Raw genomic sequence first — 72089 nt, 5'->3', positions numbered from 1 at the left:
GGGTTGATCTGTTAAAGTCGTTAAATAGTCACTTTATACTTACATCTAAACGTCCATCAAGTAACAAAAGACTATCCTGTTGTACCATTTCTAAACTTTAAAACCTTTCATAATTTGTAAGAAGTATTTACACAAACGATGAATTATAAAAAAACATTATTCATATGTTTCTATAATCTTTTATCAACTTTAGAACACATATAATTGGTTAAACTGATATATACAACCGAAGTTTAACGCAACGGGGTGTGTTATAACATTTTGCTAAATATTAAAAAAAGATAAATGGACTTGGCATCTGTATTAGCTTATGACGTCAAATTCTTATAAAATAATAAAAGTATCATAGAATCAAAGAAATAAAAATTAGTTCGTGTTGACAATTTATGGGGAAAATTTGGCATAGTATTTTTTTTAGTCTATACTACACGGTTAATTCTTTTTTTCTTATTTTGAGTTAAAAAAATATTTATGATTAAAAATTAATTATATAAATACCATTATATGTTTGTCTTTTGAAGTAAAATGCTTTAATACAACGTTGGCAAAGGCAACGAGCGGGTTAACGTCAACTCGTATATATACAATTAGTAACTTAGATTACCTCTCTTTATTTCAAAAGTTGTGTCCCTTAGAAAAGTTATTAAAGGAAAAGGTGATTATCAAATTACTATAAGGCGCCTCTTCAAAATGAAAAGAAAAAACGGTTATGATCACTCACATTTTGTTTATAATAATAACTAGGTTTTACCCCCGTCGCGTTGCGGCCGGGGCTTACAATTTAAGACGTATACAATGATAGATTGAAGGGCCACGCGTTACAGCGGTGAAGGTTAAATAACATCAAACATTAACCATGTAAAGCCTATCACAACACAAAACTTTAAAAACATCAATAAACTTGAATTGCACAAACGAAAAAACGACCTGCTAAACTTTCACAGCCCAACCTGCTAGTAATTTGATCCGGAAAAAAACATGCTCTTCGCCTGTGCATTAATAGCCAAAAATCAAAGCACCGTACAAAATTTCCAGATTCACCAACGTAAGAAGCAAAATTGGCAAGCGAAAATCATCATAATAAAACTATGATGTAGATAGAAGTGAACAACAACCTTCAATCGGTTGCCGGAAAATGCAAGAACATCGGAGAACACTAACTGGTGTTACTTTCTTGTTCTAGAGAGAAAGCGCACGCTTGTTGTGAGATGTGGAATGAGAGAACAAAACAACACCGCCATAACAAACCAATCACATATACAAAACAAACATTATGCATATGGTATAACTTGTAATGCAACATTATATTGCAAATTTATATTATAACACCACCATAACAAACCAATTATATATACAAAACCAACATTATGCACATGGTACAACTTGTAATGCAACATTATGTTGCAAATTTATATTATATAAATAAGAAAATTAAATTGAATGGTGATGATCAATCACATTTTGTATATAACAATGATTAAATTAAATTGAAAAAAAAATCACATAAGTACGGTTGCAGTAGCAGATGCGAACCCTTTCATTTTTTTTTGTTTTCTTACGATGATTCAAATGACGTGAAATAAAAATTTAGACATGGCTTTTGTTTTTTTGATTTTGTTTTCTTTCTATTTTTAGCTTTTTTTTTATTTGATTATTTAACTAAACAATATTGAAAGGCCAAATTTAATAAACCTTTTTTCCATGTAACTATAACACTATTTGCAAATTTTATTCTGTAATCGTTGTGCAAACCATTGCCTCAGTTTACGCGACGTGTTTATTTAATTATCAATATAAAAAATAAGGGTATGTTGGTTCATATAAAAACCACGTCGGTTCATTAATGAAAAGTCATGCACCTTTGGTTATTATTTAAAATAATAAAATAATTCTAAACCCTAACCGCCATCACGACAACGCCACCAATTGAACATCGCCATCGCATGTAGCAGTTGCGAAAGTGACGAACATTATTGGTGTGCTTTTGATTTAAATTTTCAAAATTAATTTCTAAAGTCTAAGAAATTACAGCTTACATCCTATGCTTTGTTTAACGCGCCGCTTGCGTTAGGCGCATATAATGTATATATATGTGGGCGCTCGGGGGGCAAAAGTGAAAGTACATTAATTTTAACGCTATTTTACTAATTTCATGAAAATAACATTAAAAGAGGGGGATGGTTAATCTTGCATCATGTGGTGGCGCTGATAGCTGAAAGACAAGGGGATACATGCACTAATCGACAATTGTCTCAATTGCTGAGTGTTATGTGCCTTATGTCCAAGACTTGATGCAAAACTACTATCGAGCCGAGGGTCTCACCGGAAGCTGCCTCTCTAATCCTACGGGGTAGAGGTAAGGCTGTCTACATCTACCCTCCTCAGACCCTACCTTAGTTTTGCTATTGGTGAGATTTACTGAGTATGATGATGATGACGACGACCCTATGCTTTGCTCATAACCCCTAAAGTTTTATAAAACGATATAACCAATTAAACTAATACAAATATTAGTATCATTAGAATTACTTTTATTGGAGAAGTATACATTATTTTTAAATACTATTTATTAAATAGAACGTTACGTATATAACTATAATCAATTAATCGGTTTTTACAAAGTATTAAACTCATTGAAGCTCCGACATAATAATTCAATATTTATAATCAACATACTAAACACTTTCACTATCAACATCCCGCTGCAACGCGCGGGGTAGCGTTAACTTGTTTTTTATAATGACTTTCAAATTATGATGATGTTTTATAATATGCCGACTATGCGGTTGCAACGCTTTATTATTGTTACTTTAAGCATATAAACTTTACTTAAAACCAAGTTGTGCATAATAGGATACAACTGATCGAAGCACAAACGTGCATGCCTTTAAATCTGCTTCACAGATTAGTTTTTTTTTTTAATAAACTGACGACATTTACCTTTATGTTATTGTAATAATATAATGCGACGTGTTTATTTTCTCTGCATGTTGATAAAATTTTATTCAAAAGCGAACTGGTCAAATGTAATTTATTATTTTGTTCTTTATCGTGACGAACTGAGTTGATACCATCTAAACAACATCGTGATTTATACTGATTTATACTGGTATTCATTTTTGTGGTTTTCTCGACATTCTACTGGTGCCGTAACAAATCAAATTTGACCAAATAACATTAGCATTTGTATCGGATGCTACATCGAGTGCAGGTATGTATCAGTGTTGTATCGAATCGAACCGATATCGACCGAGTATCCGCCGCAACACACAGGTAATCCTACTCGTTATAGTATTCAATTTGTGTGTTTGAATTATTTTTTTTCGTATACTATCATTGTGTTTGTTAAAAATTCTGATTTAATAATGATTTCTTTGTATATGCAACTTAAACCAGGGGCGGAGCCTAATGGGAACCGAGGGAACCCCCCCCCCCCCCCCTCCAAATGTTTTGGTTAGAAGTGTAAAATTTTGAATTTTCGTTCGAAAATTTTAAGATTATATAGGATCCCTCTCCCAATTATTTTGCCTGAATATTTATACAATATATAAATTGGGTCACATGACTTCCCGTCCCCCTGAAACTGTTGGTCAAGCTCCGCCAAATGACTCAAAACTACCTACTTATATGGATAAAGTGACAGTTAACACAAGTACAAGAATAACACATCAATTTCATCTTCCACATCTCAGAAGTTACTATTCCTAAGCCTGTATGTGTTAAACCCATTTGACCCATATGGAAAAAAATACAACAATTTGGTTTGGATAATAACGGATTCTTGTAACGCGCTTAGATTAGATTGAAGTGGCTCGTTTTAGAAAAAGAAAAAAAAAAACCAACAACGTTGTTTAGGGTCTAGAAAGTCTATGGCCTTGCGTGATAATCACGTTGTGTCGCAAGGCCATACAAGTCATCTAACTTACATTACGAACCATGTGTTTGATTTAAACGACTCGTGGGGAAGGTATATGAACCCATATGCCCTAATTCGGAATTTTTGTTTGATTTAAACAACATACAGGATAAAACAACAGTAAGTCAAATCACTTTCTCAAAAGGTCTATATCACTATCCCATACCGTTACTTGGATTCATCAACACATTTACACGCATGATTTAACAAATGCGATGAAGCAAAAACCACAACTGACCTCCGCACTTCACTCCGAATGAGACGTCCAATAAACAAGCCCACTGCACGAAAACGCCATATGGACAAAAAAGATTTAGACAAGTGTTCCACATCGGTGGTATTATTATTATTATACTATGATACGCGATTTTTTTATAAAGTTAAACATCTTGCAAGTGCAAACTAAGACAACAAAATCTTTTCAAGGGGAGTGAAGGGTTACCTAATTAACACAAATACACACTGCAAAACACCGGCGGTTCCAGTCCACGCTGAAGGGCCTTCGGGCAAAAGTGCATCTTGTATCAACAACCCTACTGATGCCGCCAATGAGACGAATGACACAACATACGCAAGAAAAAGCCAAAGTTTCAACCTGCAATTTTACACACTAAAGGTGAGATAATTGTACGAAAATCCTAACAGACATAAAGGTAAAGTATCCATAAAATAGACATAACCTAACCGTGTTATATATCTAACATATATACAATATAAAACGTTTGTGGTAGAGGAACGCATTTGCGTTCCCTTAGGCAGATTTACCTTTCTCAGTTTTTTTAGGAAAAATTACAAGTTTTGTCCTTTATTTTTATACCACTTTTCAGACGGTGTCCTTTTTAACGAATGTTGACAGGCGGTGTCCTTTACTAGGTATTTTGTTGCAAGTTTAGTCCTTTACACCCAACCTAGTTAGAAAACTCTGTTAATTGTTGGGTGTAAAGGACTAAACTTGCAACAAAATACCTAGGTAAAGGACTAAACTTGCAACAAAATACCTAGTAAAGGACACCGCCTATCAACAATTAACAGGGTTTTTTAACTGAGTTGGGTGTAAAGGACTAAAATTGCAACAAAACACCTAGTAAAGGACACCGCCTGTCAACATTCGTTAAAAAGGACACCGCCTGAAAAGTGGTATAAAGATAAAGGACAAAACTTGTAATTTTTCCTTTTTTTAAACTATGAGATATGTATCATAAAGAGACAAAGTAGAAAACTTGTAGCGGGATTCAGAAGTTATATGGAAACGACCAAAGTTGATTCGGATAATATGCCCGTTATGAAACTCTTCATTTAATGACATGACATAACTTATCTGTTGAGAAACTCGAAGTTTGGTTGATGGGAGTTACGTTTCGAGTTTCGACAATAGCAGACAAATACAAATTACACTGGTGTGAATTGACAAACTAGATCCAATATAATTGTCATAGGTCGCTTAAGGTTTCACGTTTCGACCCTTAACCACCACCTTATACTTTAAGCTTTTTCCCAATACTATTAACAATCATATGCATTTTAAGTGTCCATTATGCTACCGATTCAGTACAATGTAGATACGGCCATTGATGTGTGGTGTCGAATAATAAATATAGAAAAGAAAATCCATTGTTTCTATATATACGATAAAAGATTATTCTTGTCTACGCATATGAAAACATAAATATTAGCATACTACATCCATGGCTGCAATTTATGTCATATACGCCCTATAATATACAGGTTTTTATTCTCCGCATGATACCCGCTAGCAGATAAAAAAAATCCTACAAGTACCACTTCCTAAAACGAACATCATAACAATCGATAAGGATAGATCACCATCATCGTAATTAGGAATGCATGAGCTCTTTCATAAAAATGTAGACATTTAAAGAATCTAGAATTGCTTTGATATATAAATCATCACACGCCCACATATCGCTACTAAAATACTATCTACGATGTCTACGATGACTGAAGTTCGTTATGCAACAAACATGAAACCATAGTTATTAAAGGCGCTAGGCGCACTCAAGGCGCATAGACCTCGCCTATGGCCTAGGCGCAAGTCGCAAAAAAGCGAGGGCTTGAGGAAAAAAACGTACCATGAAAAGAAACAAAAATTATATTATGTATTAGAAAATTAACAATATTATACAAATAAAATAAACAAAACCTATTATATAACATTTAATATCATCTATTTAGTACAAAAATTTCTAAAATATTAATGTATTGGTGTAGAAAAATAGTTTTCCTTAGATAAAAGTAGAAATCTGGCTGGAATCTTGCCAGAATTTAGAGAATTTGGCCGGAAACTCTCTGGAATCTAGGAATAATCTACGCCGGAATGATCACTATGAAACATCTACCGACCAAAATTACATTGTACAAGACATCAAGCTCCATTTAAAATGTACATAACCGTAGTTCGCTTCCTCCTCCACATTCAAAGAAAATCTAACAAAAAGTATGTGCACTTGAAAAAGATCCTAACTTTGGGCCAAACCCAAACCCTAAAATGCTACCAAAATTAGCAAACAAACTAATAATCAAATCATACAATTAAATCACATAAAGAAGCATCATGAGCAATTACCAACAAAACCCACAAGAGCAATATATGCAATAAAAATCAATTTAACAAAATAACCCATCAACAAAAAAAAAAAAAAAAAAAATACAAACCTCCATTCGCCTTCTTCATAAGGAGAATAATCAATATCATCTCTTCTAACACAATTAAACATCAAAGCAGCCAAAGAAGCAAATATCCCTACAAACAAACATTTAACAATTTACACTTGAAACAAAAACATTTTAACCAATTAATCAAGAAAAAGAAAGAAAGAAGAAGAACCCGGAAGGTAGTGAAGAAAGGAGACTTTAACAGCACTGCAAACGACGGCGTCCACCCAAAACCACCACCCGGCACCGAATACGGCGCCGGCGACACCTGGTCCGAATATCGCCCACAATTCCGACACATCCATTGATCGAGTATTGTTGGGTTTCGAGGATGCGTGTTGTTTCAACTTTTGTATGATACAACACAACACATGAGCGGTGGAGTGGTAAGGGAGGGTGTTGATTTTTAAGGATCCAATTCATGCCCTCCTTGTTTTCTGTTTCACTTGGTGATCTTAAAAAACTAGGTGAATAGGTGGAGATCGCTAGTTTGATCTCTGAACTGAGCGAGTTTTATATTCGTGTCTTCGGGCAAGTGCTCACGGGCTTCGGCCCTAGGTGAGGGTTTTTCCCGGTTCGAAGGCGAGTGTATCCTGATGTGGTGAATTTCGCCAGTATTTCGTTTGGAGAATTCGTTGGCCGTTAAAAAAAAAAGAAAAATAAAATTTGAAAAAAATGTCAAACTAATAAATTACAAACAAGGGACAGGTAAACATGCAACAAACTGCGCCACAGCCCCCTTTTGAATTGCAAAACCGATCGTACTAAAGACGAAACGGCCCTTAAAGGTTGAGAGATTACTATTCATAACCTGTTGGACCCTGTTTAGGAATCCAACGGCCTCTAGAGCTAGAGAACCAAATGTATCAAAAGCGAATGGGATAAATACATATTGATTCTCTAAACAAGCATTCTCATGTTTAGCAAAATTGTGTTTTAATCAACTTTACAAGTATATATATGTGTATGATTACATTTAATATTATGTTTTTTTAGTTATATTCATTTTGGTCATTTTATATATTTTATTAAAAGTTTCAGCTACTCTGCCAAACAGTTAAATATATCTAAAAAGTTATATCTACACCAGCTACTTTTGCCAAACAAACTCCTAATATGATTGGTTAGTCTTACTTTATTAATTAAAATATTGACTTAATCAAATTTCTATTACAAAAATATATTAATAACCTTAAACGACTTCCGAGTCTTGTGACTTCAAATCTGAAAAATAATTTGAAGATTTTTTTTAATTGTGAGCCGGAAAGAGTTTAGTTTTTTTATCCATGTTATATTAAAATTAAAACTTACATATATAAAGAAAACAATGAGCAATAGTAAATCGATAGTAAGTATGTATAAATCTGTATAAACTTCATAAATATATATAAATCAATAAGTAAGTATATGTATACATATATATATATATATATGTATTTTTAATAGAAAAAGACAAATTATTTAATTTGTACCGAATTTCGAATTTGGCTTTGAATCGAATTCAACCTATGAATTTCGAACCGACCCCATGTTACAAAGCTCAAATCAAGGAGAAGGCACATGTTTATTCAGATGAAAACAAGATCAGTACAGCGACAATAATCAACCAGTCATCACAGATTGGCTGGTTGAATCATATGTTGAACAAGATCACAAACAGAGACAATAAGTCCTAATCAATCTCACGTATTTTACTTGTGAGTGACAAGAATCAAAAAGACACAAATGATTGAGAGAAAAATGATGATGCTCGTGTGTCGACAGCAGCAGCACAAGCTCCTTTTAAGGAAAATATAACCCTAGCCAGCTGGAGCCCAAAGGATGACAGCTGGAGCCCAAGTCTTGAGCAGCAGGCCAGCGAAACAGAAGGAGCGGCCCAAGTCAGCGAAACAGGAGGAGCAGCCCAAGTCAGCAAACCCACAAATAAACACAAATAAACAAGGATTAGTTCGAGGAAATAAAAGGGACAATGCACATTTATACTGTTATTTCAACACCCCCCCTCAGTTTAAATGGGCAAACAGATTAATGAGTCCGAGGGACTTACACATTTGAGCATGAGCTGTTGGTAAGAGCCCTTTGGTGAAAAGATCAGCCAGTTGTTGTTCAGTTTTGATGCCTCGAGTCTTGATTTGTCCGGAAGCAATTTTTTCCCGTAAGAAAAACAAGTCAACTTCGAAGTGTTTGGTCTTGTCATGAAACACGGGGTTTGCGGCAATGGATAGAGCAGCGGAGCTATCACAATTAAGGGTGACAGGAATGGAGACATCAACATTCAGTTCACGAAGGATATTGATCAGCCATAGCACTTCACAGGTGGCACTACACATAGAACGATATTCGGCTTCGGCGGACGATCTAGAAACAACACTTTGTTTCTTGCTTTTCCAAGAGACCAAAGATCCCCCAAGATAAATACAGAACCCCGTGACAGACCTGCGACTGTCAGTGCATTTTGCCCAGTCCGAATCGGAAAAGGCTGTAAGGTTAAAAAAAATCAGCTCGTTTAAACATAATGCCAGTACCCGGTGCTCCTTTGTGTAACACCCTTAATAATTTAACATAATTTAAGCTAAATATTTCATGAAATTTTATAAAAATCAGAGTTTACAAAAGCATTCGTGTTTTAAACCATACATACTAATAAATTTTTTTTTTTCGAACATGTTCTAGATAGTGCATAATTCATTTAAAGACAACCCTTACTAGTCAACTAATAACTAGTTAAAAGGATTCAAAACACCATTAACAAAATCTATATGACATGTTTAAAGTTTAGACAAGATCATATTCAGTGCGGAAGCTTCAATTTGCGTGTTCGGTTCTTGACAAAGTGCTTGATCATCATCCGGGAGAGATTCATTCATACCTAGAGTCAAACACTAAAAACCGTTAGTTTTGACTTTAATATATATTGTATAAACAGGTTTTAATAACACAAGTGGCTACAAAATATAAATTTTTGCTGGGTTCCACCGTAATTTACGGTATCACCGTAAATTGATACCGTAAATTACGGTGAACCTGGGAATGTTATGGTTCTGCCGTAAGACAGTAGCAAAACACCGTAACACATTGTTGTCCACCGTAAATTACGGTGGAACCGTAATTTACGGTGGGTTCTGCACATTTGCAATTTGGCTATTTTTCAACTTTAGAAGCTCATAACTCCTTACTCCGTGATCCGATTCAACCAATTCTTATTGCTATGAGTCCGTAATAAAACTTCGGACTTAACCATGTAAATTTTATATTGCGGAAACCGTGATACCCCGAATTGGTTCACGAATTTCCTTATTACCATTATTCGACCCATTAGTGGGAGTGTATAGCACCTCTTTTCATTCTTAAACCCTTTTTAACATATTTACCCAATTACCCGGGCTCACATACTTGGTGTTTTCACGCCAATTCCATGGCTTTGAAATTCCTCTATTGCTATTACATGATTATTCGGAATTCAAGCATTCCGTTTCAAACAATCCTTTTTCCTTTAGCATTATTGTTCGACCCATATCCCGGGTTCTTATACTTAGATTCGCCATTACCAAATCATTAGTATGGTACAATTTATCATTTAACAAGGTATGAGACTTCAAGTCGCAACTCTCGTGACTCCTTTGAAAACATCATTTTGACCCGTTTTGCCAATTAGTGAATACCATCACTTCATTGACTAACCCAACTAAATACCGAGTTCTTATTTTGACCCGTTTGATAGTCGAGTGCACTTCATCACTTTTCGACACATCAAACACATCCTTTACACTACGACATCAACTACATTTCAAACCAAAGCAATTAAATTTAATTCGACGAGACTAAAGTCACGTACCTTCAAAGTACACCTTTTCCGCGGGTATCACCTCCGGCGTGTCCACTTGACGTTCCGGATTCCTTGCCTAAAGAGTCCAATTCGTAAAAGATTAGAACTCTTTTTCATAAGCTTTAACGCATTCATCCGTTTGGGGATGGTAAGCAGTGCTAATGAACAGCTTGGTTCCCATTTGCTCTTGGAAACCACGCCAAAAATCATACGTAAACCGAGTATCTCTGTCAGACACTATGGATATCGGTACTCCATGACGCGTCACAATCTCATTGGTATACACTTCGGACATCTTTTCTGATGTATAAGTCTCCCGAATCGGAATGAAATGTGCACTTTTTGTCAATCGATCCACAACTACCCATATGGCGTCAAAACCACGGCTGGTTTTTGGAAGTTTAGTCAGCAGGTCCATCGTAATTTGTTCCCACTTCCAAACTGGAATGTCTAATGGCTGTAGCTTACCGTATGGTTTTTGATGCTCTGCTTTGACTTGTAAGCAAGTCAGACACTTCTCCATGTACTTCACGATATCTCTTTTCATTCCGGGCCACCAATAATTTTGTTTTAAATCATTATACATCTTGGTCGCCCCCGGATGTATCGAATAACGAGATTTATGGGCTTCGTCAAGTAAAAGTGCTTTGGCTCCACATGTATTGGGAACCCAAATTCTCCCAAATCGAGTTTTTAATCCTTGGTTGCCATTCTCCAAGTCTTTTAACTGCCCTACTATTCTTTCCTTTTTCACATTCTCTTCTTTTATTGCTTCACTTTGAGATTTTTGAATTTGGTCGAGCAATCCCGATGTCACAATTAGTTGCATCGATCGGACTCGAATAGGCGCATAATCTGTCTTTCGGCTTAACGCGTCCGCTACTACATTAGCCTTCTCGGGATGGTAATGTATATCACAATCAAAATCTTTGACCGTCTCCAACCACCGCCTTTGCCTCATATTTAATTCCTTCTGATCGAAGAAATACTTTAGGCTTTTGTGGTCGGTAAAAATAGTGAACTTTACCCCGTACAGATAATGCCTCCATATTTTCAAGGCGAACACCACCGCCGCTAGCTCGAGGTCATGAGTAGGATATCTCTTTTCGTGAGTTTTCAGCTGCCTTGAGGCATAGGCTATAACCTTGCCTCGTTGCATCAGAACGCAGCCAAGTCCCGAATGCGAGGCATCCGAGTAAACTATCATATCATCCGTTCCATCCGGTAATGACAATACCGGTGCTTGTGTCAATTTTTCCTTAAGCGTTTGGAACGCCTTTTCTTGGTCCTCGCCCCACATAAATTTCTCCTCCTTGCGGGTTAGTTTGGTCAGTGGCATGGCGATTTTGGAGAAATCTTGTATGAACCTCCGATAATAACCCGCAAGCCCCAAAAAGCTTCTGATTTCCGAAGGATTCCTCGGTGGATTCCATTTCGCCACGGCTTCTATTTTTGATGGGTCTACTAATATCCCGTTTGCGTTGATGACGTGTCCAAGAAATTGCACCTCTCGCAACCAGAAGGCGCATTTTGAAAATTTTGCATACAACTTTTCCCTTCTGAGCGTCTCCAAGACTTCGTACAAATGTCTTGCGTGTTCCGCTTCGTCCTTTGAGTATATTAAAATGTCGTCGATAAACACTATTACTGACTTATCTAACATGGACTTGCAGACCCGGTTCATGAGGTCCATGAAGGCCGCGGGCGCATTTGTTAACCCAAAGGACATCACCAAGAATTCGTAATGTCCGTATCGCGTACGGAAAGCCGTCTTCGGTATATCTTCCTCCTTGACTCTCAACTGGTGGTACCCCGATCTAAGGTCGATTTTGGAGAACCATTTTGCACCTTGTAATTGATCGAATAAATCGTCAATCCTTGGAAGTGGATATCGATTTTTCACCGTGAGTTTGTTCAACTCGCGGTAATCGATGCACATACGCATACTCCCATCATTTTTCTTAACAAACAACACAGGCGCCCCCACGGTGACACACTCGGGCGAATAAAGCCTTTGTCAAGGAGATCTTGAATTTGAGACATTAACTCTTGCAATTCGGAGGGTGCGAGCCGATACGGTGCCTTGGCCACGGGTTTCGCGCCCGGAATCAATTCGATCCCGAACTCTATCTCCCGTTCCGGCGGTATTCCCGGTAGGTCTTCCGGGAACACATCGGCGTATTCGCGCACTACCGGCACGTCTTCAATCCTTAACGATCCTTTGTTTGGTTCATTTGCGTATATCATGAATGCTCTACATCCGTGCTTCATGAGCTTGTAAGCTTTTATCATCGAGCACATAACCGGTTTTCCTTCCTTCTCACCACGTATGATAATCGATTTCCCACTTGGAGATTTTAGTTTTATCTCCTTGCGGAAACACATGACTTTCGCATTATGTCGGGATAGCCAATCCATTCCGACCACTACTTGGAACTCTCCCATGGACATAGGAATTAAATCTATCGGGTATTCCTCATCATCTATGCTTATCTTACAATCTCGACATATATCACATACAAGGAAACTTTTGTTGTCACCTATTTCTACCTCTAAAGGCATAGGTAATTTTGTTAGTACAAAGGAAGGATGTCGAATAAGTCCATGTGAAATAAAGGACTTATTCGCACCCGTGTCAAATAGCACATGAGCAGGAATTGAATTTATGGCAAATATACCTGAGACCACATCGGGCTCCGTTTTCGCCTCCACTGCCGTTAGCTGGAAAGATCTAGCTTTTGCTTTTGGTGCTTCAGTGTGCGCACTCTTGTCTTCCTTCTTTCCGGACAATTCCGGACACTCGGATTTCTTGTGACCCGGCTGATAGCATTTGTAGCATACCGAAACTTTCCCCGGGCACAATACGGCCGTGTGCCCTGTCTTCCCGCATATAGAACACGGCTTGTCCTTAAACCGGCACTCACCCTTGTGCCCTTTCCCACACACTTTACAGCTTGGCGAGCTACTTTTTCCTTCTTGCTTCTTTGACGAGTCATTCACGCGTGCCTTTTTTGTGGGACTTGGATTAACCACTTGCGTCCTTCTTTCACCCCTCTCAATTTGTTTCTTCAACTCTATCTCTCTTTCCCGAGCGGCGTTGATGATTTCGTTGAGGGTTTCGTATTTTGAGGGAGTCATGAACTCCCGATACTCCGCGCTTAGCATATTATAATAATAATACACCTTCTGCTCTTCGGTCGTCACCAATTCATCACAAAACCTTAATTTGTCAAGAAAAGTTCCTGTGATTTTATCAATGGACTCGCCCTTCTGCCTAAGCTGGATAAATTCCTCTTTGATTCGATTAATAACCGCCTTGGGACTGTGATGTTTAAGGAAGGGTACCTTAAACTCATCCCATGTCATCGCTTTCGCTTCTTCACTACCGATTTCCTTTTTCTTATTATCCCACCAGTCTTTTGCTTGACCTCTCAGTTGACCCGTGCCATACGCCACGAAGTCATTTACATCACAGTGGGTTCTCTCAAATACCCCTTCTATATCACTTAACCACCTTTGACACACTATCGGATCCACTTCTCCGTTGTAGAGTGGTGGTTTGCATGCCATAAATTATTTGTACGAGCAACCCTTACGCTCTACCAATTTCTCCTTGGCTAAACTTGCATTATCCTCCAATTTCTTTATCCTTTCATCCACCACTGATAACACCGTGGTTTGGATTTTATCGATGAAACCCGACAAACTGTTCTCGATTGCTTTTCCTACCTCTTCAGCAATCACTTCTCTCATTTGTTCGGTGACTCTTGGCACCGCTTCGTCATTTCCCTTATCCGTCATCTTTGAAACTGAAATGTTTACATTTAGACGTTAAACATTTCATTTATAACATTGCTTCTTTTGTTTTGGTTTAGTCAAGTTCTCAACTTGCTTTAACCGTTTAAATTTAGTGCACTTCCCGGGTTTAAGTGTGTTAACACACTCTTCCCATGCACTTTAATTTCCTTCTCATTCATATATAAGACATAATTTGTTAACATAATAAGTTAATTCTTACCGGACGATCGATCAAGCTTGAACCGAACACTTTTGTTGACAACCTTAAGCTCTGATACCAACTTGTAACACCCTTAATAATTTAACATAATTTAAGCTAAATATTTCATGAAATTTTATAAAAATCAGAGTTTACAAAAGCATTCGTGTTTTAAACCATACATACTAATAAATTTTTTTTTCCAAACATGTTCTAGATAGTGCATAATTCATTTAAAGACAACCCTTACTAGTCAACTAATAACTAGTTAAAAGGATTCAAAACACCATTAACAAAATCTATATGACATGTTTAAAGTTTAGACAAGATCATATTCAGTGCGGAAGCTTCAATTTGCGTGTTCGGTTCTTGACAAAGTGCTTGATCATCATCCGGGAGAGATTCATTCATACCTAGAGTCAAACACTAAAAACCGTTAGTTTTGACTTTAATATATATTGTATAAACAGGTTTTAATAACACAAGTGGCTACAAAATATAAATTTTTGCTGGGTTCCACCGTAATTTACGGTATCACCGTAAATTGATACCGTAAATTACGGTGAACCTGGGAATGTTATGGTTCTGCCGTAAGACAGTAGCAAAACACCGTAACACATTGTTGTCCACCGTAAATTACGGTGGAACCGTAATTTACGGTGGGTTCTGCACATTTGCAATTTGGCTATTTTTCAACTTTAGAAGCTCATAACTCCTTACTCCGTGATCCGATTCAACCAATTCTTATTGCTATGAGTCCGTAATAAAACTTCGGACTTAACCATGTAAATTTTATATTGCGGAAACCGTGATACCCCGAATTGGTTCACGAATTTCCTTATTACCATTATTCGACCCATTAGTGGGAGTGTATAGCACCTCTTTTCATTCTTAAACCCTTTTTAACATATTTACCCAATTACCCGGGCTCACATACTTGGTGTTTTCACGCCAATTCCATGGCTTTGAAATTCCTCTATTGCTATTACATGATTATTCGGAATTCAAGCATTCCGTTTCAAACAATCCTTTTTCCTTTAGCATTATTGTTCGACCCATATCCCGGGTTCTTATACTTAGATTCGCCATTACCAAATCATTAGTATGGTACAATTTATCATTTAACAAGGTATGAGACTTCAAGTCGCAACTCTCGTGACTCCTTTGAAAACATCATTTTGACCCGTTTTGCCAATTAGTGAATACCATCACTTCATTGACTAACCCAACTAAATACCGAGTTCTTATTTTGACCCGTTTGATAGTCGAGTGCACTTCATCACTTTTCGACACATCAAACACATCCTTTACACTACGACATCAACTACATTTCAAACCAAAGCAATTAAATTTAATTCGACGAGACTAAAGTCACGTACCTTCAAAGTACACCTTTTCCGCGGGTATCACCTCCGGCGTGTCCACTTGACGTTCCGGATTCCTTGCCTAAAGAGTCCAATTCGTAAAAGATTAGAACTCTTTTTCATAAGCTTTAACGCATTCATTCATTACATATGTAAATCTGCGTTTTTAGCAATCTTTAACATTTTAATCCTCATTTAGGCGTTTTATCAAACACCTTGCGGGTCAGATTTTTACATGATCTAAACCAATTTCATAACTTGAATTTATCACTCAAATCAACTTCAATTAGACAATATACACATATTTTAACATCAACAATTTCAAAGATTATCTCACAATTTCAGTTTTTCACTAGAACAAGAGTCTTAGTCCTAGTGTTTATCAAGTTCTACTAACTTACTAATCACCCACTATAGTGATTTTGATTCTTACAACTAACATGCAAGATTTTAACAAGAAATCATCTAGGGTTTGTCCCTAAACTTTACTTTACTTCCAATTTCATGTTTACTACACATAATCAAGCTCTACATCCGATTTTGATCACATACTTGAACTTTGAATCGAACGAAAATGACCTAATTCAACATACCTTAGGATCCCTTTGACAAGGTGATCATGATTTAGTGCTTGAATTTCGATTTCTAACTGATTTGAGGCTCCAATTTGTGGTTTTCTTGCAAATTAGGGTTTGGGTGAAGAAATCCCCTGTCGCCCCTGCTTGTTGATCGACCAGGCACCTCTTGAATGGGGTGTTTGGTTGATTTTTACTACTTTAGTAATTTAAGTTTCCATTTTAGCAATTTTAGTCCCTCCACTCTTATTTAATTTATATTCTTGGCCCTTTTATTCATTCAAGTGTTACTACAAGGCTCTTAACTAACTAGGTTATTTATCCTAGTTAGTTTATTCTTGTTTATTATACATCTTATAATTCTAGTATAAAGTTTTGAAATTTCGGGATGTTACACTTTGAGATACCTTAAAACTTTGAAGGCTATCTTAGTATGAGCTTCAGTGGGTTTGTGCATAAACTGAGACAGATAGTGGACAGAATATGCAATGTCAGGACGAGTATGGGATAGGTAGATGAGTTTACCAATTAATTTTTGATATTGTGTAACGTCCACCGTATTGGTTTCATTTTTTGTTAAGTTGGTTAGAACATGATTTTGTTCAATAGGACAATTAGCAGGTTTGCTTCCACTCATCCCATACTCATTTAGAAGGTCCATGCAGTATTTTCTCTGTGAAAGACACATGCCATCGTTGGTTTTTATGACTTCTATCCCAAGAAAAAATTTAAGTAAACCAAGGTCCTTAATCAGAAACTCAGTTTTTAAAAGGTTTTTGACTTCTTTTATAGTTTCTTCATTGTTCCCAGTGGGAACAATATCATCCACGTAGACCAGTAAGACAATAAAGACATCATTTTTAGACATGATAAACATAGAGTGATCACATTTCGACTGATTAAAGCCAAATTTAAGAAGGGTTTGAACAAGTCTTTCATTCCACATGCGTGGGGCCTGTTTGAGCCCATACAAGGACTTGTTCAATTTGCAAACTTTGTTTTGGTGTTGGACACTTAGACCATCAGGCAGACACATAAAGACTTCTTCCTTAAGCTGCCCATAAAGGAAGGCATTATTGACATCAAGTTGGTACATTGGCCAATTGTGTTGAACAGACAAGCTGATTACACATCTAATAGTAACCATTTTAACCACAGGTGAGAAAGTTTCTTCAAAGTCTATACCCTCTCGTTGATTAAAACCTTTTGCAACGAGCCTAGCCTTAAACCTATCGATCTCACCTGTAGACTTGTATTTGACCTTAAAAACCCATTTACAACCAATGGGTTTTTTACCACTCGGGAGATCAACGATTTCCCACGTATTATTTCGATGAAGAGCTGAAAGCTCTTCATTCATAGCATCTATCCACCGTTTATCCTTGATGGTATCTTTATAGGTGGATGGTTCAATAATTTTATTAACATTAGCAGCCAAGCAAATATTGTCCCTAGGCAAGTTGGAATAATCAACAAACTTATCATAACCATACTTAGCATGACCGACAACAAAGTCATTAAATTTTTTAGGAGCAGTCACAGGTCTAGACGATCTCCTAATAGGTTGAGTACCCTCAGGAAGGTTTGATTCATCATTGCTACTGTTTGACTCAACCGTCACAGGACCAGGTTCAACACTTGTGGACTCATGGCTATTAGACATGCCATCAGACTCTAAGGACTGTTGTGTATCGTTCACAGCAGTTGATTCAACCTCATCACTGTGTTGCTGAGTCGCAACAGGCGAATCAGTGACAGCCTTCTCTTCATCATCGGGATTTCTATCACTTGAAGTTTCAAAGTTGTCAAAGAAATTTAGTTGGTTTAAAAGATTTGCATTGTTTTGAACCGGATGGTTATTTTTGAAAGGAAAAACAGTTTCATAGAAGCTCACATCTCTAGAGAAAATGAACTTCTGTTGGTCTAAGCTCCAGACCTTATATCCCTTTTTAAAGTTTGAATACCCCATGAAAACACATTTTTCAGCACGTTCCTCAAGTTTATCAGAATTGTCTAAAACAGTGAAAAAACAAAGACAACCGAACACTTTCAAGTGATCAAGAGAAGGTTTGAACCCAAACAACATTTCATACGGAGAACTACCATGCAGCACAGAAGAAGGAAGCCTGTTAATTAAGTATGAAGCAGTGAGCACACATTCAGACCAGTATTTAAGAGGGACTTTTGACTGAAATAATAAAGCTCTTGCAACGTTCAGCAGGTGTCTATGCTTTCTCTCCACAACACCATTTTGTTGTGGGGTATATGTGCATGAGGTTTGATGTATGATACCTTTAGTTTTAACAAATTCAGTCATTTGAGAGTTAATGAATTCTGTACCATTATCACTCCTAAAGGCCTTAATGTTGACTTCGAATTGGGTTTTGACAAGGTTGTAAAAACTCTGTATATTTTCAAAAACTTCTGATTTGGACTTCATTAAATAGACCCATACTGATCTGGTAAAGTCATCAACTGTGGTGAGGAAAAATTTGTACCCTTCTATGCTAGTAACCTTGTATGGACCCCAAACATCCAAGTGTACCAGATCTCCCACTTTGGTTGACCTGTGGTCACTTAGAGGGAAAGGTACCCTGTGTTGTTTGGCCTTGTGACAAATGTCACAAGGGTTTGTGTTACTAGTCTCAGAATTGATTTGTAGAATTTTTAAAACTTGTTCAGCAGGGTGACCCAGTCTCGAGTGCCAGAGCTTTATTTTTTCAGTCCTACTCAAGCAAGAGAAATTAGGTCCTAGAGAATTACCACAGAAATATAAACCCTCAGTTTGTTTACCAGTCACCAGGGTTTTCTTTGAGCATAAATCCTGAATATAGCAAGAGTTTTCATCAAATATTACTCTAAGTTTGTTATCTTTAGCTAGCTTATGCACAGAAATGAGGTTCACATAGTACTCAGGCACCACAAACACATCTTTCAAAATCACAGAATCTGATAGCTTAAGACATCCAATCTTAGTAACTTTAGCATCTGTCCCATTGGGATGCTTAATAGTTATGTTATATTCAGTAACATCCACTAAGTTAAACATGTTTTCACTGGTCATAACCATATGTTGGTTTGCACCAGAGTCAATAATCCAATTTAGATTTTGGGTTGTAGAGCCTATAGAGTTAAAACAGAAAAGATTTTTGAAATTTGAGAGGGAGTTAAAGCACTTACCCCCTACATTGGACTTATTAGTATCATCTGTTTCATTCAGCAACCCTAGCAACTTGGAGAACTGATCAGCAGACAGAGTATTCAAGGAACTAGCACCTTTATTACACACAGGGTTATTCATAGATGGACCATTATTATTATTAGAAAAACTATTAGACTTAGACCATTGACCATTTTGGTTAGGTTTTTGTCTATAATTTGAAGGGTAGCCATGCAGCTCAAAACATTTGTCAACAGTATGCCCAACTTTATTGCAATGAGTGCATTTGAGATTAGGATTAGGGCCTTTGTTAAACCTTTTCTTGTTATCATTAAAATTACTTGACTTAGCAGCAAATCCTACATTAGGGATTTTTGACCCACTATTGGATCCTCTATGAGATTCCTCTCTAGAAATGATAGAGAAGGCAGTTTTGATAGTTGGGAGAGGATCCCTAGTTAACAGATTGGTCCTTACGGGTTGATAAATATCATCTAGGCCCATTAAGAATTGCATAAGTTTGATTAACTGATTGAACTCATTGAATCTAGTGGAGGCATTGCAAGTACAAGAGGGCAATTGTAGCATAGCATCAAATTGTTTCCACATAGTATTGATTTTATGATAATATTCAGCCACACTTGAACCATTTTGACTGACAGAGTTAATTTTCTGGTACAAGCTAAACACAACAGACCCATCAACTTTATCATAGGTGTCCTTTAAATCATCCCAGACCTCTGAAGCAAGTTTCGAATAGACTTGACCCACATATAATTCATCAGATACAGAATTCAAAATCCAGGTGAGAACATAGAATTACATCGATCCCACTGGCTAGCCAAAACATCATTGTCTTTAGACTTAGTACATGTTCCATTAATGAAGCCCAATTTATTTTTAGCCATTAGAGCAAGTTTCATAGCATTAGACCAGACCACATAATTCTCGGTTCCTTTTAATTTTAAGCTAACAATTGTGAGACCACTAGAGTCACTAGCATGGAGATATAGTGGGTCACTAGCATCTAACTTGCTAATCAAGGTCACAACAGATTCAGTTTTATCAGGCATAATGGCAAGATAATGAAACACAGAACAGAACAGTCAAACAAGCAGATAAGCAGATAAGATGCCAACCAGTTAAGCAAACAGACAGCCAAACAGAGACCGGCGAAGCCTGGACAGAGGTCCGATCAGAGGTTCGTCACTCAAGGTGCCTCCGCAGACAATAACCAGGGAGCCACAACACAACAGACCAAACCAGACGCAAATGCAACAGAGTGAACCCTCTCTATGTCCCAAAAATCAAACCGGTCTTGCCTAAAACCCGGTATCAAAATGCCTAGACACCAGACACAATGATGCAAACAAAAGTAAAAGGAGAAGGGAAGGAACGATCTCACAGTGGGTGCAAGCTAAAGGGATCAGGTCTGTAACCTTCACTTAGGGTTACAGATACTGATCAGAGAGCCGGAAACAGATCCTGTTGGTTTGCCCTAAAAAGTGACCAACGAGGATCTTCTTCACTATCCAGAGGAGAAACCACAGATTAGGGTTTCAGATGTAGCACCGTCACAGTCACCAACCGTAAGCTCCAAACCCTAGAAATTAGGGTTTCACACACCAAGATCAACGCCGTAACCACTAAGCCAGAAAGCACTCCGAAAACAGTGACCAATCCACAGCGTACCGGAGAAAACCCTAGATCGGACACGGAGAAGGCAGAAGGAGCTTTGAAATGCAGCGGAAAGGATCACCAGAGCCCGAATCAACCTTGGGGCTCTGATACCATGTTACAAAGCTCAAATCAAGGAGAAGGCACAGGTTTATTCAGATGAAAACAAGATCAGTACAGCGACAATAATCAACCAGTCATCACAGATTGGCTGGTTGAATCATATGTTGAACAAGATCACAAACAGAGACAATAAGTCCTAATCAATCTCACGTATTTTACTTGTGAGTGACAAGAATCAAAAAGACACAAATGATTGAGAGAAAGATGATGATGCTCGTGTGTCGACAGCAGCAGCACAAGCTCCTTTTAAGGAGAATATAACCCTAGCCAGCTGGAGCCCAAAGGATGACAGCTGGAGCCCAAGTCTTGAGCAGCAGGCCAGCGAAACAGAAGGAGCGGCCCAAGTCAGCGAAACAGGAGGAGCAGCCCAAGTCAGCAAACCCACAAATAAACACAAATAAACAATGATTAGTTCGAGGAAATAAAAGGGACAATGCACATTTATACTGTTATTTCAACACCCCATTATTCAAAATCGCATTATGTAATTTTTGTTTTTATTGTTATTAAATATACATTTATGTTTTTATTTAGTTTATACATGTACTAGCTTACAACCCCGTGTATAACACGGGTTGAATGACGAAAAATGCAAATTGTAAACTTGTATATAATCCTTATTAATGAAATGACTTATTTAGATAAAATAGTAAAACAAAAGAACAGTCATATTTTCGCTATTCAAAATACTTTTCTAAGTTTTCACTTCTCTTTTGAGATACTACCATTCATTTTATTATATGTCTTAAAAAGGAGTAACACTAAAAAAATAAAAAAAAAAGAATAATGATCATAAAATTATTAGTATTTTTAAAAAATAATTATAAGTTATGAGGTTATGGTAAACGAATTGTAATTAAATTCTACTATGTATATTAATGACATAATGAATACTTTGATATAAATACTATTTTTTAATATATGGATCATGAGAAAAGATACGACATCTCTGTATAGAAAATATTATATATTAAAAAAATCATACTAAAAATAAAGTATACGTTTAAAAAGAACCATCTCAAATAGATTAAAACAATGAAATACCAAACGTACAAGAGAAAATCAAATAATAAAACTTGATAAACTATCGATCTTAATATCAAATAAAAACGAAAATAAGTTATCAAATAAACTTAGCCTGCTACCGATAGCAGGTCAAGTTTTAATGTTTAAGTATCTTCTTCTATGTTCATTATTTCAATATCTATATTTAATAAAGATGATTCTCATGGTTTGTATTTGTCATGAGTTGATTGAAGAAGAAAAGAAAGAATTACAATGGGTTGTGAGAGGGTTTTTATATTATAAAAAGTTGTTGTAAATGGTTGTGACTAAATGAGATATAAAATGTTATTGTTTATGTGTGTATATTTAAGGGGACACTATTCTTCGCATATAATTTTTTAGTATATTTTGAAAGTGCTTGTGAGTGGAGAAAAAAGAAAAGATAATGATAAAAGTATAAAAATATTATTTGAATAAAAGAAGAGAAAATATAGTTGTTTTTAGTGTAATTATAATGTAGAAAATGATGGATAGGTTAGATCTGAGATGTTTTTTTTTTAAATTTATAAAATTTAGTGAAAAAAATATTTATATATATCTAAAATGTTAGTCTAAATACACCCCGGCTTTACTATTTATGCCCTCCACCTATTAAAATATCACATCAATTTTTAATTTTTGTTTGTTTTTGATCTATTTTGTCTTTTAGTTGACTTTTTTTTAATCTTTTATTTAATAATAATTATTATTTACTATATTGTAACTAAGGGTGGAGATACAATAGAAAGTTTATTTGGTTATGAAGGCTAGGAAGTGATCTTGACTATCCATTAAGTTAATCAAGGGCTAATATTAAATCAGGGAAATCGAAAGGAAAAAAAGAGGCGCGTGAGTTTGTTCAATGGCATTCTAGTCAATCCAAGCCAATAGTTTCTCTCTCCTCCAATTCCCCCCTATTTTTTAAACGTTAATAACTCTTTCATACGACATTATTTTTTTATAAAAATTGTACCAAAAAAACGAGCGTTTTTTTATCTTTAAAACGAGTATACTATTGCTATATTTAAAAAAAAATTTAAAACCCAGTTGCGTAAAACGCAATAGAAAAACCACCAGTTACGTAAAACGCAATGAAAAAAAAACCCTAAAAAATGACATTTTTCTAAAACGCAATGCACAAAAAACACAAAGAAATGACTTATTTGTAAAACGCAATGGTCAGAAAACACAAAGAAATGTCTTATTTGTAAAACGCAATGGCCAGAAAACACATAAAAAATTGTTTTACCTAAAACGCAATGCACAAAAAACACATAAAAAGGTGTTTTACCTAAAACGCAATGGCCAGAAAACACAAAGAAATGTTTAATTTGTAAAACGCAATGCCATAAAACACTTAAAAATGTCTGTTTTCTAAAACGCAATGACCTAAAAAAACAAAAGAAAGTGTTCTCTGTAAAACGCAATGGACTGAAAACACCTAAAAATATGTTTTACCTAAAACGCAATGACTAAAAACACTTCAAAAATGTGTTTTACCTAAAACGCAATGACTAAAGATACTTAAAAATGTGTTTTTTTCTAAAACGCAATAGCCAGAAAACACATAAAACTCTCTTATTTCTAAAACGCAATGGACACATAAAATTGTTTGTGAACTGTTTGTGAATTGTCTGTGAACTGTCTGAATTGTCTACGAATTACTGTATTCGAATTACTGTATCAACCCCAGCCAGGGGCTCTGCCCCTTGGACCCCGCCAGGGGCTGCCGCCCCAGACCCCCGCCAAGATCGTAAAACGCAACGACTAAATAAAAACCCAGATCATGAAAATAAAATTAAAGAATTTCTTACATGGATCGAAGCCGGTTTCTTCATCAATTGACGAAATTTGAATGATAGAAACACTTATCAGCGATTGAATCGAACAAATCGAGTGATTATCTTCAAAATCACCAGAAAAAACGAGATTTTGAATGAAATTAAACTGGGTTTTCTTAAAAAAAAGCTGAAGAACACGTTGATCGGGTTTTGAATCATTGATTGGTGATGAAAATCGCACTATAATGTAGTGATTATTGAAATAGAAAGTGAAGAAATGGTTGAAGATGGTGGGTTTTGAAGTTACTGGGTTTTGAAAAAGGAAGAAAAAGGAGTTGGATTGACTAAAATACCATTTTTCTTTATTTTAAATGTTGCCACATGTCATAATCCTATGGCTTCCTATCCTTCATAGCCAAAATTAACTTCATATTTGATCTATTCCCTTGTAACTGATTAATAAATGAAGTATACATTTTTTTGTTGTTGGTATTATTATTATTATTATTATTATTATTATTATTATTATTATTATTATTATTATTATTATTATTATTATTACCTATATATTAAAAATCAAATTGAATGAATAGTAACTCACTAAATAATGAGCAAATGGAATCGGGTACCGGTACCGGTATCAAATTTACCAAACTGGGTGTATTACCTATATATTAAAAATCAAATTGAATGAATAGTAACTCACTAAATAATGAGCAAATAGTATCGGGTACCGGTACCGGTATCAAATTTACCAAACCGGGTGTATTACCTATATATTAAAAATCAAATTGAATGAATAGTAACTCACTAAATAATGAGCAAATGGTATCAGGTACCGATACCGGTGTCAAATTTACCAAACCGGGTGTATTCTCGGTACCGGTTCGGCACCGTTATTCACCGGTTTTTACCCTCAAATACCGGTGCCGTACCAGTACCGACTAGTACCGAACCGTACCGTACCAGGTATATTCGGTACCGGTACCCACTTTTGGGGATTTGGGTATCGGTATTTCCGGTACCGGTTGGTACCGAGCTCATCAAATCCTGTAGCAACGTACCAATGCAAGTAATTGTACCGTTTAGATTACTTTTTCATAAACACAGTAAGTAAACTGTATTCATTTGAATAAGGTTTTATATACACAATAACTTATTTTGCTTTCTTTTTTGTCTTTTGGTATCGGGTACCGGTATCAAATTTACCAAACCGGGTGTATTTTCGGTACTGGTTCGGCACCGGTATTCACCGGTTTTATCCTCAAATAGCGGTGTCGTACCAGTACCGACTGGTACCGAACCGTACCGTACCAGGTATATTCGGTACCGGTACCCACTTTTGGGGATTTCGGTAACGGTATTTTCGGTACCGGTTGGTACCGAGCTTATCAAATCCTGTAGCAACGTACCAATGCAAGTAATTGTATCATTTAGATTACTTTTCATACACACAGTAAGTAAACTGTATTCGTTTGAATGAGGTTTTATATACACAACAACTTATTTTGCTTTCCTTTTTTTGTCTTTTTCTGTAATGAATGAATTGTAGCATGTAAAATTAACTTGGATATTTAGATTATTGATGAGCAAATCATGTCAATTCTTGTAATCAAACTGGTATCGTATCGATACCAAATTTACTACACCAAATCATTTTCGTTACCAATTTGGTACCCACCTTTTGGCATTTTCAGAATCGTTACTTTCGTTTCGACACCGGTCTAGCACCATACCTGTATTTATTGATTTTTACCATCAAATACCATACAATATTGTACCGAGTATTTTTCGTTGCCGGTACCTAATTTCGATGATTTTCCGGATCGGTACTTTCGGTGCCGTTAAAGGTACCGAGCTCATCCATATTATAATGTGTTAGCACCGTAATAACTGAACTGAAAACAACCGAATTTCCAACGTTTAGGACGTGCGGGTCCTATTAGTATATATTAGGTTATTTAAAATCGTTTTTTTAGGACGGAATGACTATCTTTACCACGTAATTTTTATTTATCTTTTGATACTCTGTATCTACTTGCCGTTGCTGACACGCGTTTTGCAGTCATTGGGTCCCCGCCGCAACGCGCGGATAGAAAATCAACTAGTTATTATTATTATTGTTATTATTAGTATGATTTATCGTTTATTATTAGTTTTAGTTTTTATTATTTATAAAATTATATATGTAGTAGTAACAAAAACTATATAAAAATAAGTATTTTCTTACAAAATTATTATCATTTAACAGTTTACAAACCGAGTTTTAATCTATAACAAAATATGTAGCAGGTTGTGTTATCCAAAAATTATACACATTTCGACGTGATTCAAATATATTCTCCGAGCCAACTGTATCATTTTCTCTCATTATTGTCTATAGGGTGTTTGTGCTTGCAATAGGATACTCACCTTGCAATTCTACCTTTATAAAATGGTATCATGAGCTGGGGCGGACTTAAGCTTGGCCCATGGTGGGCGGGCGCACCCCCGGGAAAAAAAAATTTAGTGCTAAGTTCTGTCCAAAATCCCGTCCGCAACCCTTGAAATTTTTTGTCCGCACCCCATGGAATTTTCTGTCCGCACCCCTTGGAATTTTTCGTCCGCACCCCTTAGGTAAAAAGTGTTATCAATTTATATTTTAAAATTCTTTTAGTAAACTCTTATTTTTTTTTAAAAACACTACCTAAATTATATACCTTTTAATACCTAAATAACTAAACCCAAATACCCAATACCTTTAACTAGCTCACTACTAAGTCTTAGCCTAATAAACAAACCCAACAAATCAACAATATTTCAAACTAAAATAAAATAAACAAGCCCAAAACCGTTACATATTCTCTCCCGCTCTCTATCCTCCCTGCACGCACGCCAGCGATCGGAACATCAGCGACAACAGCAGCCGCATACCACCGTAATCAGTCATCATATCACTGCCGATCGAACACGGGTAAGTTTTTTTGTTATTTTTTGATGATTTTTGGTTGATTTTTTTGATGATTTTTGGTGGGGTGGGACGGAACCGGTAGCAACCGGAAGTGATTTTTTGATGGCAGGAGACATGTGCTTCTTGTTGTTGCTAGTGATGATATTTGATTTTGTGATGGGTTATATATTTATATTTTGTTAGTGATGATGATGATATTTTGTCTTTTTTGTGGTGGGTTATATACGATCAGACCTGATGTTTGGGGTTTTTTATTTTTATTTTTTTAATGGTGTATATGATGTTTAGATGATTTCTAGTGTGATTTACATTATGATTTCTAGGGCTTGAATACTTGATACATTATGTAATATGTTATGGAGCCATGAACTTATAGATCAATTTGTTTGTGATAGCCGATAGGAACCATGAGTAGAGACGTTATAGCGCGATTTCTCAAGAGGAAAGTTGATACATCTTCCGAATTCGTTGATGTGGATTTTTAAAATCAAGAATTTGGGAACCGTTTTAACGAGGTAAATTTAGTTTGATATTCTTTTGTTTTACATGACCCGACCCGACCCGACTCGAACCGACCCGATACGAACCAATTTTTTTTACTTATATACCTTGGGGCCTAAAAATTTTAAAAATGTTCCCCACCCCCATAAAAAAATTTCTGGATCCACCACTGATCATAAGTTATTTCTTTAACATTAGGTTCCTCAACTAAGATTTCACAAGCTCATAAAACTTGAGAACAATGTCTTTGAATGGCTTCCTTTAAATGAATATTTCAAATAAGTCACATGATCGTCACAAAAAAAAATAGTCAAAGCATCAGAGGAATATAACGATCATTTCCTTTTGAATGTTTTTTACACATGTGAGAAATCTATTTAATTTGCTCGACCGAGTGTTGCTACATATTTGGGTTGTTATTTATTTATTTTTTTTTTTATGAATTTTAAGATTACACTTGTCATCTAATGTATGATGATTTTTTAATTTTGTTTTTTCATTTTTTATAACAATTAATTTCACCTATAATTTAATTTTCTTTGATAACTTATTAATTTTAAAATCGGAAAACACGATCTTATTTAACTTATTTTGTAGTCATTCTGATATAAATTTTATCAAAAACCAAGTGCGTTCAAAAAAATGCTTTTTAAATAAATATTTTTTCAAATAAATAATAATTACTATAATAATAAAATAATCGTAGTAGTGATAAATAATTACTAATAGTATAAATAGTAATAATAATTAAAAAGACAAAAAAACAATAAAATGTTGATTTGTGATGTAATGATATGATATTTTTATAGAAAGGGAGTATAATTAATAATAAGAGGGTGTATTTAGTAGCACTCATATTATTAGGGTGAGAGGGGCACTCCTCTCTTAGGGGAGTGACCTCTCTTACACACACCCAATCAGCACGCGCCACGTCAACTCCCCTCTTAAGTCCCCATTTTGCACTCAAACGCTGGCACCACTCCACTCACACAATTATTTTTTATAAAAAAAGAAGAAAAAAATATGATTGGTGGAAAAGGAGTGGACCCACATTAACAACCAATCACCCCCTCTTTCTCTCCTCTCTCTCATGCGGTAACTTCTCACCGCAAATCCATCCCCTCTATACGGTGAACCTTGATGGCGGCACCTCTCCCCGCGCGATAACCACTCCCTGCTTAAACTCCCCGCAAAGCGCCCCACACCCTTAGTAACAAGGGGGTATATGATGTTGTTACTTGCACCAAATGGCACACATGATTTGACACTTGACACACAACATATATTTTTTATATTTATTTTACTAACTTTTATTTAAGATATAATTTATTTTTCTTTATATAAGTTTTTATATGTTATATATTTATGTGTGTGTGTTAAAATACCTCATTTATTTACGCTTCAATATAAGTTTTATAAAAAATGGATCCTTATCAAAATAAAATTTAAATTTTGGCCAATAAAAACATATTTATTTATATCGATGGGTAAAAGAAAGATTCATAAGAAAATATAAATATTATAACATTAAATTAATTTACTGCATAAACTATTCTAATGTTACGGATTAGGATCAAATACAAAGGATAAAATAAATAAAAAGGGTAAGGGTATACGGGGCACCATGCGGGGAGTGGGGCGGTGACCCAAGTCCCCGAGCGGGAACACCACCGCCATCCCCACGGTGAGGCAAATCGGGGAGAGGGATCGGGGAGGGTTCACCGATGAAGAATGGAGAGAGAGAGAGGGAGTTTGCATGTGGGGTCCATTCATTCCCACCAATCAAATTATTTTCTTTTTTTCTTTTTGAATAAAAAAACAAGTCCCTAAGAGAGGAGTGTCGCCATCAAATTGAGAGTGTGAGGGGAGTTTAAGAGGGGAGTTGACGTGGCATAACCTGATTGGGTGTGTGTAAGAGAGGGGACTCCCCTAAGAGGGGAGTGCCCCGCTCACCCTAAGAAGAATTCTAGTTTATTGATCTTAGATTTGGAGGGTTGAAATTAATTTCCTACATTTATGGATTTTCTATCTTCACATGCAAGGCACATACCAATTCCCCTGTCAATTTAAAACGTCCATAACTTTTTTCATACGACATTTTAAAAAAGATCTCATACGACATTTTAAAAAAGATCACCATAATAACGAACGTTTTTTATTTTAAATATGAGTATCATACTGTCATATAAATATAAAATAAAAAAAATCATTTTTACTGGGTTTTTTTGCAGCGTGTTAAAAGGTTTTGGACATTGTGTCTTTTAATTGGGTTTTGGTCATTACGTTTTAGTAAGGTTTCTATATATTATGTTATTATCAAAACCTATAACACAATGTTAATTTGGGTTCTACCCATTGCGTTTTTATAAGAACCTATAACACAATATTAATATGACATAATGAAGATGGTGTTATATCTAGGTTTTCTATACATTGTGTTATTGGTTCTGGTTATTGTGTTTAACATGTTATCCATATGTTTTAAAAAATGTTGTCTATTGTGTTTTAATCTCTTGTTCATTGTGTTTTAGTTTGTTGTGTATTGTGTTTTTAGTTTGTTGTCCATTGTGTCTTCATCTGCTCTTCATTGTGTCTTTTGTCTGCTCTCACCAATTGTTTCTCTTATCTGTTGTCATCAATTGTGTTTTTATTTAGTTTGATACTTATTGTGTTATACGTTATGACCATTGTGTTATACGTTATGGTTATTGTGTTTTAGTCTGTTGTCCATTGTGTCTTTATCTGTTGTCATTGATTGTGTTTTCGATCTACTTCCCATTGTGTTTTACGTCATGTCCATTATGTAATACGCAACTGGGTTTTTGATTTTTTTTAATATGCTACTCGTATTAAAGATAAAAAGGCGCTCAATTTTATGGTATATATATTTTTTTAAAACAAATGAAGTATAAAAAAGTTACGGACGTTTGAAGATTAGGGGGGGGGGGGAGGATAGCATGTGACTTACATGTTCATATTGTTTTTCTCTTGTAGACAAAATTACTTTTCCCACTTGATTCCTTTTAAGACACTTATTACTCTCTAGTAGCTTCTTACACTTTTTATTTTTTAATTCATTTGTATTATAACTCAAGACGAATAACTTTTTTTTTACATAATGCGTGTTTTCTTCTGTTGTTTACTAATACATGCACACACTCATGCCTATATTCATTATTCAGAAGCTATTGTTGCTATGGGATGAATTGGCTTCACCTTTTTATTAAGTAAACTATGGGACGTAGCCAAAAGCTTCCATCATTTACAATTTATCAAAGTAGTACATGTTTTTGACTCATTTTATGCTATATTTTAATGTGTTAATAAAACAAAAATTACAAAAATAGTTCAAACAATATTATGATGAAGGCCATCACCCGAAAATACAAAATAAAATAAAAAATTATGATGTGGTTAAAACAAAAAGGTTTTGGGGTTAACATTGTTGGTCCATGTTGAAATATTATTCATGTTTTAACTCGGTTCATTTTTCCAGCTTTATAAAAATGATGAACTATTATTGTTATTGTTATTGTTATTGTTCTTATTGTTATTGTTGTTGTTGTTGTTATTGTTATTATTATTATTATTATTATTATTATTATTATTATTATTATTATTATTATTATTTATTATTATTATTATTATTATTATTATTATTATTATTATTATTATTTACAGAAAAGTTTTATCATCATTGTTTAGTTTTAGTTTTATTATTATTAAAAAAACTAAATTTATGTACTAAAAGTCCAGCTAAAGGTATTTTTATATTCTTTATTATTATTGTTGTTGTTGTTGCCGTTGTAATATTATTATTGAATTTTTAACCGAGCAAAGTTGTGTCAGATTTTAGCTCATGGCTCTTTTAAATTTATTAGATTTCAATACGTTAAGTATGTGAAGTCAGCATCCTACGTATGGAGTCATCGACACGACTAGAGTTGGCATAGACAATGCGTCAACAGATAGACAAGATGAATCACTTGGATCCGACTCGTGTATTAGTATAACCTTTGATTATTTTCGCACTTTTGCACTTGTTTAAGAGATTATCTTAGTTATTGTAGTAGGCCCCTCTTTTGAAGGCGACGTTACCCTCAACCCAGTAGTTTGAGTCAGCAAGGATACAATCCTAAAGTATTTTGTTTGGTTAAGTTAAAGTTACCCTCAACCCAGTAGGCCCCGTTTTCCGCAGTCAAACAATACTTCAAACATAAAACACCGAGTTGTAAACATAAGACACCAAATTTAAAACATAAAACTATAACAAAAGTATTTTGTTTGGTTAAGTTAAAGTTTTGAAACTCTTAAATTCTAAGCAAATACATCATTAATCTACCTAGTCCTTGTCATTTTCGTTGCTTTTTTTATCCCTTCTTCTTCTTATCCACAGCTCGGTAGAGTCGTTCCATGAATCTCGGGTCTTCAAACGAATCGTTAAAATAATCCTACAAAATAAAATATATATTATTAGTTGACCCATTTGAACACTTTTAACTGAGATACAAACCCAAGTTTTCTGATTAACTTACCAATGTCACGATTTAACACTTTAAGTTAAAACTCACTGATGTCGCAGATTAACTTTCCGAAAAACCGACACCTTGGAAAGAAAAGAGGTAAACAATACCCATTGAAATATGCCGAATGTGCGTCCCATCCCCGTCAACAAACATGTATACCCCTACAAAAACACAAAATGGTAAAAACATGTTCCTTTTGTGCAGAAGGAAGTCTTTAGTATGATCCCATCATTACTCATCAAAACGAACAAGAACATAAGCTAGTCAACAATAGAAGAATGAAATGCACCTGATCTTTGCAAACAAACATGTTGTATACCAGTTTTGACTGCGTACTCACCGTATCAGAGTCCTTGTGAACGATGTGGCGACCGCTGAACCCAAACTCAAACCCGACTTATATAGTTAGCATATCAACAGTTGTGCAAAATATGCTTCCACCTGTTTCAACAACTATACTAAATTAAAAAAAATGAAAGCATCAAATCCATGTAGGCATAACAACTTTGACTAAAAAACAAGAAATGCTAGAAAGCAAGATGATCTTTATTTTAGATAAACAAGGCTTAATTACATAGCCGATTATTAATAGAATCATGAGAAAAGAAATGAAAAATAACCCATAACAACTTTGACTAAAAAACAAGAAATAGACTCGAGACTCTCACACTTAAATTCATGACTCAACACACTTGACTGGCTTATTACAAACTGACTTCAACGGCTGCCAGCCTTGAATTACACTACAGGAAAACGAAGCATTAGCGGCGACTTTTCAGATTGATAAAGAATTGAAGCAGCAGCAGTACCAATCGCGAATAGTAGTAGAGAAGATGGTGGTCAGTCTGGTGACTGAAAACCAGTCATACAAGGCTGTTCAAGACACTAAATGTGCAGTGGTGACCGGTGTTCAAGAAATGGGTCAAGGAAGATTAAGAAATAAACACACCTTCCTTTTTATTATTGCACCCTTTCAGTACCTTTGTGGTGCAAAACAGCAGAGTGGCCGCATTTTGACATCACCAAAACTTTGCGCATGTTTTTTTTTTTCTAAAACTAGATTGCAAAATGAAACAAGGTCCAAATTAAATGACAAGGTAAAATGAAAGATCAAGTTAACTTTCCGCATCTGATCATGATTTAGCAACTGATTTCGGCTTATTATGCTAAATAAAATGGAAACAGAGAGTGATATCATGATAATAAAAACGACCATTCCATTCCAGGTGTAGAAAGCTGAGTTTTAAGGACTTAAATCTCCATATTCAACCCTATGATTTACAACCCTATGACTTACTATCTAACTCTTTCTTTCAAAGAACAATTCAAAAAATACAGAAAATAATAACAAATCCAAATCGATAACAATTAGCAAACGATCAAACATACCGAGATCCCAAACTTGAAACTTATATTCTTATATTGCACCGTCTCTACATTAAACCCGAACACTGCACAGAAAAACTCCACATAAGTCCACACAATCAATTAACAAATCCAATCAAACATAAACAACAAACAGAACCAACTTGGAATAGTGGAGACAACTTCGCCCATTTGAAGCCGATCTAAACACCAAATCAACAACCGTTACAAAACTTAACTAGCATAAAATATCAAATCCATTAAAAAAACAGTGATCATACAAAGTATAGTGGTTTCGCCAGCATTGTCAAGCCCTAGAACAAGAATTCGAGCTTCTTTGTTTCCGAATGACTGTTGATGTTGTATTTATGAGTGATGAGAAGGACAAAGCAGGTGATGGACACAAAACCGACTCCAGAGCAAAAGATACACCCTGCAACAACAGCATTGAAACCTGAAATACACAGCAACCTAACACACTTGACACCAACCTAACCCGAACAGGTTTCGTAAGGTTAAGTTTTACAAACCGCCAACCCGTGTTGAACCCAACCCGGTTTGACTTTTTTAAGCTTCACTCCAAACCAGTTTGAACCCGGTCCGGGTTCAAACCCTAACCCGATTGTGCACCTCTAACTTCAACTCGTCTCTAAACCTACTTATTAAAAAAAATGCAGAAATTAACCTCTGATTTAAGTCAAGAACAACACAATAACCTGCAATACTACATTTAATTACAGAAATTTGACATTTTAACTCAAGAAAGTTGTGTAGATAATACAAATTAGAGACAACTTGACTCGAACTTAAGAAATTTGGGTAGAAATTTGACAATAACCTACTATACTACTCTTAACTCAAGAAATTTGTTAATATATAAACTAATTAGAGACAATTAAAGGAAACAAGATTACCTGTGGTGCGACGGCGCTGAGGAGGTGGACCTGCGAGACCTGCGAGGCGGTGCGGCGGCACAGAGGAGGTGGTCCGGCCAGGTTGTGCGGCGTCAATTGAGGGATTGGAGGAGGTGGCACTGGTGTGATTTGGGAGGGAAGAGTGAGTCTATAGCCCGCCCAAGGTTTTAATAACCTTTGAAACATCAACCGTCAGATGTATTTTGATCGAATGGCCAGGAATTGATTTAAAAGAGTGGACACGGATAGGGCCTTTAGCGGCGACTTTTCGGGAGTCGTCGCTAAAGGTGTCGCCACTATTGCTGGAATTTCTTGTAGTGTCACACGCCATCATGTTATTCCTTATTTGAGCTCACATGGATCTCGATGTTAAGAGATTCGAGATCCTAATGACCGTTTATGTACCTTTATCAAACGTTTTTGTTTAATCACTTTGAATCTGGATCTAGTTTAATATAAACTTATTAACGCGCAACTTGTTTGATGTCCTACACGAACATATAGAATCAAAGGTTGAAACTAACAATGTGTTAGTTAAGTGAATGAATCAATAAACTTCTTTTATGGATCAATATTCTAGTTATGGCTGACAATCTATTTAGTAACACTCAATCACTTATTATGCATACCTTAAAGTTATTACGGATCTTTGACAATTGTATTAGTTCATACGATATATCGAAAACATAGATTTAACGACATTTGGAATGGGTGGTGGATGCACATTCATTTTCCTTTTAAAAGTTGTGTAGGCAAATGGATGAACAATTCAACGAATGGTGGAGGAACGCTAGAGGGTTGAGCGGGTTGTGCTTCTTTACAAATGTATAATTACGCAGGGCCGGCCCTGAGCATGTGCCGGATGGGCGCCGGCTCAGGGCCAAAAACGTGAAAGGGCCCGTAAAAAAATTTAAATGTTATATTAGACACATATATATGTTTATATAAATAATACACAAACTCATCATCGATTGCAGTCTATTCCATTGGCAGCCGGCTTGCCTTTTAATTCGTTGGTCTCGGGTTCGAACCTCTCTTTTAGAGTATTTTTAGAGATACTTTTAGATTAATATGCAACTGTTTTTTTCACTCTGTATGATGGTATATTTTCATATTGATGCTGCAACTATTTGTACCTTTTGGTGATATCAAACATTCAAGCATGAGAAAACCAAATTCACTCAAGTTTTCTTTTTCTTTTCTAGACAACTAAATTCACTTAAGTGTTCTTTTAATATTATTGTTAATGTTAATTATAAACATTTTTTTGTTTTCTTTTAACTTCTAAAATATTTTTTTACAAATTATTCGAAAATGACGTTAATATTTTTGGTTCGTTACAGTACTTGTAATATGGTATTAATGTATGTATAATGTTTTACAAATTTCTAAATTTAGCGTTACAACACGCTTATGTTTCTCTGCTTTTCAATATAAGTTTTATTAGAAGTTCACCCAATTTGGTTTAGTCCATTACGATACCCGAATCAATTCGGTCCAAAGTAAACCCAAAGTAGGCCCTCGCCAATCTATTTAGCCCTCGCCAATCTATTTAGCACTTCAACTGGCCGAAGTTTGCTTGAGTTTTTGAGTGCCAATCGGCCCAATCTGTTTAAGTGGCTCAAATTTGATTCAGATTTTGGGTGCCAATATTTTTAAACAATTAGACCGAACCCATAGGGCCAAATATTTAAACATTCAATCCCAATAAAAACAAACATCATGGGGAGCTACAAAAAACCCAGCGACACAAGACTCACTGAGGCAACAACAATAGCAATTACGTGAGATTTTGCAAAAGATTTGATCGAATTATTGAGTGACGCAACAACAACCCTAAATTCTTGTTTTACTAGGGCAGGTAGGGCCTGTTTATTTTAACTCGCACAGGGCCAATAAAAATTTTAACCTTTACGAAGACGGCCCTGTAATTACGTATGCGTTTATACTTATTTATAATTGTGTGTGCGTCTGAAAACAAATTAGGGCTAAACATGCATAGTTTTAGTGTGATTCAACAATGTTCTTTATCCTATTAAGGATTGCCTTTTGTTCAACTCTTTTTACATTCATCTTAGTTTATTTTCAGTATACATAATCACTACATACCAAAGGCAGTTATCAACGGTTGTAGTAAAAATGTTCATTTTCAAGTGGTTGAAAATTCTAAAAATGTTCACTACATACCAAAGGCTTGTAGTTTAAAGTTATCAACGGTTGTAGTAAAAATGTTCATTTAGAGTACTAATGTGTGCGTGTGTGAGTTACACGTTCTAAAAAAAACATAACCACTAAACTAATAAAAGCTACAGAATATTATTGAAATTTACCATAAATCTTATTTTTTTGAACGGTAAGGAATGATATGCCAACCACCGTGACACCGAGAGTTAGCCAAAGTCGACTACTAGACTACTGCCAGACCCTTGGATCTCCCAGATGCGCGGAAACCCGACCTCCCCCCACTCGAAGACACGATAGTGGAATAATCGGTAAAATCTCGCCTCCAATCCAAGACGAACCGGCGCTACCTGTATTCGCCATTCACCTGGATGCCTCAGAAAATAATGGAGAGAGTAAAAGTCGAACCTGTGTCACAAGGAACACCATATCATTCCCCGATCACTGATCCACCACTACCTATTTTCATCAATTTCTCTTCATCTACAAAAGGCCAAAAACCAATTCCATTAAATGTGACTTGTACATGTGTGAATACACTGATTATTCTTTATCAATAAATAGGTGCTCATGTGAGTTGTGTTTGCACATACAACAAATCAAACTCTTTCAAGAAATACAATGGAAGGTGGTGGCAATTTGAGCATGAGCAACAATAAGCTTCCCCCTCCACCACCACCATTCTATTTTCAATCATCACTGCCACCACCACAAAGGCCGATATGGCAGATAGTAATGGTGGCAGCCATTGCTGCCGGTGTGCAGTTCGGGTGGGCACTACAACTCTCCCTCCTCACTCCCTATGTCCAGCTCCTCGGTATCCCGCACAAATGGTCCGCATACATCTGGCTATGCGGTCCAATCTCTGGCATGATTGTTCAACCAGTTGTTGGCTACTATAGCGATCGTTGCACCTCCCGGTTCGGCCGTCGTCGACCTTTCATCGCTGGTGGCGCCACACTCGTTGCGATCGCCGTGTTTTTAATCGGCTACGCAGTCGATATCGGTGTGGACACCGGTGATAAACTTTACGCCACCACAAAACCACGTGCGATAGTTATTTACGTACTAGGGTTTTGGATTCTAGACGTTGCTAACAACATGCTACAAGGCCCTTGTAGGGCCTTACTAGCGGACCTATCCAGTTCGGATTCTACCAGAGTCCGAACTGGGAATTCGCTCTATGCCTTCTTTATGGCCGTTGGGAACGTTTTCGGTTACGCGGCGGGATCGTACACTCGTCTTTATAAACTGCTTCCTTTTACGAAAACGCATGCATGTGATGTTTATTGTGCTAACTTGAAAACATGTTTTTTTATATCCATTGTCTTGCTTTTGACAATTACGGTTTTAGCCCTAGCCACGGTGGAAGAGGACATTTATTGTCCGGATTTAAACGCTGAAGAGAGGGGTGGAGATGATAGAAAGGTGTTTGGTAAGGAAATGTTCAACGCAATAACGTCGCTTTCACGGCCGATGTGGATATTATTGTTGGTCACATGTTTTAATTGGATTGCGTGGTTTCCTTTTTTGATATTTGATACGGATTGGATGGGACGGGAAGTTTACGGTGGTGAAACAAAGGGAAATGAGCTGTACACGAGTGGAGTTCATGCCGGAGCGTTGGGTTTGTTGTTGAATTCGGTGGTGGCTGGGGTGGTGTCACTGGGAATTGAGCCGTTGGCGCGGGTTTGTGGTGGGGTGAAGCAGTTGTGGGGCGGTGTGAACTTGCTTCTTTGCGTGTGTTTAGGGATGACCGTTGTAATATCGAAGATTGCGGAGGGTTCAAGGCATAGTTTCTTGACGGTTGATGGAGGCGCAGCCACTACTCTACCGCCTTCCTCCGGTGTTAAAGGCGGTGCTCTCACTGTTTTTGCTGTTCTCGGCATTCCTCTCTCTATGAGTGTGAGCTCAAATTATTACTCTATTATTATTGTTATTGTTATTGTTATTGTTATTATTATTATTATTATTATTATTATTATTTGTTTTTTTTTTGTGTTCAACGCAATAAATTAAACTAGGGATTAGTTAATTAAATGCTTATCCTAAAAAACATTTTTAACATTTCAAATATATTATTAAGCAAAAATACAAAATTTTCTAATTTGTTATACTATCATATCATATCATATCATATCATATCATATTATATATACATATGTAGGTAAAAGATCAAATAAAAATAAAATTAACGTACCAACTGCACGAATTGAAAGAAAAGTCAAAAAGTGGCGGTGGCAATATGGTAATTATCAGCAATTTCAAAAGTACTGTACTGGGGAAAAGCAAAAAGTGGCGGTGGCAATCTGGTAATTATCAAAAACTTCAAAATTACTCTAGTAGGGTAATTTTGAGCATCTGTAGGGTAATTTTGAGCATCAATAGGGTAATTTTGAGCATCTGTAGAGTAATTTTGAGAAATGTAGGGTAATTATCAAATTACTCTAGTAGAGTAATTTTGAATTTTGTAGGGTAATTTTGGGAAATGTCTTGTAGAGTAATTTTGTTAGCATTTAGTTATGGGGTTTAGCTTTATGGTTTAGTTTTTAGCTTTTAGTTTGGGGTTGGGGGGGGGGGGGTAGGTTTTTTTAGGTTTTTTGGGGGGTGGGGGTTAGGTTTTTTTAGGTTTTGGGGGGGGGGGGGGGGGTTAGTGTAATTTTGATAATTACCCTACACGACCAAAATTACTTTACTTGAGCTTTTACAAAATTACCCTACAGAAGTTCAAAATTACTCTACTAGAGTAATTTTGAAGTTGCTGACAATTACCAAAATGCCACCGCCACTTTTTTGACTTTCTTTCACTTCGTACGTTTCGTACGATAATTTTATTTTCACAAGAACTTAACTCTACATATGTAATACTTCAACTATAATATCAAGAATATAAATTGTTCTATTGTATTATAAAAAAGTATCAAGCATAAGTATAAATGGGTGAGGTTCGTGTAAAAATGATCAGTTTCGTAAGAAGTGTGAGAAGGCATAGAAATTGACATGTAGACATCATGTTTTGAACTTAGACATCATGTTTTAGGATATTTTGGCAAGAAAAACATTAAACATAACAATTTAAAACACAATGCAACGTATTATGGGCGTGGAATTTAAAAACACACCGCTTAACACTTGAGACACACTACTTAACGTTCTTGCCATGGTGTTAAGTTTTAAGCCTAGAATTCATTGCATTGTGTCTTAAATTGTTATGTTTGGTGTTTTTCTTATCAAAATAACCCAAAACATTATGCTCAAGTCCAAAATATAATGTCTACATATGAATTTTTATGCATTCTCACATTTCTCATGAAAAATGTCATTTTTACAGAATCCTAAGACATAAATATAAATATAAATATGAGAAGGCTAAAATAGAAATGGATAAAAAAAATAAAGTTTATAAAAATGTCATAATATCTTTAGAGCATTTACATCCTTGTCTCACCCTTATTTCTATAACTACACTAAAAGTCACTACATTTGCTCTATCTTTTTCAACTAAATAATATTTTCTATACTTTTATCATTATCTCTGCTCCACTTACAACTACTTTCAAAAAATATTAAAAAAATTAATAGAGGTGAACAATGTTCCCCAAATCTATAAATAAACAGTAGCATCTTCTTTCCGATCCACTCACAACCACTTTTATATTATATATAAGGGTGTACGGGGCGCATTCGGGGAGTCGTTCGGTGAAGCCTTTCCCCGATCGGGAACACCGCCGCCATCCCCGCGCGCGGGGTCCCGAATCGGGGTGGCTTTTGGGTGTGGCCTTACCGATTGCTTTTCGCGTGGATCGATGATATGACCGTTGGTAAACAGTCGATTTTATTAAAAAAAATAATTTTTTTAAACAATATATACTAACCAATCTAATTCATTTTTTTACCACATTCACAACTCTCAAACCCACACCAAAACTCTCATTCCTCTCAATCTTTCAAACACAAAATGGATTCCAAGTTCCCGTTTCTTTCTACCCTACCCGACTTTCCCGACGATGGAGATGCATCGTCAAGCGATAGTAGCTTAGTTTGCTTCCAAAATCTCATCCAACAAGCGGAGCTACTAGACACGGCATCGTCTAGTAAAAAAAATTATGTCCGTCGAGATCGTGTGGGGGGCCACGAGACACTCATGGCCGATTATTTTGATGAAAATCCAAAATTTAGTGAAGATACTTTTCGTCACAGGTTTCGTATGTCCAAGTATCGGGCTCATGAGGAGAGGCATCACCTACCTGGTATGTTAGGGAGTCTGGATTGTACACACTTCGTCTGGAGAATGTGCCCCACAGAATTGCGTGGACAATACATGAGAGGCGATCATCAATACCCGACGGTTATGTTAGAAGTGGTAGCGTCTCAAGATTTGTGGATTTGGCATGCTTTTTGTGGGCCAGCGGGTTCACAAAACGACATCAACGTGCTGCAACAATCTCCGTTATTTCTTGCTCAACGGAAGTTTAGATTTGCCTCACCTTGAAGTTGATTTGGACGAGGAGTAGTTTGTTTTTATATTTTTCTAGGTTGAATGTATTTTTTTTTCTAGTTCGAATGTTTTTTTTTTTATTTAATGAAATGTCTTTTATTTAATTTTTATTTTTATTAATCTTTTTTTAATTTATAAACATGCATTATTTTAGAAAAAAAAACAACTCCCCTAATAGGGGAGTGCCGCCATCAAAAAGGGGTATTAGGGGAGTGGCTTGATCTGGTTGGTTACGTGTAAGATGGGGGACTCACCTATTAGGTGAGCACCCCTTACACCCTAATATTTAAATTCACTCACATCAAAATACAGAATGAGAGATGAATGCTCTTATATAAATCATGACTAAGATTGACGCATATAACAGAATAAAATATTAATTCGAATTCTATGGTCAATCAGGTGACATACAGTATTCCTTGTGCGTTGGCTTCTATTTTCTCTAACGACTCTGAAGTAGGACAAGGTAAATTAAATTAAACTAACTTGTATATATAATTATGTTATGCTTTATATAAAATGTAAGTTGTGAACATATATTATTGTTTTTGTTGTCCAGGTCTATCTTTAGGCCTTCTTAACCTCGCAATTGTTATACCACAGGTACGATGATCATACGTTTTCAATCTATCTTTATAACTATAGACGTATCTTTAAAAAATGATCATCGTTTATATCTAATCTTTTTGCCTTAAACGTTACATTCTTGTTGCAGATGTTTGTATCAGTAGCAAGTGGACCATGGGATTCTATCTTTGGGAATGGAAACTTACCAGCGTTTATTGCAGGAGCAGTTGCTGCGGCGATTAGTGGAATATTAGCATTCACTCTGCTTCCATCACCACCTCTGGACGGGGCACTTGCAAGGGTTTCTGGGGCGTCAATGCACTAAGATTGTATGTCGTTAAGTTTACTCTCGATCTAAATGTGTAAGGATTTACTTGAAAACATGTTTGCGGTGTGCTTAAAAATGGTTGGCATATCGTAACGTAAGGTGAACTTACCCAAGATTGATAATAAAATGGTACTTAGGTTGGTATATGTTTTGAGTTTTCATTTTTATTGATGCATATGTACTTGAGAAAGCGGAATATTCCTAAATTGTCACACGACGAAGACATGCCTATGTCATAGACCGGGTGCTATCAAGATATGCTTAGACCATGTGTAGTGGTTTAGCTCAATAATGCCCCCACCATGGGGCGTTTTGCAACACGTGGCAGTCCAGTCAGCATGGGGCATTATTGGGCGTTATTGTAAAAGTGGCGTAGTGGGAATAATGCCCCTTCCAATTATTAAACAATTATTTTTTTATAGAGAGGAGGTTAAAAAAAGAAACTACTAGTGGACCACTCCCATTGGCCAGTCAACATGTTCTCTTCCAATTTGAGCGTTGTTTTAAAAACGCTGATGTAATTTTTTTTCAAAAATAATGCTCAAAAACGCCCTATGTAATGGGCAAGGGGCGTTTTTTTTTATTTTTTTAAAAAAAAAACGCCCCACTACACATGGTCTTAGAAACAAACGTTACAAACCACTCATGCTTAAAAGTAGGTAAAATTACTTAGGTGATTCGTAACATGCCCGTATATAACATATTGACATGGTTTCAAAAAAAATTATCGATCAGTCTGCTTACCTAACGAAGGAGGATTTTCATTTATAACTTTCATGTTCAACGTGTCAGTGAACGCACATGGAAGTAATTATTATGCCGTTATGTCAAGGTGTTAATATCACCTTAAATAACTTAGCATTGTAAATTTGAGGCAAAGTTAATATATAAGTATACTTATATCTTGTTATTGTTTCCATTGATGTGTGTAGCTAATAGCTATGGTGAATTGTGAGAGTTAATAAAGACCTTAATTGCATACTCTTTGAGATTTGTATCTTGCCCCTTTGTCGGAACTATACACGCAAACACAACATGTGAAGATACTAAAAGAGAGTCAAACATGTGAATACAAACGAACACGCGAGATATGTATCTAGCGAAGTGACTTCCTATATGTAACATTCAAGTTTGCTTATGCGCGAAAGGGGTTTGTATGTAAAAAAGTAATTATTATGTCACTATGTCAATGCTGCTTATTTCCCCTAATTTAACTGGAATCATAATTTTTTAGCTATGTATATATAAGGTGAGACTTGTATCTTGGCGGTGTTGATCTCTCCTTATACGACCTGAATCGTAAATTTGAGGCAACATATATAGAATGAGATCGCCTTATATATTGGCTCTTGTATTGTAACGACAATGGTCCGATAGAAATTTCATACATACGATATGTAGTAGTTTCATACGTATACAAGGTATTTTGTTATCGTACCCATCCATGTGTGTAGAGATTTTAATGTAAGAATGGATCTCGGTTCACAAGCAACAGCATTACCAAAAAGAATGGATCTCGGTTCACAGTCAGAATGTTCTTACATAAAAAATACCGACTAATCTAGTAATATCTATAAAACACGGAACAAAAATGTCGAAAAAAAAACAAGTAAAAAACAATTACAAAAGCCATCGCCAATGTTTTTATACAAACTTAAACACAGAAGCACCTACTGGTTTTGCACCCGGGTTCTATATTTGCGTATATCTTTACTGGTAACTGATCGTTCACTTCTGTTATTTCTTCAAATGAAACATATACAATGACTGATGGCGTTACCAGCAGATACACGTCTCTTCACGATCTTGAGCGCCCAAAAACAGTGTTTCATGTATAATAACAAAAAAAAAATCAGGTTCACTCGATCTCTTGCGCAAGTGTATATCGTGTCTCCTCTGACCTGTGCCGGAACAACTTTGCTATCTTTCGCCTCTCACAGTCCTGAAAAGATCATGAAAAATTTACACGAACGTTGTAAAAAATAGTAAATTGATAATAAGTGTATCTATCCATCGTGTACGGAATAGTAAGTGTATCTAACCTTGAACATTCTAAAGTGAAAGGGCTTATCCGGGTTCATCCTCCGTAGCTTTTGGTATGTATACGCAAAGCTTAACTGATCACGAGGTGTGAATCTTTCAACCTCGTTAAACCAGAGGCACGAGAACAGGTTTGACATCGGCGTGTGGGCCCTTACAATAAAAGAACCTTCCGGTACATCTGAAAGTTACAATTTACGACAAAATATATTAAACACCATTAATGCTTAGAAAAATAAAAATATAAAAAGAGAGAAATAAATGCATACTGCTTGGGAGAAGCTTTTGAGGATCCATTGGATTAAACTTTGTCAAGCCATCGGCCTGGTAAAAGGCAAATTGTTCATCGATTACGGTATGATTGTACTTGTTGAGCTTTTTGTTTTGGGCAACTTCTTCCCAAACACAATGGCGGTCGTAGTGGTTGGAAATTGCATACTCGTGACCTTTTCGCCACAAGAAATATTCCAAGACGAGTAACGGGTCCAGTTGGAGCCGGAGCTTGCTATCCAACCAAATGGAGTACCTGAAAGATTTCATGCATACAAATGCTTAGAGATGCATGCTCGATGAGACTGGCAAAAGTCACCAAACCACACGGACAAAAATGACAAGATTTGGAAACATCTGGGTCCCCGAGGTTTCCAAATCTTGTCATTTCCATCCAACTGGTTAAATCCATACATTCTTTAACATTAAATCAAGGGCATTTTTGTCCTTTTACCTATTTGTTTATTTTACTCATTTTTGGTTGAAACAAAGTTTAAAAAAAAAAGAAATTTGGTTGTTTTTCATCTCACGTGCTTCATGTAAAAAATTGGCAGGGAGATGGCTGTATGGCTATATGGCTAATAAAACCAAAACCGGTGCAGGCTAGTTGTTGGCCAGTTTTTGTTCCCGAAACCAAGAGTTGGCTAGCAACTACATTGGATAATATCAAATGTAAAAATTGAAAGCAACCGAACAAGATAATCTTCAAGATCCAAAAGATATAGAAGAATTGTTGGGAACCTAAACTATCCTACCATTACTCGTCATGATATTGCCTTTTCACTAAGCGTGATAAGTCAATTTAGGTCATCTCCAAGAGCCCCAAATCGAGAAGTTATCGGTCATATTTTCGAATGCCCGAAGGGTAAAGGATACTCTAGGTTGTGGCAATGCCATATATCAAAAGGACTTATAGATACCCCCGGGCCCAACAAATCGCCTTGAGTGCGCCTCGTGCCTTTAATAACTATACATTAACGTTAAACACAGGGCAGTAGATGTTTAAAAGCACATCAACAGTGCAACTTTGTTACTCTAAGCAAGCAATCTTTGTAAACTGCATATATAGGAGCTTATATTTACAACATTGTAGCTACTTGTTAGACCGAAATCATGCCAATAAGACTTTATTGTTTATTACAAGTATGTATTCTACAACAACTGTTTCAATTATTAGCTGGATTTAGATATTTTTTTCAAAAAAAATGAGTAAAATGACATTTTCGTCCCTGAGTTTAGCCACTTTTGCGACTTTCGTCCAAAGGTTTGTTTTTCCACATCTGGATCCAAAAGGTTTTGAATCTTGCCATTTTCATCCGGCTCGTTAACTCCATCCATTTTTCTCCGTTAAATGAGGGGTATTTCCGTCTTTTTAGACTTTTTTTATTAAAATAAAAAACACTAATAAGAAATAAAGATACACCTATGTTGACTTTCTAGTTATGACTTTTCTTATAAACATTAACAAATAGGTAAAAGAACAAAAATAGCCCTGACTTAACGTTAAAAAATGGATGAAGTTAACGAGTCGGATGAAAATGGCAAGATTTTAAACCTTTTATCTCCAGATGCGAAAAAGCAAACCTTTGAACAAAGTCGCAAAAGTGGTCAAACCTCAGTGACAAAAATGGCACTTTACTCTAAAAAAATAATAATTATAAGAAAAGAGTTATATAACAAACACTCGTCAAAATGGAAACACTTTATACATAGGTACTTCTAAAACTTTTGCAGCAATGATACGCAAATAAACATGAAAAATTAAAAAACAAAAGGAAGTAACTAACTGTAGTTATACAAAGTACACAAAAAAAATTAGCTAATGCTCAAGTCAACCAACTAACTGCTAACTATCCAGCTCAAAAAATCATTGACTTTGATGAATCCGTATAACTTAACGCTATATACTGGTTACTAATGACTTATAGTTTTTAATATCCTGGCGGTTAATGAAATTAAACGGGCATAAATCTTGTACTATAGGAACACATACAGGATTCGTCACTACAAAAAGGATAATGGTAACCCTACCATTAACTACCATTAACTACTTCATTTATGAAATTCATAGTAATAGAGATACATGTCCTACCGAGACAGAATTTTGAACTTGCTATCCTCTTACCTAACAGGCAAAGATTTGCCTCCGTGGAAAGGATGATTCGTTCGGATCGACATGAGAATTACTTGGATCGTATTCGCAATTTATTTGCATACTCGAACAAATAAAAATTTGCAAGGAGCAAATTCCGCAATTGTGGCGACTCTAGGCTTTCTTATCATTTGGATATGCTATTTTGGGGTCAATCTATTAGGAATAGGGCTACATAGTTATGGTTCATTCACGTTAACCTATAGTTAAATTCAAGAAAAGTTCTTAAGAATACAAACAGAATGCAATACGGTGTATATAAAGCATCTTGTCTCAACCGGTGAGAACCGCGTGAATCACTATACTACTTGATTCACTATGTGTTGTACTTAATCTAAATCCATCTATTGATGCAACCTTTCTATCTTATCACATCAAGTATAATGTACAGCTAGAATCAGTATTATTACCTTGCATTTTGAAAAAGACGGTGTGCCAAAAGCTTTGGTATTTTTCCTACTCTTCGCATGTCAGTGTATGGAAGATTCTTTACGACCACAATCCTCCATATACCAATATAACCCATTCTGTCTGGCATATGTCCTTCAGAAGAAAGAGTTCGTAAAGTAACATCATCTACGAACATCACGAAACACACATTTTTCCTTGAATAACGAGAAACCTGGAAACAGGAAATCGTAAAAGTTAATAAATAGTGTATCAAAAATAAAGGAGAGATGTTGAGAAAAGTTAAAGAATGCGGTACCGTTTTCCCCATGGGTGATCTGAGACGATCAGAGTTTCCAAATATGCATGAAACAACAGCAATATGGCAGCTACTGATATAAGCTTCATCCTCATCATCTAAGTCGAATCCTGTACTAGGATATCCTTTAGGGCTCTTCACAAACCCACAATGTAGTGTCTGATCATGTGCGATGAACGAGCGTTCCCTTTGTTCTAGATTTTGATGCCCCGCAAATCGAGGATTCCATGGTTCCAACTTGTTAATGTTCTCTTCTAGTTCTGTGTAACTCAATGTAAATCTTGCAAATTTCCGATTTTCGGAAGGCTCCACAAGCTTCATGGTTGAATTCAGCACTTTCATCTCACAAGCACCTGATATAACGACCCAAATAAAGTGTAATTAATCAAGAAAAAAAGAAACATAACACCTAACGCTACATTGTACAGGTTCATATTAATAATTAATCAAGAAAAAAAGAAAACCATTATATTTCTTCTACACTTTATGGAGGTGCAGCCGCCATTCGGCTTCAAAAAATAAATACGAATTTGCAACATGAATACACTATACATACCTATCTTGTCAAAGACGCAAGGCGCAGGCGAGGCGCATCGGCCTCACCCGGAGCCTAGGTGCAAGACTGTTTTTGCGCGCCTTTTTGCGCCTCAGACCGTTTTTTTTTCAAAAAAAAAAACCATTTTTGCGCCTAGGCTGCCACCAGGCGCTATAGGTGCGCCTCGCTGCGCCCGGGCACCTAGGCGCGCGCTTTTTGCGCTTTTGACAACATAGCATAATACACCCCCTACTATTGTTTAGGCAAGACCAGATGTCACACCTGAATATTTTCTTCGCTTTGGCCTCTTCTTGGAAGCAATTGTCCTCTCAGAAATGGCACGTCTTGACGAATGCTCGTCAATCACACCGATATCACTGGCATTAGTATTGAGTTTATCAGAATCCGAAACATCCACAGATAAACCACGGTTAGTTTCATTAACTGACATATCAGTATCATCCTTGCCTGAATTTTCTCCACCGTCTACACTTTGAGATACTTTTACAGCCGAATGTTGATCATTTCCTAGGCCAGTGTTATAGTCTTCAAGTCGAATGTCATGCATATCAATCTCATCATTATACTCATCATCCATATCATCTTCATCATCATTTTTTGATACTGCAGCACCCTTTAAAGAGGCCTCATACTCCTTTTCATACATCTTCAGCTCATTACGCCCTGCTTCGTTATACAAACCAGTCACCCTGTGATTCAACCTCCTTTTGTTTTCTTCAGATAGCTTCTTTTGTCTATCGTGTATTTTCGACTGTACACTATCATTAACATGAGATTCATCATGAACACCGGTTTCTGAATGGACCGCTAAATCCTCGTCATAATCTTCGTCTCTTCTCCTATCATCCTTATCCCAGTACCTAGAATCACGACCGTGGCCAACAAAACCATGACCAAACTTAAGAATCTTTGATCTTTCTGTTCGTGTCACGTTTGCAAGGAAGTCCAGATCAGTCCCAAATTCGTCAGTTTCAACAGTGAAATCGTCCTTATCTGCAAAGAAATACATAAGTTAAATAAAGTTGTCATTTTCTTAACAAATGATGTACTGCCAAATAAACATGTCCCTATCAGTTTCTTTATAAAACTAACTCACTGATGTAGTGCGTGGTACGATAATGAAGATCAAACACGTTGATTCTGCGAATACCCGTGTAGTTCTTCCCCAACCCCAAAATTCAACCCAAAGGGCACAGAATTTGAAGTGAAAATCAGTTTTCTCAAAATTCAAGTCTGATCTTTCATTTCACTAGGGCAACATATAAATAGGAACATAACTTCGAAATGGGCCTAAAAAAGACAACGGGCCAAACACAAGCCCAAAAACAAAATGCCCAAAATACTTGAAAAAACATAAAAATGGAAAAAACTAATAGAAATAAGCGTTTTTTCGGCCTGGACAATGACCCAAACCGCCGTAGGCGTTTGCAGCAAGATAGAGCTCGTTCTCCCGTTCGTTTCGCCTGGTCACGCGCCCAAAACGGACCCCTGTAGCCCAAGTTAGAGCCATTTTAGTGAAGCCCCTTTTGTTACGCGATCTTGGGCCTCCAAATACAAGATGGCCCGCTCTTCCACACTTGGGCCCGCATCACTCACACACCCTCTAATCCTACTCCTAAATCTACACCTTTTCCACTATGAAATTAGAACCATCAATCACTTGGAGAGAAGCACCATTAAGTACAGAACAAGCCCTTTGGCTGGCCCTATAGTAACATCTTTAATCCACCATCAAGCATCTCGATTGGTGGTACCTTAAAAGTATAAGATTTGAACCCCCTCCCCCTTGTCTCCTCCAAAAAAACAAAACAAACACCTTCTTCAATCTGTTAAGCACCATAAATCTGATAAAACATAAGCTTTCTCTCTCTGTTGTCAACACTCACCCACACACGCCGACACGCGCCTGCCTAGGCTCGCTTTTCAGACCCAGCGCATCCTTCTCGCTTCGCTTCAAAAGCCCCGCTTTCATTAACTCAGGCACATTTTTTCAGACCAAGTTCCAACGAAATTCTGGCCAAAAATCATTTGAACAGGTCTCAAACAATTTTACAGTTATACCAACCCTAAACAAGCCTGGAATCAACCCAAAACAACCTAAAGTAGCCCTAAAAAAGGCCTAAAATATGTCTAAAACCCCTAAAAATTGTATCTTTATACTATGTGCTTGGCCCTAAAAAACCCTTGCTTTTCAAGCACCTTGCACTGAGGCCCAAGATTAACCCTTTGCGCATTGTGCCTTCGACAACTATGCCTAAAACAGCCTAAACTAGCCCTAAAGAAGCCTAAAACATGTCTAAAACCCTTAAAAACTGTATTTTTATACTATGTGCCTCCCCTAAAAAAAGCCCTCACCTTTTAAGCGCATTGCACCGGACGCTCACCCTTTGCGCCTTCGCCTTCCACAACTATGCCTAAAACAGCCTAAACTAGCCCTAAAGAAGCCTAAAACATGTCTAAAACCCCTAAAAACTGTATTTTTATACTATGTGCCTCCCCTAAAAAAGCCCTCGCCTTTTAAGCGCATTGCACCGAACACTCACCCTTTGCGCCTTCGACAACTATGCCTAAAACAACCTAAACTAGCCCTAAAGAAGCCTAGAACATGTCTAAAACACCTAAAAACTGTATTTTTATACTATGTGTCTCCCCTAAAGAAACCCCTAAAAACTGTACTTTTATACTATGTGTCTCCCCTAAAAAAGCCCTCGCCTTTTACGCGCATTGCACCGCCTTTTAAGTGCATTGCACCGAATGCTGGGCAATTATGCTTTCTCTACTAATCCAACCTTTTCAGCATTTTCCCACCAACAACAAGAATCTAAGTTAGATTTATTTCCAACAAACAATGCCCCCTCAACACTCCCAACTAATAACACAAATCTAACTCTAATTAACTAACAAACTCAAACAACTGAGATTCAAAATCCACACAAACCCTAGAAACAGAGATAAATCATAAATCATAAAAACACAAACTACTACCTTTATCATCTTTGGCCAAAAAGAAGAAAGCAGAAGCAGAAACAAAACATATGAGTGTGAGAACAACAATCACGAACGCACGAACAGAAACCCTACGGGTTCTGAAACGGCGATTAGGGCGCGATTGCTTGAAGTGAGGGGGACGAACACCGAGGGAGACATGATCGGTTGGAAGTTTGTCGAAGAAGCTGGCTCCTGGTTGCCTGTGCAGAGCCATTTCTGCATTGTTTGATGGTCCTACACACAGAGAGAGATCAAGGGGTGGTGGATGGTGATGGTGACTGTTTGGATGTGATTTGATTAGTGTTCATATGGTGAAGGTGTGTTAGAGAGTTGTTGGAACTTGAGATTGACTAACACTGTGTTCCCGAGTTTCATTAAATGAGAGAAAATAAAAGATTTGGAAGAAAATAAGTTTTAGTTGTGTTCAGAGTTTCATTAAAGTAGAGAAGAGAAGAGAAAATGATAGTTTTTTTTTCCTAAATTTAATCTTTCCAATTTGGAAAGAAACAGAGAGAAGAGAAAAGAAAATGAAAGAATCATTTCTTTTCTCCCCTCAACTTAACTCGGGAACACAGCGTAAAGGTTGCACAAAGATGAAATTTGGGGATTTTGTGGTGGTTTGGATGAAAAGGTTAAATGTAGGTCAAATTGAAGTCATGTTCTACACTATAGTCTATAGGGGACGGGGTGCCCCGTTGTCGGCCAACCATCACGCGTTGATTGGCGTGGAACACTACCGTCGGTGGATGTTATCATGTGTGGTGAAAGATAAGCGTGATGATGAGCACGCGTTGTTTGTGTTTGTGTGGTGAGTTGTTTTTCAATGGAGATGAGTGTGTGGTGAGTGATGGGCATTTCCACTAAAATCCATCACTAGTGATGAAACAAAGCTCGATGACATGGCGGAAATTGATTAAATGTTGTGAGTGATGGGCGCCCCTACCCCCCTAAATGCAAGGTGATTATGATTAGAGGGCGTTGTGGCACCTGTTAGCGCCGGGTGAGCAACGTCGGCGGTCAGGTGGCTCGCGAGCATCGCCACGGGGTGCCGCGAGCGGTCACGTGTGAGCGTGGTAGTCTGGGTGAGCGGGTGTTTTGGGGTGTGGTAGCTTAGGCCAGTGGAGGTTAACCATAGCAGCCTCAAGTGAGGGGAGGCGAGCGGGCAAGGTGATGAGTAGGCGTCTAGTCAACACCACGTGTCGCAATATTAGAGAATGAATCCGGGTTACGGCTTAAACCACAACAGGTAATCTTAGAAGATTAGTGTAAAGATCAAATACAAGTACCCTACTACAAAGTAGTAGAGTAATTATTGTAGGGTAATTATAATTATTTTACAATATAATTACTCTATTAGTGTAAAATCAAGAATTTTTTTTTTTTTTTTTTTTGAATTCTGTGACTAAAATACTTGTTTGATAGGGAAAAAATTCAAAAAAAAATCCTTCTTCACTTCTCGCGTTAAGGGTATTTTGCATGCTAAGACTCGTTTGTACAATTAATTAACCCAGTAAGATTAATGAAGTTACAAGAAGTTTTATTAAGTGAAGTACAAATTTGATAAAAGATGAAACTAAAGACGAAATTGATAAGTTCGTGGGCAAAGGGTGTAATTTGGGATGATTGGTGCAAGTTGAAAATAATATTTTGTTGTTAAACGTGAAATGCACTAAGGTCATGAGGTGTACCTTAACATCTAGGGTGTTAATGATGACATGACATGTTAAACGGTATTGCAAACCACTCCTTTCTTGTGTTAAGGGGTGTTAAAAGGGATTATATGTTAACATGTGAACATAATGTTAAGAGATTGTCTTAATTTGTTTTCCTTTTTTACACCCAAACTATTAAAAGTTTTTACATTCAAACCATTAAAACAATAAAGTTAAGGGGATTAAACCATTTCCTTGATGTGAGGTAAAGTGAAATGGAGAAAAGTAAGTAATGTGGCACCTAGGTGGTGTTAAAAAGAGTTAAAGTATATCCCAAGGCCTAATGATAAATTGTAGTATGTGAACAGGTTTCCTAAAATACAAATCTTTATCTATACTATATAATAAAAGAAACCATTTTGAGGACACTTGTCATTATATTAGACCATGTCTTATGGATATTTTAGCTTAATCTTTTATAATTAGTTATAGATAATCCTCTTACTAAATATTATTTAGTTTAATTATTACTTTTATATTTATCTATTTACTTCAAATTCAAACTTAGTTGTCTAATTTGATATTAGAGTAAATTATGATTTTGGTCCATGTGGTTATATCACTTTTACCCTTTTAGCCAAAAAGGAATTTTTTAACATTTGAGCACTCAACGTCTTTTTTTTTAACCTTTTTGGACCCCCAACGTTTTTTTCTAACCATTTTGGCCCCTAAAAGTAAATGGATGGGGTTAGTGTTAGCGGCCAAAAGGGTTAGAAAAAAAAGACGCTGGGGGCTAAGATGTTAAAAGATTCATTTTTGGCTAAAAGGGTAAAAGTGATATAACCACATGGGCCAAAATCGTAATTTACTCTTGATATTAACTATATATTTGAACGTTTTGTTTAGTTTGGTATCAAATAGATTTTACAAAACTTAAAATAAAATTAACTAATATTATTTATCATTTCTACATTTATAAGTTTTAAATAAAGGGTTAAATTTATTGAGACTTCGTAACATTTCCATATCCATCGGGTATCGAGCATTATCCATTAGTATATTGAAATATATGACTTTTTTATTATTGGTATATAAAATTAGATTTATTAAACTCGTGTAGTAGACGTGGTTTTTTTAAAGATATATTTTTTTATTATTTACTATACAAAATTACATTTATTCGACCCGTGTAATACATGAGGTTCTTTAAGATATAACTTTTTATTGTTTGATAGATAAAATTAGATTTATTCAATTCGTACAATACATGGAGGTTTTTTAATGATATATTTTTTTATTATTTAGTATAGAAAATTACATTTATTCAACCCGTGTAATACACATATTTTTAAATGTGTAACTTTTTTATTATTTGGTATATAAAATTACATTTATTCAACCCGTGTAATAAATGAGGTTTTTTTAAAATGTATTATTTTATTATTTGGTAAACAATATTACATTTATTCAACCCGTGTAATACACGTGATTTTAAAGATATAATTTTTTTATTTGGTATATAAAATTATATTTATTCAACCCGTACAATATGGTTCTTAGACCATGTGTAGTGGTAACAATTTATAATGCCCCCACCATAGGGCATTATCCGACACGTGGCATCCTAGTCACACTTGGGCATTATAGCAAAAGTGGCGTAGTGGGGGCATTATGCCAATAACCTCCATTCAATCATTTCACAATTATTTTTTTTAATTTAAAACATAAAAAACTTCATTAATTTAAAAAAAATTACACTACTTGAAATTAAAAAAATAACTGAAAAAAAAAAACGAAAATAAAAAAACATAAAAAAAAACCGAAAAAATAAAAGAAAGTTAAAAAAAGAACATCATCTAGAGTCCATATTTTTCTCTAATTTTTTGGTGACGCATTTGCGCAAGGATCAACGCATCGCCTTGTAGGTGGTCGATAGGTTTGGAGAAAAACTCAATGTCCTTTTCCATTTGCCTCGCCTCTTGCATCTCGTTAAACTTTTTGGTTTCGGCCACTCATTCTTTCATAATCTCATAACGTTGGTGGCCGAGGTCGCGAATGTCTTAGAGACGACGGTTCATCTCCTCGAAATCTTCCTTTAACTCGAGATCGGAAGACGACTCGACCGTTTTTTTCCCGGTTCCCTTTCTTCTACCGGTGGGTCGGACCAACTCTTCTTGAATTTCCTCGTCAACGTCCACCGCCTCATTTAAATCAACATTGCGGGCATCCGATGTCGGAGTTGACGGGTCAACGGTGTGACACCCCAGGAAAACCAGTAAATGATACAACTTACCTAGCTTCCTCAGTGAGTACGTACCAAATTTCGGGACGAAATTTCTTTCAAGTTGGGGATAATGTGACAACTCGTATTTCAAACCTCTATTTATGTGCTTCGATGTAACTTGTTTGGATTATACGTGACTAATTGACATGTTTGTTGGTAATGGAATATTATGTTTTGTTATGCTATGTGTTACGTGATTGCATGTGAATATCATAAGTTTAGTCGCACAACACTAGTCTAACCATACAAACCTTTGGGCCGTACACCTTTCTCTCAGCTCACTATGCTTGGACTCGGCCCACCCCTCTAGCCTGGATATATGTTCACGCATACACACATTATTGGGGCCCTTACTTCTCACAATTCACAATCAAGAACACACACACACAAACCCTAGGAGCTCTCTTTCTCTCTCTCGTTTTCCCTTGGAACCCGACCGTAACTCTTTCACCATCGAAGCCTACGGATCACGGCTTTCATCTTGACCTAGTTAATCACTTCACACTTTCGGTTAGTATATCGCTATTGCTTAGTTATATGATCTTTGATGTTTTGATACCATATGGCAACTAGGGTTTCATGCTAGTGATGTTTATTGATGGTATTATGTATTCAGAACATGTGCTTAGATGATATACAAGCAACTTTGATTCGGGTGTTGCATGATGATTTAGAACCGATTTCTTGTACTGGATTAATAAATCTTGAACATATGGTTTGTGGTATTGATTGGTTGTTGTACATATGACTTAGGGTTGCATGATAGGCTTTAAACTCATTAATCATATGATCCGATTGTATGTCCCTTATGATATTGATTTACTGTTCTTGGATTGATGATGATTGCGGTGATATGAACGTGTTTGAATGTTGAATAATTGTGATTTGATCTGATTGTGAAACTGCCAAAACTGTTAGCAATTGTTACGGAAATCATGAGCTGCAATTAAGGAAATCTGTTACACACCTAGTCTCGACACAGGTTGCGAGTCGAGAACGCACTGTCTCGACTCGAGACCACAACACCGACACAAACAACACAACTCGAGACCACGGTTACGGGTCCGGTTGCGACTCGAGACCCTGTAGTCTCGACTAGTACATGATGACTCGAGACCTCTTTGATTGCGACTCGAGACCTTGAGGCCAGCACAACTCGAGACCGCACTGTCTCGACTCGAGATCTCTAGTCTCGACTCGAGACCATGAACACATGCACACTGTTTTGGACTTTGCACCACTGTTACGAGCTCAACCATTTGGGCTGCATACTTGGACTTTGTTTACGTGACTGTTCTGTTGTTGACCTGCCATGATCAAACGTGTATGCTATGATTGTTACTTGTGTACAATACGTGTAGAACATACGTGCACTATTTGAATAAGAACCTAACTTGTATGGTAACCGTGGTAGGACGTGGTTGACCACCAAATAGCTTGATTTACTTTTCTGTGTATCTGCCGAGCAAACCAAGGTGAGTTCACACCCTTACCAAGGCATGGGATTCCCGGTGGGTAGGGAATGGGATTGAAGGAAAAGGATTGACGAATGTATGGATTTACACTGTTACTAGACTATCTACCATCGTCCTCGGTTGCGAAGGACCCTTACGTAAAACCTACGTAATACTTGTGCTTACCACTGTCCTCAGGGTTCGAGGGGCACTTACGTAAAACCTACGTAAACTCATACCTACTACTGTCCTAGGGTTATGAAGGACACTTACGTAAAACCTACGTAAACCCCCGCGTACCACTGTCTTCGGGATAAGAAGGACACTTACGTAAAACCTACGTAAACCTCGTACGTACTACTGTTCTCGGGTTAAGAAGAACACTATGGTTACCAATAGTCTAGTGTATATACAAATGTGGGAAGCCCCCACCAATAGAACATACTATATACAAATGTGGGAAGCCCCCACCAATAGACCATACTATATACAAATGTGGGAAGCCCCCACCAATAGAACATACTACCGGCCCAGTAGAGCCACCTGTTACGACATGAACTTACTATTACGAAATTACTTACTGTGAACTCGCTCAACTAGTTGTTGACTCTCTGTTACATGCCTTGCAGGACCATAGGTACTTGGAGCTTGCACGGGAGGCGCGATCGTTGTGGGCACATGGACTGTTGAGTTCCATCTTAAACATTTACTTATGAGAACATGATACTTATGTTGGGTTTTTACATTAATGCTTCCGCTACACAATTGATTATGTTTGGTTTTGAAAACACTTTTCGTATTGATGAATGACATTTACTATTTACACCTTTGTTCAATATGATTGGTGGCTTGATCCTGGTCATGTCACGCCTCCAAACGGTGGTACTCCGCGGGTGGATTTTGGGGGTGTGACAGATTGGTATCGGAGCCATTGGTTATAGAGAACTTGGTTTAAATAAGGAAAAAAACGTTTTATTAAAACCAGACTATAACCAGAACAGTGCTCAACGATCCACAACGACGCCTTGCTCCACGTGCAAGACTCAACATTCTAGGTAATATGGTAATGTTATATTGCCTACTTGCTAGATTACATAGAACTTTGCTCGTAGTATGCTTAGATACACATGACACTATTGCTTGAGAACAGTTGTATGCTTACTCTCTTCTGTCATCGCACTTTTCGCGAACCTCTCTCACTATGCTACCTTTACTATGAAGATCATGTCTGGACGCGTTAACATGACTCAAGCCCAGTTGACGGCTCTCATTAACGAACAAGTTGTTGCGGCACTTACAGTCGCACAGGCAGGAGGTCAAAACGCACCGCAACCAGTTTGCACTTTCAAGAACTTTATGGACTGTCGTCCAAGCACGTTTAGTTGCATTGAAGGAGCAGTCGGACTCCTCCATTGGTTTGAGAAGCTCGAGTCAGTATTTGAGATGTGTGAATGCCCTGAGGCTCGCAGGGTAAAGTACGCCACTGGTACTATGGAAGGAATTGCGTTGACTTGGTGGAACGCGCAAGTTCAGATTCTAGGGCTGGCAGCTGCTAACGCCACCCCTTGGAACGATTTTATGGAACTGATCAAGCGAGAATACTGCACGCGTGATGACATCCATAAGTTGGAAGTGGAGCTTTATCATCTGAAGATGACAGGATCGGAAATCGAGGCCTATACTAAACGGTCAAACGAACTGGCCATCTTGTGTCCAACCATGGTGGACCCTCCAATCAAGCGCATTGAGCTGTATCTCAAGGGTCTAGCGCCAGAAATCCAGAGCCACGTGACATCGGCTAACCTCGATAATATCCAGGATATTCAGCGACTTGCTCATCGCCTCACGGATCAGGCAGTGGAACAAGACAGGCTGCCTAAACGTATCAGCGTTACTGCTATCACTACCACTTCTGCTACACCTGCTACTCCCAGTGACAACAAGAGAAAATGGGAGGGGGATTCCAGCAAGGGTTCAGCTACAGTTCAGTCTCAGGTTCAGCAGCAAAAGACTGACCACTACCAGAGTCCCAGTCAGCAGTCTTCTGGTAGTCGCGGGCAGAGAGTTTATCGCGGAGATCACCCCAGGTGCAACAATTGCAACAGACACCACAGTGGCCAGTGCAACAAGGGTCGTTGCCAGAGGTGTCTCAAGTTGGGTCATGAGGCCAAGGATTGTAGAAGCCCACGACCTGTATCTCAGAATCAGCAGCAACAGCAAGCACAACAGAATCCGCAACAGGGCAACAAGGGATGCTTTCATTGTGGCGCGGAAGGTCACTTCAAAAGGCACTGCCCTCAGTTAAACCGACACCAGAACAACAACAACAATAATAACCAAGGCAACGGAAACAACAACGGTGGGAACAACAACGGCAACGAAGCTAGGGGACGTGCTTTTGTGCTGGGGCAGGGTGATGCCAGGAATGATCCCAACGTAGTTATGGGTAAGTTTCTTCTCGACGACTTTTATGTTACTGTCTTATTTGATTCGGGTGCGGATACAAGTTATATGTCTCTAAAAGTTAGCCAAATGTTAAAACGTGCACCAACTCCCTTAAACACCAAGCATGTCGTAGAGTTAGCTAATGGTAAGAGTCTAGAGCGCACATAGTTCAGGGTTGTAATCTTATCCTCGCTGGTCAGAATTTCTCCATCGATCTTATTCCCATAGTTTTGGGTAGTTTCGACATCGTCATTGGTATGGACTGGTTATCTCAACATCACGCAGAGATCTTATGTAAAGAGAAGATTGTTCGTATCCCTTGTTCTGGTCGGGAACCTCTCAAAGTTCAAGGCGACAAGAGTGGTGCCGTGGTTGGCATCATCTCCTTTCTAAAGGCTCAGAAGTGTTTGCGAAAGGGCCACACTGCCATTTTGGCACTTGTTACCGATGCATCAGCAAAAGAAAAGAAATTAGAAGATATTCCGGCTGTACGCGACTTTCCTTAGGTGTTCCCTGAAGATTTACCTGGTCTACCGCCTCATCGCCAGGTCGAGTTTCAAATCGAGCTAGCACCAGGAGCAGCACCGATAGCACGTGCACCGTACCGCTTAGCTCCATCAGAGTTGGAAGAACTCTCTACACAGCTACAAGAACTCTTGGATAAGGGATTTATCCGACCTAGCTCTTCGCCTTGGGGAGCTCCAGTACTGTTTGTGAAGAAGAAAGACGGTACTTTCAGGATGTGCATTGACTACCGTGAACTGAACAAGGTGACGGTGAAGAACCGTTATCCTCTTCCACGTATTGATGACTTATTCGACCAGTTGCAAGGGTCGAGCTACTACTCCAAGATAGACCTGAGGTCAGGTTACCATCAGCTGAGAGTCCGGGATGAGGACGTCTCTAAAACAGCATTCAGAACTCGCTACGGCCACTACGAGTTTCTTGTCATGCCATTCGGGCTGACAAACGCACCGGCAGTCTTTATGGACCTTATGAACAGGGTGTGCAAGCCTTATTTAGACAAGTTTGTGATTGTTTTCATCGACGACATCCTGATCTACTCCAAGAGTCAGGAGGAACACGAGCAGCACTTACGGCTTATCTTAGAACTTCTTCGAAAGGAACAACTGTACGCCAAGTTTTCAAAATGCAACTTCTGGCTTCATGAAGTCCACTTTCTAGGCCACGTGGTAAACAAGGATGGGATCCATGTTGATCCATCCAAGGTAGACTCGATCAGGAACTGGCCTGCACCGCGTACACCAACGGAAATACGCCAATTCTTGGGTTTGGCGGGTTACTACAGACGATTCATTAAAGATTTCTCAAAGATTGCACAGCCGCTTACACTACTGACACAGAAGGGTGTCACCTACCGTTGGGGTAATACTCAGGAAACCGCTTTTCGGCACTTAAAGGATAGACTTTGCAGTGCACCAATCCTCTCATTGCCTGAGGGCACGAACGATTTCGTGGTTTATTGTGATGCATCCATTCAGGGTCTTGGATGTGTGTTAATGCAACGCGACAAAGTTATTGCTTATGCTTCGCGCCAACTCAAGGTTCACGAACGGAACTACACGATGCACGATTTAGAGCTGGGAGCTGTTGTTTTCGCGCTCAAGGTATGGCGACACTACCTGTACGGTACCAAGTGCACTATCTACACCGATCACAGGAGTCTCGAGCATATCTTCAAGCAGAAGGAATTGAACATGCATCAACGTCGATGGGTTGAACTACTTAACGATTACGAATGCGTCATCAAGTACCATCCAGGCAAAGCCAACGTTGTGGCTGACGCTCTCAGTCGAAAAGACACTTTACCTAGACGCGTGCGAGCACTACAGCTTACTATTCAGTCTAGTCTTCCTGCACAGTTACGAGATGCTCAGGTGGAAGCATTGAAATCAGAAAACGTAAGAGCAGAAGCCTTACACGGCTCAAGGCAACGATTAGAGCAGAAGGAAGACGGTGCTTATTATGTAACGGGGCGTATTTGGGTCCCACTTTATGGCGGTTTACGCGAGCTGGTAATGGACGAAGCTCATAAGTCTCGCTACTCGGTACATCCAGGTTCGGATAAGATGTACCATGATATCAGGACTACGTATTGGTGGCCTAGTATGAAGGCCCACATAGCGACTTATGTCGGCAAATGCCTGACCTGTGCGAGAGTCAAGGCGGAATATCAGAAACCATCAGGCCTACTTCAGCAACCCAAGATACCACAATGGAAATGGGAAGAAATTTCCATGGATTTTGTTACTGGCCTGCCTAGATCTCAACGCGGGAATGATACTATTTGGGTGATCGTGGATCGACTCACAAAGTCTGCACACTTCCTGGCAATTAAGGAAACGGATAAGTTCTCTACCTTAGCAGACGTCTACTTGAAAGAAGTTGTTTCGAGGCACGGAGTGCCAACCTCTATTATTTCGGATCGGGACGCACGATTCACTTCAGAACTATGGCAAGCAATGCACAAAGCTTTTGGCTCACAGCTAGACATGAGCACAGCATATCACCCTCAGACGGATGGGCAGTCTGAGCGCACGATTCAAACCCTAGAAGACATGCTTCGGGCATGTGTTATCGATTTCGGCAACAGCTGGGAAAAAGATCTCCCTTTAGTGGAGTTTTCGTACAATAACAGTTACCACACCAGCATCCAAGCCGCTCCATTCGAGGCATTGTACGGACGTAAATGCCTGTCACCTCTCTGTTGGGCAGAGGTGGGGGGATAGTCAAATCACAGGTCCAGAAATGGTAGTTGATGCTACTGAACGGATTACTCAGATACGGCAACGCATGGCGGCACACCTTTGGTGTAACTTGTATGAACGTTACGTGACTAGTTGATGTGTATGATTGCATTGAATGTTATGAGTTTTTATTATGTTACGTGTTATCAAATTTGGGCCACACACTTTGTTTTGCCGCACACCTTTCTCTCGGCCCAACCCCACTCACAACCACTCGATGGACTCGAGACCAAAAGGCAACCCGTGTAAAGGGTTCGACCCACTCTCTCTCTACGCATACACATATACTTGGTAGGTGTTTACTTCTCATTAGTTGCAAAACAAGGAAACACACACAAACCCTAAACCTCTTTCTCTCTCTCTTGGAACTCGACGGCAGCCCTCACACGGAGACCTTCTCTCGGTTCAATCCAACCCCTTCGAACACCTCGGTTAGTGTTTCATCATAGTTAGTTGTTCTGTTTCATCATAGTTAGTAGTCTGCTACATGATGCTCAATGTATGCATGATGATTTATCTTTGACGTTGTGTTAAACTGTGAATATACGATTAGATGATGCATGTTTGTTGTCTCTGAATGATTTATCCGAACCCGCATGATGATTATGAGATATGTATTTGGTTTAGAACTAAGAGATATGTGATGATGTTTTTATAAATCGGATTGCATGATCTAGAACCGAATGGATATGTATAATCGGCTGCATGTATGAGTATGATCATTACTAAATTAATCAAGTTGGAGTGATTAGGGTTGCATGTAGTCTTTAAAATTCGTTAGTCAGAAGTTCCAATTGCTTGTCCGTATGTCATGGTTAACTGTTCTTGTTTTGGTGATGATTAGGGTGATTTGAATGTTCATGATTTCTGAATAATTGTTGATTTGATCTAAATCGAAACTGCCAAAACTGTTAGCAAATGTTACGGAATTGATGAGCTTGAATTAAGGAAATCTGTTACACCTCTGATCTCGACAAGGGTTGCGAGTCGAGAACCCACAGTCTCGACTCGTGACCGCACATCATCAGCACAATCAGCACAACTCGAGACCACGGTTGAGGGTCCGGTTGCGACTCGAGGCCGTGTAGTCTCGACTAGTACATGATGACTCGAGACCTTCTTGGTTGCGACTCGAGAACACCAAGGCCAACAACTCGAGACCGCCTAGTCTCGACTCGAGATCTCTGGTCTCGACTCGAGACCACGAACACGTGCACACGGTTGGGCTTACACACTGTTACGGGCTTAAGTATTTGGGCTGTATGTTTGGGCTTTTGTTTGTTACGTGATTTCTTACTGTTGAACATATAACGTATGAATTGTTGAACTGCCATAATTATACATGTATGCTATGACACTACTTGTGTACAATACGTGTAGAGCATACGTGCATTACTTGAATATGAACCTGACTTGTATGGTAACCATGGTAGGACGTGGTTGACCACCAATATAGCTTGATTGACCTTTCGTGTATCTGCCGAGCAAACCAAGGTGAGTTCACACAGCCAAGGCATGGGATTCCCAGGGGTTGGGAATGGGATTGAATAACTACTCGAACTATCAATACTATTAAATTACTTACTACTGTCCTCAGTTTGAAGGACACGTACGTAAAACCTACGTACACGACTATAAGACCATCACCTCTATCAAATTGAAGTCCCTCAATTATCGACTTAATCGCCGAGGCCTAGGGCGAGCGGGTCATTAGTAGATAGCGCTATTAGGGTTTAACAAACCTCACACCGTGCCGGGCGGACGGGCGTGTACTAATGGACTATGGGCAAAGGGTCAATGCTGATAGACATTGACTTAGGGCACCTTTATTTTTCGTAGCAGTCGATACGCGTGGTCTGGTAATACATGGGAAGCCCCCACTAATCTTCGCACAGATTCCTGGAAGGCCGCGATGGTAATTAATATGATACATGGGTTACGAACGAACATACGATTTATGAAATGAATACTACAACTAAACAACCCACTGTGAACTCGCTCAACTTTGTTGTTGATTCGTTGCTACATGCCTTGCAGGACATTAGGTACTCTTGGAGCTTGCACAGGGAGGCGTGGTCGTTGTGGAACATGGTAGTGTATGCCATGCTAAATGCATTATTTTATTTCATACTTAGTACTGGCTATGGGTTTTACAATTATGCTTCCGCTGAACACTTAACTATGCTTTGGTTTTGATCACCTTTCATATTGGTTGGTTGAACTTTATTTACTACTTACGTTGTTCAATATGATTGGTGGCTTCATCCTGGTCATGTCACGCCTCCAAGCGGTGATACTCCGCGTGTGGATTTTGGGGGTGTGACAGATTGGTATCAGAGCCATTGGTTATAGAGAACTTGGTTTTAATAAAGGGAAAACGTTTTTTTTTATTAAGGCCAGACTATAACCAGAACAATGCTCAACGATCCACAACGACGCTTCGCTCCACGTGCAAGACTCAACATCCTAGGTAATATGGTTATTGTTTATATTTTCTACTTGCTAGATTTCATAGAACTTTGCTCGCGGTATGCTTAGATTACATTGCTTATTATTCGTTATTGCTTGAGAACACTTGTGTGCTTACTGTTTTTCTATCACCGCACTATTCACGAACCTCTCTCACTTATGTTACACTTGCTATGAAGATCATGGCTGGACGTATTAACTTGACCCAAGCCCAGTTGACGGCTCTTATCAATGAACGAGTTGTTGCGGCACTTGCAGCAGCTCAGGCGGGAGGTATAACCTGCTATTCCAAACCTATCCTAGGATGTTAGATCCTACTCTAGTAACCCAACTCCCGTGCTTAACCTTGTCTTATCTTTTCGCGCAATAGGTCAGAACACTTAGTCACCCGTAGACACGTTCAAAACCTTCACGGACTGCCGACCTAGTACCTTCAGTGGTACTGAGGGAATTGTAGGCCTCCTCCATTGGTTCGAGAGGCTCGAAACTGACTTCGAGATGTATGAATGCCCTGAGGTTCGTAGGGTAAAGTTTGCTGCTGGAACACTCGAAGGTGCCGCGTTAACCTGGTGGAAAGCACAGGTTCAAATGTTAGGGCTGGCAGCTGCTAATGCCACCCCCTGGAATGACTTCAAGGAGCTAATTAAGGAGGAGTTTTGCAGTCAGGATGACATCCACCAACTAGAGGTGGAGTTTCTCAATTTACAGATGACGGGGTCGGAAATTGAGGCATATACAAGGAGATCGAATGAATTAGCCACATTGTGTCCCACAATGGTAGACCCTCCCTCCAAACGCATCGAGCTGTATCTCAAAGGTCTGGTGCCAGAAATTCAGAGTCATGTGACCGCGGAAAATCTTGACACTATCCAGCAAGTCACTCGGCTTGCTCATCATCTCACAGACCAAGCGGTGGAACAAAACAAACTACCAACACGTGTTAATGCTGCTACCATTTGTGCTCCTAGTGACAACAAGCGCAAGTGGGATGGAAACCTGGGCAAGGGTTCCACTTCGGTTCAGTCTCAGTCCCAGCAACGAAAGACAGATGACTACCAGAGCCCCAATCAGCAGTCTTCCGGTAGTCTTAGGCAAGGTGGATATCGAGGAATCCACCCAAAGTGCAATAGATGCAACAGGCACCATAGTGGGAAGTGCAACAAGGGTCGTTGCCAACGGTATCTCAAGATAGGTCATGAAGCAAAGGATTGCCGAAGCTCACGTCCCGTGAGCCAGGAACAGCAACAGCAGCCTCAAGCTTCACCGAATCAGCAGCAGCAACAAAGTTTTGGAGGATGTTTTCAGTGTGGTGCTAAAGATCACTACCAGAGACACTGTCCACAGTTGGACTGGAACCAGAATCAGAACCACGACCAAGGAAGCAGGAATAACGATGGGGATAGCAACGGGGGAAACAACGGAAACAAGGACGCCCAGGACCGCGTGATCGGGATGGGTCAGGGTGATGCAACAGATGATCCTAATGTAGTTATGGGTAAGTTTCTTCTCGACGACTTTTATGTTACTGTATTGTTTGATTCGGGTGCGGATACAAGTTATATGTCACTAAAAGTTAGCCAAATGTTAAAACGTGCACCAACTCCCTTAAACACCAAACATGTCGTAGAGTTAGCTAATGGTAAAAGTCTAGAGGCCACACACATAGTTCAGGGTTGTAATCTTATCCTCGTTGGTCAGACTTTCTCTATCGATCTCATTCCCATAGTTCTGGGTAGTTTCGACATCGTCAATGGGATGGATTGGTTATCCCAACAGCATGCAGAGATCTTATGCAAGGAAAAGATAGTTCGTATTCCTCGTTCTGGTAAAGAACCCCTCGTGATTCAAGGCGACAAGAGTGGTGCTGTGGTAGGCATCATCTCCTTTCTAAAGGCTCAGAAGTGTTTGCGAAAGGGTCACACTGCCATTCTGGCACTTGTTACCGATGCATCAGCAAAAGAAAAGAAATTGGAAGATATTCCAGTTGTACGCAACTTTCCTCAGGTGTTTCTTGAAGACTTACCTGGTCTATCGCCTCATCGCCAGGTCGAGTTTCAAATCGAGCTAGCACCAGGAGCAACACCTATAGCTCGTGCACCGTATCGCTTAGCTCCATCAGAGTTGGAAGAACTCTCTGCACAGCTACAAGAACTCTTGGATAAGGGATTTATCCGACCTAGCTCTTCGCCTTGGGGAGCTCCAGTATTATTCGTGAAAAAGAAGGACGGTACCTTCCGCATGTGCATTGATTACCGTGAACTGAACAAGGTGACAGTGAAGAACCGCTATCCTCTTCCACGAATTGATAACTTATTCGACCAGTTGCAAGGGTCGAGCTACTACTCCAAGATAGACTTGAGGTCAGGTTATCATCAGCTGAAAGTCCGGGATGAGGACGTCTCTAAAACAGCATTCGGAACTCGCTACGGCCATTACGAGTTTCTAGTCATGCCTTTCGGGCTAACGAACGCACCTGCAGTCTTTATGGATCTTATGAACAGGGTGTGCAAACCCTACCTAGACAAGTTTGTCATTGTCTTCATCGACGATATCCTGATCTATTCCAAGAGTCAGAAGGAGCACGAGCAGCACTTGCGACTTATTTTGGAACTTCTTCGATCAGAACAGCTGTACGCCAAGTTTTCAAAATGCGACTTCTGGCTTCGTGAAGTCCATTTTCTAGGCCATGTGGTAAACAAGGATGGGATCCATGTTGATCCATCCAAAGTAGATTCGATCAGGAACTAGCGTGCACCACGTACACCAACGGAAATACGCCAATTCTTGGGTTTGGCGGGTTATTACAGACGATTCATTAAAGATTTCTCAAAGATTGCACAGCCGCTTACACTACTGACACAGAAAGGTGTTACTTATCGTTGGGGTAGTACACAGGAAACGGCTTTTCAGCACTTAAAGGATAGACTTGGCAGTGCACCTATCCTCTCATTGCCAGAGGGCATGGACGATTTTGTGGTCTATTGTGGCACATCGATACATGGGCTTAGTTGTGTATTGATGCAACGGGATGAAGTTATTGCTTACGCTTCGCGCAAACTCAAGGTTCATGAACGGGACTACACGACGCACGATTTAGAGCTGGGAGCTGTTGTTTTTGCACTTAAGATATGGCGACACTACCTGTACGGTACCAAGTGCACTATTTACACCGATCACAGGAGTCTTGAGCATATCTTTAAGCAGAAGGAATCGAACATGCGTCAGCGACGATGGTTCGAACTCTTAAGCGATTATGAATGCGCCATCAAGTACCATCCAGGCAAAGCCAATGATGTGGTTGACGCCCTAAGACGAAAGGACACTACGCCTAGACGCGTACGAGCATTACAACTTACCATTCAGTCTAGTCTTCCGGCACAGATACGAGATGCTCAGGTAGAAGCATTGAAACCAGAAAACGTCAGGGCTGAAGCCTCACGCGGCTCAAGGCAACGATTAGAACAAAAGGAAGACAGCGCCTACTATGTAACGGGGCGTATTTGGGTCCCACTATATGGCAACTTACGCGAGCTAGTAAAGGATGAAGCACATAAGTCTCGCTACTCGGTACATCCAGGTTCGGATAAGATATACCACAATCTCAGGACTACGTATTGGTGGCCTAGCATGAAGGCCCACATAGCAACTTACGTTGGCAAGTGTATGACTTGTGCGAGAGTCAAGACGGAATACCAGAAACCATCAGACCTACTTCAACAACCCAAAATACCACAATGGAAATGGGAGGAAATTTCCATGGATTTTGTTACAGGCTTACCTAGATCCCAGCGTGGGAACGATACTATTTGGGTGATCGTGGATCGACTCACAAAGTCTGCTCATTTCTTGGCAATCAAAGAAACGGACAAGTTCTCCACATTAGCAGACATCTACTTGAAGGAAGTGGTCTCGAGGCACGGGGTGCCCACCTCTATCATTTCGGATCGTGATGCACGATTCACTTCAGAACTGTGGCAAGCGATGCACAAATCTTTTGGCTCTCGATTAGACATGAGCACAGCCTATCACCCTCAGACGGATGGACAGTCTGAGCGCACTATCTAGACTCTAGAAGATATGCTTCGGGCGTGTGTTATTGATTTCGGCAACAGCTGGGAAAAGCATCTCCCGTTAGTGGAGTTTTCGTACAATAACAGTTACCATCCCAGCATCCAAGCCGCTCCATTCGAGGCATTGTACGGACGTAAATGCCGGTCACCTCTCTGTTGGGCAGAGGAGGAGGATAGTCAGATCACAGGTCCAGAACTTGTAGTTGATACTACGGAAAGATTTGCTCAGATACGACAACGCATGGTGGCAGCTCGCGACCGTCAGAAAAGTTACGCTGATAAGCGCAGGAAACCACTCGAGTTCCAAGTTGGGGATCGAGTGCTACTCAAAGTCTCACCCTGGAAGGGTGTGGTTCGTTTTGGCAAACGGGGTAAACTCAATCCGCGGTATGTCGGACCGTTCGAAATCATAGAAAGAATAGGCAAAGTAGCCTACAGACTAAACCTACCAGCAGAACTCGGTGCAGTTCACAACGTTTTCCCACGTGTCGAATCTGAAGAAGTGTCTGTCAGATGAGACCCCCATTGTTCCTTTGAAGGAGCTCACTATCGACGAACAGTTGCGATTCGTCGAGGAACCAGTTGGAATCACGGACCGGGATGTTAAGGTCCTCAAGAACACTAGAATACCTCTTGTTCGAGTTCGTTGGAACTCCCGTCGTGGCCCAGAGTTCACCTGCAAACGCGAAGATCAGATGAAACAAAAATATCCCCAGTTGTTCGAGAACAATGCAACCACAACTGAGGCTGAAGCTACCACGGAATTTCGGGACGAAATTCCAGATCAACGGAGGGAGGATGTGACACCCCAGGAAAACCAGTAAACGATACAACTTACCTAGCTTCCTCAGTGACCGCATGCTAAATTTCGGGACGAAATTTCTTTCAAGTTGGGGATAATGTGACAACTCGTATTTCAAACCTCTCTTTGTGTGCTTTGGTGTAACTTGTATGAACGTTACGTGACTAGTTGATGTGTATGATTGCATTGAATGTTATGAGTTTTTATTATGTTACGTGTTATCAAATTTGGGCCACACACTTTGTTTTGCTGCACACCTTTCTCTCGGCCCAACCCCACTCACAACCACTCGATGGACTCGAGACCAAAAGGCAACCCGTGTAAAGGGTTCGACCCACTATCTCTCTACGCATACACATATACTTGGTAGGTGTTTACTTCTCATTAGTTGCAAAACAAGGAAACACACACAAACCCTAAACCTCTTTCTCTTTCTCTATTGGAACTCGACGGCAGCCCTCACACGGAGACCTTCTCTCGGTTCAATCCAACCCCTTCGAACACCTCGGTTAGTGTTTCATCATAGTTAGTTGGTCTGTTTCATCATAGTTAGTTGTCTGCTACATGATGCTCAATGTATGCATGATGATTTATCTTTGACGTTGTGTTAAACTGTGAATATACGATTAGATGATGCATGTTTGTTGTCTCTGAATGATTTATCCGAACCCGCATGATGATTATGAGATATGTATTTGGTTTAGAACTAAGAGATATGTGATGATGTTTTTATAAATCGGATTGCATGATCTAGAACCGAATGGATATGTATAATCGGCTGCATGTATGAGTATGATCATTACTAAATTAATCAAGTTGGAGTGATTAGGGTTGCATGTAGTCTTTAAAATTCGTTAGTCAGAAGTTCCAATTGCTTGTCCGTATGTCATGGTTAACTGTTCTTGTTTTGGTGATGATTAGGGTGATTTGAATGTTCATGATTTCTGAATAATTGTTGATTTGATCTAAATCGAAACTGCCAAAACTGTTAGCAAATGTTACGGAATTGATGAGCTTGAATTAAGGAAATCTGTTACACCTCTGATCTCGACAAGGATTGCGAGTCGAGAACCCACAGTCTCGACTCGAGAACGCACATCATCAGCACAATCTGCATAACTCGAGACCACGGTTGCGGGTCTGGTTGCGACTCGAGACCGTGTAGTCTCGACTAGTACATGATGACTCGAGACCTTCTTGGTTGCGACTCGAGAACCCAAGGCCAACAACTCGAGAACCCAAGGCCAACAACTCGAGACCGCCTAGTCTCGACTCGAGATCTCTGGTCTCGACTCGAGACTAGGGGTGTTCAAAAAACTCGTGGCTTGCAGCTCGCTCGAAAAAAGCTCGAAGAAAGCTCGGCTCGAAATTGGCTCGGTTGTAAACAAGCCAGCTCGGCTCGGCTCGGTTTGTAAACGAGCCGAGCTCGAGCTTGGCCTGGCTCGGCTCGTGAGCTCGTAGCTGGCTCGATAAGGTTTACATACTTCATTTTTTTGTCCCACATCGCTTAGAAAACAAAAACTAAGGGAGTATCTCCCCTATAAAAGAAGGTAAAGACAATGGAGAAACTGAATTAACTATTTATACTTGCATATTTAGCCATATGGTTAAATTAAATGGCAATTATGGCCCTTAGGCTATGAAGAAATTCATTTTTAAGGGCTTTTTAATTAATAAATTTTGCAGTTCTATGTTAGTTCGAGCTAGATCGAGCCGAGCTAGCTCGAATTCTAATCGAGCCGAGCTCGAGCCTCAAACCTCAGCTCGATTTGAAATTCGAGCTCGAATCGAGTTCGAGCCGAGCTCGAGCTGGGTCTAGCTCGGCTCGACTCGGCTCGTTTACAGCCCTACTCGAGACCACGAACACGTGCACACGGTTGGGCTTACACACTGTTACGGGCTTAAGTATTTGGGCTGTATGTTTGGGCTTTTGTTTGTTACGTGATTTCTTACTGTTGAACATATAACATATGAATTGTTGAACTGCCATAATTATACGTGTATGCTATGATCACTACTTGTGTACAATATGTGTAGAGCATACGTGCATTACTTGAATATGAACCTGACTTGTATGGTAACCATGGTAGGACGTGGTTGACCACCAATATAGCTTGATTGACCTTTCGTGTATCTGCCGAGCAAACCAAGGTGAGTTCACACAGCCAAGGCATGGGATTCCCAGGGGGTGGGAATGGGATTGAATAATTACTCGAACTATCAATACTATTAAATTACTTACTACTGTCCTCAGTTTGAAGGACACGTACGTAAAACCTGCGTACACGACTATAAGACCATCGCCTTTATAAAATTGAAGTCCCTCAATTATCGACTTAATCGCTGAGACCTAGGGCGAGCGGGTCATTAGTAGATAGCGCTATTAGGGTTTAACAAACCTCACACCGTGCCGGGCGGACGGGCGTGTACTAGTGGACTATGGGCAAAGGGTCAATGCTGATAGACATTGACTTAGGGCACCTTTATTTTTCGTAGCAGTCGATACGCGTGGTCTGGTAATACATGGGAAACCCCCACTAATCTTCGCACAGATGCCTGGAAGGCCGCGATGGTAATTAATATGATACATGGGTTACGAACGAACATACGATTTATGAAATGAATACTACAACTAAACAACCCACTGTGAACTCGCTCAACTTTGTTGTTGATTCGTTGCTACATGCCTTGCAGGACATTAGGTACTCTTGGAGCTTGCACAGGGAGGCGTGGTCGTTGTGGAACATGGTAGTGTATGCCATGCTAAATACATTCTTTTATTTCGTACTTAATACTGGCTATGGGTTTTACAATTATGCTTCCGCTGACCACTTAACTATGCTTTGGTTTTGATCACCTTTCATATTGGTTGGTTGAACTTTATTTACTACTTACGTTGTTCAATATGATTGGTGGCTTGATCCTGGTCATGTCACGCCTCCAAGCGGTGATACTCCGCGTGTAGATTTTGGGGGTGTGACACATGACACTTGTTGTTGATGTCCGTCCATTTGCTAGAAATGGAATCTTTGTCCCGATGTTCGTCTTGACCCCACGTGCTAAAAAAGAGTGCACGAACCCTATCTCAAAAAACGGGGCCCGTTTGAAAGTTTGCTACAAATTAAAAAAAAATTATAAGTTGTATGTTAAAAATTAAAGTAACAAAATAAGTAAGATAATATATATATATATATATATATATATATATATATATATATATATATATAAAATAGTTACCGGTTTCTTCGTCCTCCGAAATGTCGAGCCACGCCCGAGTCAACGTGAATTCCTCTTCCTTCGTCCATTTAATGATATTTTTTGTACGCCGAGGTGGGTCTTTTTTACTTCTTCTTATGCGACCTTTTGCCGCGTTTCGATTTATCTTGCACCGGCTCCGGTTCGGGTTGCGTCTCCGGCACGACATCGACATCGGGTTCGGATTCGGGTTGTGACGGTTGAGACCCGCC

The 72089-nt window shown here is 38.3% G+C and overlaps 3 protein-coding genes and 1 long non-coding RNA gene across 5 annotated transcripts; 1 reads left to right on the top strand and 3 right to left on the bottom strand.

The window, feature by feature from the left end:
- Window positions 1–3968: 3968 nt before the first annotated feature.
- LOC110889522 (transmembrane protein 50 homolog) lies at window positions 3969–7021 on the bottom strand. Its single transcript, XM_022137069.2, has 4 exons — window positions 6762–7021; window positions 6590–6677; window positions 4359–4511; window positions 3969–4197 (listed from the first exon to the last, which is right to left on the bottom strand). Exons 1-4 carry the CDS (start codon window positions 6892–6894, stop codon window positions 4164–4166), a joined length of 408 nt encoding a protein of 135 aa, XP_021992761.1. The 5' UTR covers window positions 6895–7021; the 3' UTR covers window positions 3969–4163.
- Window positions 7022–31819: 24798 nt separating this feature from the next.
- On the bottom strand, window positions 31820–34688 carry LOC110889521. Of its 2 annotated transcripts, none has more exons than XR_002563639.2 (7): window positions 34393–34688; window positions 33760–33911; window positions 33643–33681; window positions 33503–33564; window positions 32403–32554; window positions 32123–32274; window positions 31820–32038 (listed from the first exon to the last, which is right to left on the bottom strand). It is a non-coding gene; the product is annotated as an uncharacterized LOC110889521 (long non-coding RNA). The 2 variants fall into 2 exon arrangements; XR_002563638.2 differs by having other exon boundaries at window positions 32454–32554; window positions 34393–34681.
- A 2506-nt stretch (window positions 34689–37194) lies between these two features.
- Window positions 37195–42107, top strand: LOC110887727 (sucrose transport protein SUC8). Its single transcript, XM_035979785.1, has 4 exons — window positions 37195–38478; window positions 41474–41537; window positions 41631–41674; window positions 41787–42107. Exons 1-4 carry the CDS (start codon window positions 37195–37197, stop codon window positions 41961–41963), a joined length of 1569 nt encoding a protein of 522 aa, XP_035835678.1. The 3' UTR covers window positions 41964–42107.
- Window positions 42108–43443: 1336 nt separating this feature from the next.
- LOC110889520 lies at window positions 43444–51034 on the bottom strand. The gene is made up of 7 exons (XM_022137067.2): window positions 50676–51034; window positions 47952–48683; window positions 47135–47487; window positions 46839–47050; window positions 44276–44532; window positions 44009–44187; window positions 43444–43908 (listed from the first exon to the last, which is right to left on the bottom strand). Exons 1-7 carry the CDS (start codon window positions 50890–50892, stop codon window positions 43825–43827), a joined length of 2034 nt encoding a protein of 677 aa, XP_021992759.1. The 5' UTR covers window positions 50893–51034; the 3' UTR covers window positions 43444–43824.
- Window positions 51035–72089: the final 21055 nt, after the last annotated feature.

The sequence above is a fragment of the Helianthus annuus genome, chromosome 11 (assembly GCF_002127325.2).
Source record: "Helianthus annuus cultivar XRQ/B chromosome 11, HanXRQr2.0-SUNRISE, whole genome shotgun sequence".
Lineage (NCBI taxonomy): Eukaryota > Viridiplantae > Streptophyta > Magnoliopsida > Asterales > Asteraceae > Helianthus > Helianthus annuus.
Note: the sequence above shows the minus strand (reverse complement) of the source record. Positions and strands in the feature narration are given on the sequence as shown.

Bases quoted from the DNA above. Each gene is read 5' to 3' on its own strand.
- LOC110889522 (XM_022137069.2), bottom strand. From the start codon at position 6,894: ATGGATGTGTCGGAATTGTGGGCGATATTCGGACCAGGTGTCGCCGGC. The intron at 4,512-6,589 runs GTTTGTATTTTT...GTAAAATTGCAG, and splicing joins TATGAAGAAGGCGAATGGAG to GTTGAAACTTTGGCTTTTTC. The intron at 4,198-4,358 runs GTAACCCTTCAC...GTTTTCGTGCAG, and splicing joins TGTGTATTTGTGTTAATTAG to TGGGCTTGTTTATTGGACGT.
- LOC110887727 (XM_035979785.1), top strand. From the start codon at position 37,195: ATGGAAGGTGGTGGCAATTTGAGCATGAGCAACAATAAGCTTCCCCCT. The intron at 38,479-41,473 runs GTGAGCTCAAAT...ATGGTCAATCAG, and splicing joins GCATTCCTCTCTCTATGAGT to GTGACATACAGTATTCCTTG. The intron at 41,538-41,630 runs GTAAATTAAATT...TTTGTTGTCCAG, and splicing joins CGACTCTGAAGTAGGACAAG to GTCTATCTTTAGGCCTTCTT.
- LOC110889520 (XM_022137067.2), bottom strand. From the start codon at position 50,892: ATGGCTCTGCACAGGCAACCAGGAGCCAGCTTCTTCGACAAACTTCCA. The intron at 48,684-50,675 runs GTAGTAGTTTGT...ATTTCTTTGCAG, and splicing joins TTTGGCCAAAGATGATAAAG to ATAAGGACGATTTCACTGTT. The intron at 47,488-47,951 runs GTGTGACATCTG...TCGTTATATCAG, and splicing joins AAAGCGAAGAAAATATTCAG to GTGCTTGTGAGATGAAAGTG.